Source organism: Triticum aestivum, chromosome 2D (assembly GCF_018294505.1).
Source record: "Triticum aestivum cultivar Chinese Spring chromosome 2D, IWGSC CS RefSeq v2.1, whole genome shotgun sequence".
In the NCBI taxonomy this organism is placed as follows: Eukaryota; Viridiplantae; Streptophyta; class Magnoliopsida; order Poales; family Poaceae; genus Triticum; species Triticum aestivum.
This window is the reverse complement of record NC_057799.1, coordinates 508868440-508939202: the sequence shown is the minus strand read 5'-3', so window position 1 is coordinate 508939202 and position 70763 is coordinate 508868440. Positions and strand designations below refer to the sequence as shown.

General features: G+C 46.3%; 5 protein-coding genes across 5 annotated transcripts; 3 read left to right on the top strand and 2 right to left on the bottom strand.

The window, feature by feature from the left end:
* Positions 1-24441: 24441 nt before the first annotated feature.
* Positions 24442-28695, top strand: LOC123054120 (ankyrin repeat and zinc finger domain-containing protein 1). Its single transcript, XM_044477811.1, has 7 exons — positions 24442-24790; positions 25805-26268; positions 26750-26864; positions 27018-27650; positions 27742-27840; positions 28122-28244; positions 28338-28695. Exons 1-7 carry the CDS (start codon positions 24494-24496, stop codon positions 28596-28598), a joined length of 1992 nt encoding a protein of 663 aa, XP_044333746.1. The 5' UTR covers positions 24442-24493; the 3' UTR covers positions 28599-28695.
* A 136-nt stretch (positions 28696-28831) lies between these two features.
* LOC123054121 (guard cell S-type anion channel SLAC1) lies at positions 28832-31276 on the top strand. Its single transcript, XM_044477813.1, has 3 exons — positions 28832-29787; positions 29867-30672; positions 30757-31276. Exons 1-3 carry the CDS (start codon positions 29221-29223, stop codon positions 31139-31141), a joined length of 1758 nt encoding a protein of 585 aa, XP_044333748.1. The 5' UTR covers positions 28832-29220; the 3' UTR covers positions 31142-31276.
* LOC543218 (4-hydroxy-tetrahydrodipicolinate synthase 2, chloroplastic-like) lies at positions 31249-34662 on the bottom strand. Its single transcript, NM_001427955.1, has 3 exons — positions 34477-34662; positions 33456-33536; positions 31249-32406 (listed from the first exon to the last, which is right to left on the bottom strand). The coding sequence occupies exons 1-3, from the start codon at positions 34599-34601 to the stop codon at positions 31479-31481; spliced, it is 1134 nt and encodes a 377-aa protein (NP_001414884.1). The 5' UTR covers positions 34602-34662; the 3' UTR covers positions 31249-31478.
* A 2143-nt stretch (positions 34663-36805) lies between these two features.
* Positions 36806-51181, bottom strand: LOC123054119 (ankyrin-1-like). Its single transcript, NM_001427956.1, has 12 exons — positions 51066-51181; positions 50926-50991; positions 50651-50827; positions 49588-49719; positions 48242-48381; positions 46713-46799; positions 46513-46635; positions 45238-45381; positions 44124-44225; positions 37791-37961; positions 37623-37702; positions 36806-37243 (listed from the first exon to the last, which is right to left on the bottom strand). Exons 1-12 carry the CDS (start codon positions 51085-51087, stop codon positions 37192-37194), a joined length of 1296 nt encoding a protein of 431 aa, NP_001414885.1. The 5' UTR covers positions 51088-51181; the 3' UTR covers positions 36806-37191.
* An 11891-nt stretch (positions 51182-63072) lies between these two features.
* Positions 63073-64009, top strand: LOC123054118 (histone H1-like). The gene is made up of 2 exons (XM_044477809.1): positions 63073-63328; positions 63420-64009. Exons 1-2 carry the CDS (start codon positions 63203-63205, stop codon positions 63855-63857), a joined length of 564 nt encoding a protein of 187 aa, XP_044333744.1. The 5' UTR covers positions 63073-63202; the 3' UTR covers positions 63858-64009.
* The last annotated feature ends 6754 nt before the right edge of the window (positions 64010-70763 follow it).

Sequence of the window (70763 nt, the reverse complement as noted above, 5' to 3'; positions counted from 1 at the left end):
AAGGCAACCCCTTCCCCCTTTGGCCGCCCCCCCCCCCCTTGAGATCCCATCTCTAGGGCCGGCGCCCCCCCCCCCAGGGGGCCTATATAAAGGGGGGAGGGAGGGCAGCAACCTACAGCCTTGGGCGCCTCCCTCCTCCCCTATTACACCTCTCCGTCTCGCAGAAGCTCGGCGAAGCCCTGCCGAGACCCGCTACATCCACCACCACGCCGTCGTGCTGCTGGATCTCCATCAACCTCTCCTTCCCCCTTGCTGGATCAAGAAGGAGGAGACGTCGCTGCACCGTACGTGTGTTGAACGCGGAGGTGCCGTCCGTTCGGCACTCGGTCATCGGTGATTTGAATCACGACGAGTACGACTCCGTCATCCACGTTCATTGGAACGCTTCCGCTCGCGATCTACAAGGGTATGTAGATGCACTCCTTTCCCCTCGTTGCTAGTACACTCCATAGATGCATCTTGGTGAGCGTAGGAAAATTTTAAAATTATGCTACGATTCCCAACAGTGGCATCATGAGCCAGGCCTATGCGTAGTTACTTTGCACGAGTAGAACACAAAGCAGTTGTGGGCGTTGAGTTTGCCAATTCTTCTTGCCGCTACTAGTCTTTTCTTGTTTCGGCGGCATTGTAGGATGAAGCGGCCCGGACCGACCTTACACGTACGCTTACGTGAGACAGGTTCCACCGACTGACATGCACTAGATGCATAAGGTGGCTAGCGGGTGTCTGTCTTTCCTACTTTAGTCGGAACGGATTCGATGAAAAGGGTCCTTATGAAGGGTAAATAGAAATTGGCAAATCGCGTTGTGGTCATACGTAGGTAAGAAAACGTTCTTGCTAGAAACCTACAAACCACGTAAAAAACTTGCAACAACAATTAGAGGACGTCTAACTTGTTTTTGCAGCAAGTGCTATGTGATGTGATATGGCCAGAAGATGTGATGAATGATATATGTGATGTATGAGATTGATCATATTCTTGTAATAGGAATCACGACTTGCATGTCGATGAGTATGACAACCGGCAGGAGCCATAGGAGTTGTCTTTATTATTTCGCATGACCTGCGTGTCATTGAATAACGCCATGTAAATTACTTTACTTTGTTGCTAAACTAGTTAGCCATAGAAGTAGAAGTAATCGTTGGCGTGACGACTTCATGAAGACACAATGATGGAGATCATGATGATGGAGATCATGGTGTCATGCCGGTGACGAAGATGATCATGGTGCCCCGAAGATGGAGATCAAAGGAGCATAATGATATTGGCCATATCATGTCACTATTTGATTGCATGTGATGTTTATCATGTTTATTGCATCTTATTTGCTTAGAACGACGGTAGTAAGTAAGATGATCCCTTATAATAATTTCAAGAAAGTGTTCACCCTAACTGTGCACCGTTGCGAAGGTTCGTTGTTTCGAAGCACCACGTGATGATCGGGTGTGATAGATTCTAACATTCGAATACAACGGGTGTTGACGAGCCTAGCATGTACAGACATGGCCTCGGAACACACGCAATACACTTAGGTTGACTTGACGAGCCTAGCATGTACAGACATGGCCTCGGAACACGGAGGACCGAAAGGTCGAGCATGAGTCGTATAGAAGATACGATCAACATGGAGATGTTCACCGATCTTGACTAGTCCGTCTCACGTGATGGTCGGACACGGCCTAGTTAACTCGGATCATGTTTCACTTAGATGACTAGAGGGATGTCTATCTGAGTGGGAGTTCATTAAATAATTTGATTAGATGAACTCAATTATCATGAACTTAGTCTAAAATATTTACACTATGTCTTGTAGATCAAATGGCCAACGTTTTCCTCAATTTCAACGCGTTCCTAGAGAAAACCAAGCTGAAAGATGATGGCAGCAACTATACGGACTGGGTCCGGAACCTGAGGTTCATCCTCATAGTAGCCAATAAAGATTATGTCTTAGAAGCACCGCTCGGTGATGCACCAATCCCACAGAACCAAGACGTTATGAACGCTTGGCAATCACGTGCTGATGATTACTCCCTCGTTCAGTGCGGCATGCTTTATAGCTTAGAACCGGGTCTCCAAAAGCGTTTTGAGAAACATGGAGCATATGAGATGTTCGAGGAGCTGAAACTGGTTTTTCAAGCTCATGCCCGGGTCGAGAGATATGATGTCTCCGACAAGTTCTTCAGCTGTAAAATGGAGGAGAACAGTTCTGTTAGTGAGCACATACTCAGAATGTCTGGGTTGCATAACCGCTTGTCTCAGCTGGGAGTTAATCTTCCGGATGACGCGGTCATTGACAGAATCCTCCAGTCGCTTCCACCAAGCTACAAGAGCTTTGTGATGAACTACAATATGCAGGGGATGGAAAAGACCATTCCCGAGGTATATTCAATGCTGGAATCAGCGGAAGGGGAGATCAGAAAAGAACATCAAGTGTTGATGGTGAATAAAACCACTAAGTTCAAGAAGGGCAAGGGTAAGAAGAACTTCAAGAAGGACGGCAAGGGAGTTGTCGTGCCCGGTAAACCAGTTACTGGGAAGAAGTCAAAGTATGGACCCAAGCCCGAGACTGAGTGCTTTTATTGCAAGGGAAGTGGTCACTGGAAGCGGAACTGCCCCAAATACTTAGCGGACAAGAAGAAGGCCGGCAACACCAAAGGTATATGTGATATACATGTAATTGATGTGTACCTTACCAGTACTCGTAGTAGCTCCTGGGTATTTGATACCGGTGCGGTTGCTCATATTTGTAACTCAAAACAGGAACTACGAAATAAACGGAGACTGGCGAAGGACGAGGTGACGATGCGCGTCGGGAATGGTTCCAAGGTCGATGTGATCGCCGTCGGCACGCTACCTCTACATCTCCCTACGGGATTAGTTTTAAACCTCAATAATTGTTATTTAGTGCCAGCTTTGAGCATGAACATTGTATCTGGATCTCGTTTAATTCGAGATGGCTACTCATTTAAATCCGAGAATAATGGTTGTTCTGTTTATTTGAGAAATATGTTTTATGGTCATGCCCCGCTGGTCAATGGTTTATTTTTGATGAATCTCGAGCGTGATGTTACACATGTTCATAGTGTGAATACCAAAAGATGTAAAGTTGATAACGATAGTCCCACATACTTGTGGCACTGCCGCCTTGGTCACATTGGTGTCAAGCGCATGAAGAAGCTCCATGCAGATGGACTTTTGGAGTCTCTTGATTACGAATCATTTGACACGTGCGAACCATGCCTCATGGGTAAGATGACCAAGACTCCGTTCTCCGGAACAATGGAGCGAGCAACCAACTTATTGGAAATCATACATACCGATGTGTGCGGTCCAATGAGTGTTGAGGCTCGCGGAGGATATCGTTATGTTCTCACTCTCACTGATGACTTAAGTAGATATGGGTATGTCTACCTAATGAAACACAAGTCTGAAACCTTTGAAAAGTTCAAGGAATTTCAGAGTGAGGTTGAGAATCAACGAGACAGAAAATTAAAATTCTTACGATCAGATCGTGGTGGAGAATATTTAAGTCACGAGTTTGGTGCACACTTAAGGAAATGTGGAATAGTTTCACAACTCACGCCGCCTGGAACACCTCAGAGAAATGGTGTGTCCGAACGTCGTAATCGCACTCTATTGGATATGGTGCGATCTATGATGTCTCTTACCGATTTACCGCTCTCATTTTGGGGTTATGCTTTAGAGACTGCCGCATTCACTTTAAATAGGGCTCCGTCGAAATCCGTTGAGACGACACCGTATGAATTATGGTTTGGGAAGAAACCTAAGCTCTCGTTTCTAAAATTTTGGGGATGCGATGCTTATGTCAAGAAACTTCAACCTGAAAAGCTCGAACCCAAATCGGAAAAATGCGTCTTCATAGGATACCCTAAGGAAACCATTGGGTATACCTTCTACCTCAGATCCGAAGGCAAGATCTTCGTTGCCAAGAACGGGTCCTTTCTGGAGAAGGAGTTTCTCTCGAAAGAATTGAGTGGGAGGAAAGTGGAACTTGATGAGGTGATAGTCACCCCCTCCGAACCGGAAAGTAGCGCAGCGCGGGAAAATGTTCCTGTGGTGCCTACACCGACTGGGGAGGAAGTTGATGATGATGATCATGAAGCTTCAGATCAAGTTACTGAACTTCGTAGGTCCATAATAAAGTTATTATTTATTTCCTTATATCATGATAAATGTTTATTATTCATGCTAGAATTCTATTAACCGGAAACATAATACATGTGTGAATACATAGACAAACAGAGTGTCACTAGTATGCCTCTACTTGACTAGCTCGTTGATCAAAGATGGTTATGTTTCCTAGCCATAGACATGAGTTGTCATTTGATTAACGGTATCACATCATTAGGAGAATGATGTGATTGAGTTGACCCATTCCGTTAGCTTAGCACTCGATCGTTTAGTATGTTGCTATTGCTTTCTTCATGACTTATACATGTTCCTATGACTATGAGATTATGCAACTCCCGTTTACCGAAGGAACACTTTGTGTGCTACCAAACGTCACAACATAACTGGGTGATTATAAAGGTGCTCTACAGGTGTCTCCGAAGGTACTTGTTGGGTTGGCGTATTTCGAGATTGGGATTTTTCACTCCGATTGTCGGAGAAGTATCTCTGGGCCCTCTCAGTAATGCACATCACTATAAGCCTTGAAAGCATTGTAACTAATGAGTTAGTTGCGGGATCATGTATTACGGAACGAGTAAAGAGACTTGCCGGTAACGAGATTGAACTAAGTATTGAGATACCGACGATCGAATCTCGGGCAAGTAACATACCGATGACAAAGGAAACAACGTATGTTGTTATGCGGTTTGACCGATAAAGATCTTCGTAGAATATGTGGGAGCCAATATGGGCATCCAGGTCCCGCTATTGGTTATTGACCGGAGACGTGTCTCGGTCATGTCTACATAGTTCTCGAACCCGTAGGGTCCGCACGCTTAACGTTACGATGACGGTTATATTATGAGTTTATGTGTTTTGATGTACCGAAGGAGTTCGGAGTCCCGGATGAGATCGGGGACATGACGAGGAGTCTCGAAATGGCCGAGACGTAAAGATCGATATATTGGACGACTATATTCGGACTTCAGAAAGGTTCCGAGTGATTCGGGTATTTTTCGGAGTACCGGAGAGTTACGGGAATTCGTATTGGGCCTTAATGGGCCATACGGGAAAGGAGAGAAAGGCCCCAAAGGGTGGCCGCACCCCTCCCTATGGACTAGTCCGAATTGGACTAGGGAGGGGGCGCCCCCTTCCTTCTTTCTCCTTCTCCCTTCCCTTCTCCTATTCCAACAAGGAAAGGAGTCCTACTCCCGGTGGGAGTAGGACTCCCCCCTTGGCGCGCCCTCCTCCTAGGCCGGCCGCCTCCCCCCTTGCTCCTTTATATACGGGGGCAGGGGGCACCCCACACACACACAATTGATCAACGATCTTTTAGCCGTGTGCAGTGCCCCCCTCCACCATATTACACCTCGATAATATCGTAGCGGTGCTTAGGCGAAGCCCTGCGTCGGTAGAACATCATCATCGTCACCACACCGTCGTGCTGACAAAACTCTCCCTCAACACTCGGCTGGATCGGAGTTCGAGGGACGTCATCGAGCTGAACGTGTGCTGAACTCGGAGGTGCCGTGTGTTCGGTACTTGATCGGTCGGATCGTGAAGACGTACGACTACATCAACCACGTTGTGTTAACGCTTCCGCTTTCGGTCTACGAGGGTACGTGGACAACACTCTCCCCTCTAGTTGCTATGCATCACCATGATCTTGCGTGTGCGTAGGAATTTTTTTGAAATTACTACGTTCCCCAACAGTGTGCTAACAAGATTTTAATCAGTAGAGCACATACACTAAAAACAACATTGACTCGTCTCGAGTCTATAATAAAATGCGCGCTGGTGTAGGTATATATATGCCAGGATTATATATACCCACTAGCATTAAAACACCTTAGTGTGATTTTGCCTGGTGTGTTTTTCCGTTGCATGTTTATTGTTTCTGTCCATTTGCTAGTTTAGATTTTTACTGCATACTGCACGCATACCCGGTTCACCCACGAGTACAATCGGGCAGTACTCGGGGGAATGCAAAGTCACATATCCCTCTCTATCTGTGCATAGCCCGTGTGCCGGATTTCCAAATCTAGAACCTCGCTGAGGCATTTCCGTCCGGAAATTCCTCGTCTCTAATTCTTTTCCCCGATTTCATTTTGGAGAAACGCTGCCAACTTTATTTCACTCGATCCAGTACATCTACCCCGATACAAGTTTCAACTCTCGTTCTACCTCGACACCTACATTTCGTGGAGTTATCCGCAAAAATTTTCCGTACTCCGTGTGGTTCCTGAGCTGGCGCAGCCACCTGCATCTGGACCCCACCTCCACCATCACCGCCCTGCGTGGCGTAGGTAGATCGCCACCACCACTCCACCGCAGCACGCGATTACTCCGCCGGCACAAAGCGACGAAGAATCAAGCGTGGCGGAGGACCACCCAGTGCGCCATCTTCTCCCGCATCCCGAGCCAGCACATCGAGCCGCGCGTTGTTCCGAGCCCGCTCATTCCTGATGAGAATCAGCAGGAGGATCCACGAGCCGATCAGCGTGCCCAGCAGCGCCGCAAGGAACAACCACAGCGCCACCAAGAACACCTCCTCTCCGAAGGAGCTCGGCTCGATCTCGCCCAAACCGAAGAGGTAGTAGAGCGGCATTGTGTTTGTGCGTTGGAGGAGAGCCGCGCTGCCGCCTTTTATAACCCAACCCCGGTGTATGGTGAGCAAGGTCCAGGAGAACCGCTCGTCGCTCGATCACCGGCGTCCAGGAGGCGAATCCGCGAGCAGTGCCGACAAGGTGCTGGCCCACGACGTGAGTGCTCGCTGCACCGGCGCCGTGCACGCCGTGCACTATGGCTCTAGGGTCCTCATCGCCCTAGGAGCTAGATGCGCGCTGCGCCAAGCCGCACGCGGAGCAGCAGCATAGAAGAAGCAGCAAGCCGGAGGTAGAAGAAGGAGGCTGCCAGTGGGCCCTGGGCCCACGTGTCAGCAGGTGAAACCACTGTTCATTGGGTGCATCTAGCATTTTTCGGGAGTTTGATCTTGAATGCCCTTAGCCGTGGATATAACCAAGTTTGCCTTATCTCTCTTTGGGTGTACCAATTATCGGTGCCCCCAACTCGTTTGAAATTAACCAAGAGGTTTTTCTCCGGAGTTGTTATTCTTTCGTTTGTGTTGTAACCCTAGGAATCTCGAGGACGATATTCTTTTTAAGGGGGGAAGAGTTGTAACAGCCCCAAAATTGGGTTATCAATTTTTTTTTGCTGTTATTCTCTCCTGGCATTCATTTTCAAAATTTTCTCCTGAGTTTGCTGGATGACTCTGAGAAATTTTGTCATTTCCAACCTTTCAAAACCTTGCTCATGTCTTTGTCAGTGGGCAAGACCTCCTTTGCATCATCTCAAACCCTCTCAAACCCTAATTCCAAATTTTTGGAATTTGAATATGCCCTTTGTGAATACAAAGGAGTCATCATTTTCTTTGATCTATAGATCCTCCCAATTGTTCCCAGAGATCCTCCTATCTTTCTGAACCTTGGATATGCAAAAATATTGCTAAGTCCCATGCAATATTTTTGAATTGTGATTTATTCCTTTTCTTGCCTTTCTAAGGAATAAAATCCAAAGGCATAGCTAACCATATCATAAATTCATGAGAATTGGTGGAGTTGATACTTATGCCTAATCCAAGCTCTGGCAAGTATATTGGCCATAATTAAATAAGGAAAATTGCCTTTCCTATTTAATGCCAATATTGCATTTCTGCCATTTTCCAAAGGAACTACTATTTTTATAGCAGAGAAAATTCCCACATAAAATGTGGAGCTTGTATTTGCTATATAATCACTAGTTCCATCCTAATCTCATGTTCCTCAGTTCAAAAATTTGGCACATGATCCAATGCAAGTTTCTGCCTTCTCTGAAATTTTGCAAAGGAAGTGCTTTATTCCTAATTCCAATGTAGCTGCAATTTGGCAGGGTGATTAACATGGATAAATAACCCATGTATGCCAATTATGAGCCCAATCCATTCATCCTAGCTCCCTGTGCAATTTTTCAAAGTTTCTGACCAGAATACAACTTTGTGAAGGAAGTACCTTCATAGAGTTTCCAAATGGGATGAAACTTTTCCATCCTCTCAAGTATCTCAAATCATTAGCCTCCACCCAAATTCAGTTCATTTCATTGAACTATGTGAGCACAGGAGCAAATCTTGGTTTCTGTCCAATTTTTCAGTTTGTGAAGCAAGTGCATTTTATCTTGCTCCATTATGGCTGATAAATTTCCCAAGCTTTCTCCTATCTATATGATCCATCTCCACAAGATTTTGGCTCATTTAATCTAGCCATTTTCCATGAGGATTTTTCTGAAGTTTCTGGGCAAAACTGATAGCTGTGAAGAAAGTACCATTTTGGCAACTCCGTTTGGTATGGTATTTTGCAGCATCTACCTATGATCAAATCATCAAGATTTGCCAAGTTGTAGCTCAATCCATCACTCCTAGTGAGTGTTTCTTCCTCATCTAGTTTCTGGACATATTTTAGCAGTTGTACAGCAACTATGCTAAATATTTGTCCTAATGACCTCATAATCTCCAGGACCGTAGTCCTTTCTACCCTAAGCCTCCCAGACATCAATTTTACATTTTACCCTCTCTGGTTTAATCTCTGGAGTGTGGCCAAGTTTGCAACAGCAAACTTGTGAAGCTTGGTTTACTCAGCTCCATTTGTCTTTGCCCGTTTTTCTACCGCAGTATTACTCTCTCTTTGATGGACAACGCGGTAGACATGAGCTGGCAACAGTAAAAACTCCAGAGCGCGCCATGCCAGTGGTGACTACGAGGGCAGCCAGCCGAAACGGTGGTCTAGCCACTGTTCGCGTCGGCATCGCTGCTCCGACCAGCTCTGGCCTCGCCATTAATGCCCAACAGTTCCACCTCGCCGTCCTCTTCCCTCTGGACTGTTGGGGAACGTAGTAATAATACAAAATTTTCCTACGTGTCACGAAGATCAATCTAGGAGATGCTAGCAATGAGAGAGAGGGAGTGCATCTTCATACCCTTGAAGATCGCTAAGCGGAAGCGTTACAAGAACGCGGTTGATGGAGTCGTACTCGCGGCGATTCAAATCGCGGAAGATCCGATCTAGCGCCGAACGAACGGCGCCTCCGCGTTCAACACACGTACAGCCCGGGACATCTCCTCCTTCTTTATCCAGCAAGGGAGAGGAGAAGTTGAGGGAGAACTCCAGCAGCACGACGGCATGGTGGCGATGGAGCTCGTGGTTCTCCGGCAGAGCTTCGCTAAGCACTACGGAGGAGGAGGAGGAGTTGGAGGAGGAGAGGGTTGTGCCAAGGGAAGGGTGCGGCTGCCCTCTCTCTCCCTCACTATATATAGGGGGAAGGGGGTGGAGGAGGCGCCCTAGGGTTCCCTAGGGGAGGGGCGGCGGCCACAGGGGAAACCCTAGATGGGTTTGGGCGCCCCCACCCCTAGGAAACTTGCCCCCCAAGCCGGGAGGGGCGGCTGCCCTAGGGGAGGCGCCCCCACCTCTCCAGGTTACGTGAGAGGGGGTGGGAGGGGCGCACAACCCCTTAGTGGGCTGGTGTGACCCCTCCCCTTGGCCCATAAGGCCCCCCAACGCTTGCCGGGGCCTCCGAAACACCTTTCGGTCACGCTGGTCGTCACCCAGTACTCCCAGAACAATTCCGGACTCCAATACCCTTCGTCCAATATATCGATCTTCACCTCCAGACCACTCCGGAGTTCCTCGTCATGTCCGGGATCTCATCCGGGACTCCGAACAACCTTCGGTAACCACATACTATTTCCCATAACAACTCTAGCGTCACCGAACCTTAAGTGTGTAGACCCTACGGGTTCGGGAACCATGCACACATGACCGAGACGTTCTCCGGCCAATAACCAACAGCGGGATCTGGGTACCCATGTTGGCTCCCACATGTTCCACGATGATCTCATCGGATGAACCACGATGTCGGGGATTCAATCAATCCCGTATACAGTTCCCTTTGTCTATCGGTATGTTACTTGCCCGAGATTTGATCATCGGTATCCCTATACCTTGTTCAATCTCATTACCGGCAAGTCTCTTTACTCGTTACGTAATGCATGATCCCGTGGCTAAATCATTAGTCACACTGAGCTCATTATGATGATGCATTACCGAGTGGGCCCAGAGATACCTCTCCATCACACGAATTGACAAATCCCAGTCTTGATTCGTGCCAACCCAACAGACACTTTCAGAGATACCTGTAGTGCACCTTTATAGTCACCCAGTTACGTTGTGACGTTTGATACACCCAAAGCATTCCTACGGTATCCGGGAGTTGCACAATCTCATGGTCTAAGGAAACGATACTTGACATTAGAAAAGCTCTAGCAAACGAACTACACGATCTTGTGCTATGCTTAGGATTGGGTCTCGTCCATCACATCATTCTCCTAATGATGTGATCTTGTTATTAATGACATCCAATGTCCATGGTCAGGAAACCATGACCATCTATTGATCAATGAGCTAGTCAACTAGAGGCTTACTAGGGACATTTTACCATCTATGTATTCACACATGTATTACGGTTTCCGTTAATACAATTATAGCATGAACAATAGACAATTATCATGAACAAGGAAATATAATAATAACCATTTTATTATTGCCTCTAGGGCATATTTCCAACAGTCTCCCACTTGCACTAGAGTCAATAATCTAGTTCACATCGCCATGTGATTAACACTCACAGTTCACATCGCCATGTGACTAACACCCAAGAGTTTACTAGAGTCAGTAATCTAGTTCACATCACCATGTGATTAACACTCAATGAGTTCTAGGGTTTGATCATGTTATGCTTACGAGAGAGGTTTTAGTCAACGGGTCTGCAACATTCAGATCAGTGTGTTCTTTGCAAATCTCTATGTCATATTGTAGATGTTGCTACCATGCTCCACTTGGAGCTATTCCAAATGGTTGCTCCACTATACGTATCCGGTTTGCTACTCAGAGTCATCCGGATAGGTGTTAAAGCTTGCATCGACATAACCCTTTACGCCGAACTCTTCATCGCCTCCATAATCGAGAAACATTTCCTTATTCCCAAGGACAATTTTGACCGCTGTCCAATGATCCATTCCTGGATCACATTTGTACCCCCTTGCCAGGCTCGTGGCAAGGCACATATACGGTGCGGTACACAGCATGGCATATCGTATAGAGCCTATGGCTAAGGCATAGGGGACGACCTTCGTCCTTTCTCCTGCCGTGGTCGAGCTTTGAGGCTCACTCAACTTCACACCTTACAACTCAGGCAAGAACTCCTTCTTTGACTGATCCATTTTGAACTCCTTCAAAATCACGTCAAGGTATGTGCTCTATGAAAGTCTTATCAGGCGTCTTGATCTATCTCTATAGATCTTGATACCCAACCTGTAAGCAGTTTTACACAGGTCTTCCTTTGAAAAACTCCATTCAAACAACCCTTTATGCTTTCCAGAAATTCTACATCATTTCTGATCAACAATATGTCATCCACATATATTTATCAAAATGTTGTAGTGCTCCCACTCACTTTCTTGCAAATACAAGTTTCTTGCAAACTTTGTATAAACCCAAATGCTTTGATCACCTCATCAAAGTGTATGTTCCAACTCCGAGATGCTTGCTCCAGTCCTTAGAAGGACCACTAGAGTTTGCATACCTTTCAGCATCCTTAGGATCGACAAAACCTTCTGGTTGTATCACATACCGCCTTTCCTCACGGAAACCGTCAAGGAAACTTTGTTTTGACACCCATCTGCCAGATTTCGTAAATGAAAATGCAGCAACTGCTAACATAATTCTAACAGACTTTAGCATCGCTATGATTGAGAAAGTCTCATCACAGTCAACTCCTTGAACTTGTCGGAAACTTCTTTGAGACAAGTCGAGCTTCATAAATGGTGACATTACCATCAGCATCTGTCTTCTTCTTAAAGATCCATTTATTCTCAATGGCTTGCCGATCATCGAGCAAGTCCACCAAAGTCCATACTTTGTTCTCATACATGGATCCTATCTCGGATTTCATGGCTTCCAGGGTTTTAGTCATCTTGCCAATGAGGCATGGTTCGCATGTGTCAAGTGATTCCAAATCAAGTGACTTCAAAAGTCCATCAGCATGGAGGTTCTTCATGCGCTTTACACCAATATGACCTAAGCGGCAGTGCCACAAGAAAGTGGTACTATCATTATCAACTCTACATCTTTTGGCATCAATGTTATGAACATGTGTATCACTACGACCGAGATTCAATAAACCCTTCACATTGGGTGCATGACCATAGACGGTATTATTCATGTAAACAGAATAACCATTATTCTTTGACTAAAATGAATAATCGTATTGCAATAAACATGATCTAATCATGTTCATGCTCAACGCAGACACCAATGCAAACAACATTTATCTGGGTTCAACACTAATCCCGAAGGTAGAGGGAGCGTGTGATGGTGATCATATCATCCTTGGAAACACTTCCAACACATGTCGTCACCTCGCCCTTAGCTAGTCTCTGTTTATTCCGTAGCTTTTGTTTCGAGTTACCAATATTAGCAACTGAACCGGTATCTAATACCCATGTGCTTCTAGGAGTACTAGTAAGGTACACATCAATAACACATATATCAAATATACTTTTGTTGAAGTTGCCAGCCTTCTTATCTACCAAGTATTTGAGGCAGTTCCGCTACTAGTGACCGTTCCCCTAATAGAAGCACTTCGTCTCGGGTTTGGGTTCTTCGGTTTCTTCACTGGAGCGGCAACTGGCTTGCCATTCATGAAGTCTCCCTTCTTGCCCTTGCCCTTCTTTGAAACCAGTGGTCTTGTTAACCATCAACACTTGATGCTCCTTCTTGACTTCTACCTTTACGGCCTTAAGCACGGCGAACAGCTCCGGGATCAACTTCCCTTGCATGTTATAGTTCATCACGAAACTCTAGCAGCTTGGTGATAGTGACTAGAGAACTTTTGTCAATCACTTCTCTTATCTGGAAGATTAACTCCCACTTGATTCAAGTGATTGAAGTACCCAGACATTCTGAGCACATGCTCACTGGCTGAGCTATTCTCCTCCATCTTGTAGGCAAAGATCTTGTCAGAGGTCTCAAACCTCTCAACACGGGCATGAGCCTGAAATACCAATTTCAGCCCTTGGAACATCTCATATGTTCCATGGCGTTCAAAATTCTTTTGGAGCCCCAACTCTAAGCCGCAAAGCACGGCGCACTAAACTATCAGGTAGTCATCAGAACGTGTCTGCCAGATGTTCACAACATCCACAGACGACGCCAGAGGGGTTGGCACACCGATCGGTGCATCAAGGACAGAAGCCTTCTGTGTAGCAGTGAGGACAATCCTCAGAATACGGCCCTAGTCCACACAATTGCTTACAATATCTTTCAATTTAGTCTTTCTCTAGGAACGTATTAAAACAAGGAGCTAAAGCGTGAGCTATTAATCTACAACATATTTGCAAAGATAATTTTAGACTAGGTTCATGATAATTAAGTTCATCTAATCAAATTATTTAATGAACTCCCACTTAGATAGACATCCCTCTGGTCATCTAAGTGATACATGATCCGAATCGACTAAGTCGTGTCCGATCATCACGTGAGATGGACTAGTCATCAACGGTGAACATCTCCATGTTGATCGTATCTACTATACGACTCATGTTTGACCTTTCGGTCTCTCGTGTTCCGAGGCCATGTGTGTACATGCTAGGCTCGTCAAGTCAACCTAAGTGTTTTGCATGTGTAAATCTGGCTTACACCCGTTGTATTCGAACGTTAGAATCTATCACACCCGATCATCACGTGGTGCTTCGAAACAATGAACCTTCGCAACGGTGCACAGTTAGGGGGGACACTCTCTTGAATTTTTTTAGAGAGGGATCATCTTATTTATGCTACCGTCATTCTAAGAAAATAAGATGTAAACATGACAAACATCATATGCAAATCATAAAGTGACATGATATGGCCAATATCATCTTGCGCCTTTTGATCTACATCTTCGAGGCGCGGCATGATCACCTTCGTCACCGGCATGACACCATGATCTCCATCATCGTGTCTTCATGAAGTTGTCTCTCCAACTATTACTTCTACTACTATGGCTAATGGTTAGCAATAAATTAAAGTAATTACATGGCGTTTTTCATTGACACGCATGTCATACAATAAATTAAGACAACTCCTATGGCTCCTGCCGGTTGTCATACTCATCGACATGCAAGTCGTGATTCCTATTACAAGAACATGATCAATCTCGTACATCACATATATATAATTCATCACATCCTTTTGGCCATATCACATCACATAGCATACCCTGCAAAAACAAGTTAGACGTCCTCTAATTGTTGTTGCATGTTTTATGTGGCTGCTATGGGTTTCTAGAAAGAACGTTTCTTACCTACGCAAAAGCCAGAACGGTGATATGCCAATTGCTATTTACCCTTCATAAGGACCCTCTTCATCGAATCCGATCCGACTAAAGTGGAAGAGACAGACACCCGCTAGCCACCTTATGAATCAAGTGCATGTCAGTCGGTGGAACCTGTCTCACGTAAGTGTACGAGTAAGGTCGGTCCGGGCCGCTTCATCCCACAATGCCGCCGAATCAAGATAAGACTAGTAACGGCAAGCAAATTGAACAAATCATCGTGCACAACTACTTTGTGTTCTACTCGTGCATAGAATCTACGCATAGACCTAGCTCATGATGCCACTGATGGGGAACGTAGTAATAATACAAAAGTTTCCTATGTGTCACCAAGATCAATCTAGGAGATGCTAGCAACAAGAGAGAGGGAGTGCATCTTCATACCCTTGAAGATCGCTAAGCGGAAGCGTTACAAGAACGCGGTTGATGGAGTCGTACTCGCGGCGATTCAAATCGCGGAAGATCCGATCTAGCGCCGAACGAACGGCGCCTCCGCGTTCAACACACGTACAGCCCGGGGACGTCTCCTCCTTCTTTATCCAGCAAGGGGAGAGGAGAAGTTGAGGGAGAACTCCAGCAGCACGACGGCATAGTGGCGATGGAGCTCGTGGTTCTCCGGCAGAGCTTCGCTAAGCACTATGGAGGAGGAGAGGGCTGCGCCAGGGGAAGGGTTGCGGCTGCCCACTCTCTCCCTCACTATATATAGGGGGAAGGGGTGGAGGAGGCGCCCTAGGGTTCCCTAAGGGAGGGGCGGCGGCCACAGGGGAAACCCTAGATGGGTTTGGGCGCCCCCACCCCTAGGAAACTTGCCCCCCAAGCCAGGAGGGGCGGCTGCCCTAGGGGAGGCGCCCCCACCTCTCCAGGTTACGTGAGAGGGGGTGGGAGGGGCGCACAGCCCCTTAGTGGGCTGGTGTGCCCCCTCTCCTTGGCCCATAAGGCCCCCCAACGCTTGTCGGGGCCTCCGAAACACCTTTCGGTCACGCTGGTCGTCACCCGGTACTCCCAGAACAATTCCGGACTCCAATACCCTTCGTCCAATATATCGATCTTCACCTCCGGACCACTCCGGAGTTCCTCGTCATGTCTGGGATCTCATCCAGGACTCCGAACAACCTTCGGTAACCACATACTATTTCCCATAACAACTCTAGCGTCACCGAACCTTAAGTGCGTAGACCCTACGGGTTCGGGAACCATGCAGACATGACCGAGACGTTCTCCAGCCAATAACCAACAGCGGGATCTGGATACCCATGTTGGCTCCCACATGTTCCACGATGATCTCATCGGATGAACCACGATGTCGGGGATTCAATCAATCCCGTATACAATTCTCTTTGTCTATCGGTATGTTACTTGCCCGAGATTCGATCATCGGTATCCCTATACCTTGTTCAATCTCGTTACCGGCAAGTCTCTTTACTCGTTACGTAACGCATGATCCCGTGGCTAACTCATTAGTCACACTGAGCTCATTATGATGATGCATTACCGAGTGGGCCCAGAGATACCTCTCCGTCACAAGGATTGACAAATCCCAGTCTCGATTCGTGCCAACCCAACAAACACTTTCGGAGATACCTGTAGTGCACCTTTATAGTCACCCAGTTACGTTGTGACGTTTGATACACCTAAAGCATTCCTACGGTATCCGGGAGTTGCACAATCTTATGGTCTAAGGAAACGATACTTGACATTAGAAAAGCTCTAGCAAACGAACTACACTATCTTGTGCTATGCTTAGGATTGGGTCTCGTCCATCACATCATTCTCCTAATGATGTGATCTTGTTATCAATGACATCCAATGTCCATGGTCAGGAAACCATGACCATCCATTGATCAACGAGCTAGTCAACTAGAGGCTTACTAGGGACATTTTACGATCTATGTATTCACACATGTATTACGGTTTTCGTTAATACAATTATAGCATGAACAATAGACAATTATCATGAACAAGGAAATATAATAATAACCATTTTATTATTGCCTCTAGGGCATATTTCCAACATGGACCGCTTGCCCCCTCTGTTTTCTTCTCCGGCGAGCCGTGCCAACGACCGAACAGTGAGCGCTCCTATGCACCGTCGCCTTCCTCCCCGGTGTCATCTTCCTCTGTTCGTCTCCCGAGCGCTGCTCGTCTCCGTGAGCCTCTGGTGCTCGTCCACTTCCCTCCTCATCGCCTTCCCACCGCTTCCCATGACCTTTGGCCGTGCCTGCCGACACTGCACCCTCGCCGGTGCGCGGACACGTCGCCTGCCGCGTGCCACCTCCTCCCCTCCTACCCGAGCTCTCCCTGCGGCTATATAAGCAAGCCCCCGAGCTCTCTCGCTGTCCACCATCACTCCCCGAGCCCGGTGCCTCTCTCTGATCTCCATCGTCGCCATAGCCTCCGCCTCGGGTCTCGCCCGATTCCGGTGATCCCGAGCTCACCTCGCCGTTCCTCCACCACCTCTGCAACCCACAGAGCCCAGCGAGCCTCCCCGTGGCCTCGGCCTCTCCCCTCCTCCACCGTAGCCCCCACTCCATCAGCGGCCGAAGCCCTGCTCCGCCGCAAGCCCTGCTGCGGCCGCTGCAAAGCTCTCCGGCGGCAGTAACCATCACCTCGAGATGCCCCTCTCCGTCCTGCGCATTTCGGTAGGTCGCACGCCGCGAGCGGTGGCCGAAGTCGCCGGCGATCGCCGTCGGGGCAGATGCCTCCCTCGGCCTCGCTCGATCCCGAGCGGGAGGAAGAAGAAGCCAGGCCAGGCGGGCCCCTTCCCGCGCGGCCCCACCTGTCGGCGACCGTAGGGCGTGGCCCCGCTGGCCACGTCGGATAAGTGGCGGCGCCCCGCCGCGAAGTCGTTTTCCCCGCGCGAAAGCGCATTTCTGGAAAGTGCGCTTTCAGTCAGAAAGCGTATGTTTCCTCTCCTTTGGCCGGGAATACGTTTCCCTCTCTGGAAAACGTATTTTCAGAAAAGACACGTTCTGTTTAAACTACCAGGGATCTGCTTGTAGAAGTATTTTTACAGACTAGTCCTTGAGCTTTAAACGTCCGTATCTTTTTTACCCGTAACTCCGAATAAGGTGATTCCAACGCTCAATTTCTCTGTTCGTCGAGCCCTTTTCGATGGGACCATTTTCTTGATGTTTGAACATTCTAAAAATGACCATTTTGCCCTTGCCCATAAACAGCCCCCTTTGAGAGAGAACTGTTTCCGGCAAATCTTTCCGCGATCGTTTCGCACTTCTTCCCGAAGTATTTATCGACCCCCAGGCAAGCCAACCTCTTATCATGAGCCCCGAACTTGCATGTTGACTTTGCTTGCACCTTGTGTGTGTAGTTGCAGTTGTTTCATATCGTTTTCATCTGCAGTTATTCCATTATGCCTGTCATGCATGCTTGTGTTTTCACGATATCGTTTGCCATGCTAATTAGAATGTTGTTATTGATAATGCCATGTCACTACTCTACTTTATTTGCATGTCATCGTTATAAAATGTTATGAGGATTGTAATGCACCGTTGATATGCTATTACTTGGTATTGTCATGTTCTTTATGCTATAGTTGTGCACTTGAGAAGTTCAATATTTTGTTCATGCATTTGTATGCTGCATGCTCATTGTTGCATTCATGTTCATGATGATGGAGAAGGAATTAAAATGACTTAATAATAACAAACCTCCTCCGTCATCGATGGGATCGAGTCATAGTGCCACCAAATCGAACTTTTTCAGTGCAGCCACATTTGCCTTTATGGGAAGGCCTTAATGCGATCTATTGTCGTGCCTCTTGCCGGTGCCTCCAACTAGGGAAGGTTATGGGCATGCTTACCCTGATCAGGTAGGCGGACATAACCTTGTGTGCCCGTTGTTAAATTTTTTGGTACCGGTCCCCGTGAGGGACGTTTTGGCCACGACGGTGGTCGTTGTGTCTTTGGTGGACACGGGGCCACCCAGGACTAGCCCAGTTGGGAGTGGGTCAGAGTGGCCGGGAGAGTGTCATGGCAGTAGGTCGGTTTCGTCGGAATGCCGTTGGTCCACCCGAATGGGATGACGAGGCCATGGGTTCCGTGGTGTGGGTACGGTGTGCTACCTCTGTAGAGTGTGTTCAATCTATCGATAGCCGCGTCCTCGGTCATGGGCATAAGTTCGTAGTAGGTCCCACCATCAGGTCTTGGTCGAAATGGAGGATAAACCTGAAATAATTAAGTTTGTAAATAAATATGTGATAACAAGAATATGGTGATTTGGACTATGAGATAGTCGTGAGAAGTCATGACGATGTTTTGATATGATCACGAGACGAGGTCTCGGTGAGTGTTGGAGACCAAGTGTTGGAGACCAAGTGTTGGTCATGGTTGTGATCGTCGGAAAGATCACCATTCGGTTGCGAGGCAACCCGTTGGTAAGAGAGTCCGCGGGACTCGATGCACAAGTTTGGTTGCATTGCATGAGTAATATGTTGCATTTAAAAACCAAGGCAGAACAGAAGATGATCGCATAAAGTTAACATGCTATGTCTGCATTGGATATAATCGGTAGTTTATTTCAGCATAGTTTCATGATGCCATGCCATGCTTTGATTTATATGTTAAATTATGCCATGATTGAGATGATATGCTATGTTTTGCTATTACCATGTTATAATCATGTTTTGATATGCCATGTCATTGCCATGTTAGTAGATGCTATGATATTGTTCATGCTCAGTTGACCTCTACCATGCCATGTTTAGTAATTGATATGAGATAGGTTGTTGCATGCGCTCGGTTCTCGCTTTGTCTTCTGCTTGTTGGGATGCTATGTATTTGGTTGTCTTGCAAGTACATTCAATGTACTGACCTGGCGTGTCATGCCAATTTTGTAGGTTGTACTCGTATTGTTCGCTTGATCCGTCGTGCTAGTCCGTAACCTTGCCAGTCCTGTGAGTTGTGGAGCCCAGCCAGAGTTGTTATGCTGCCGAACCAAGACTTCCGTCGCCATTTAAATAGACTTCCGCTGCCATTTAAATAGCCTTAGGGCTATGCCAGATAATTGTATTCATCAATGATGTAAGCATATATACATGTATTTGATGAATATTCTTGTACCTGGAATGCTGTATTATGGACCTGTCGTGCGTCAGGTGTTATCCTGGGCTGACGTGCGAAGGCCCCCTGTTCCATGCGGATCGGGGTGCCACAATGGTCCATAGTGGGGAGAGGGAGGCAGGCCACAGGAGGTGCGCGGCCCCCCTTTCCTTTTCCCTCTCCCCCTCTTTCCCCTTTCCCCTATCTGTTGGAAGGAAGGGGGGCGAATCCTACTAGGAGTGGAGTCCTAGTAGGACTTCCCCCCATGGCGCGCCACCCCTAGGGCCGGCCACCTCCTCCTCCCCTCCTTTATATACGGGGCGGGGGGCACCCCAAAGGCACATCAATTGTTCTCTTAGCCGTGTGCGATGCCCCCCTCCATAGTTTACTCCTCCGGTCATAGCATCGTAGTGCTTAGGCGAAGCCCTGCGCGGATCACATCACCAGCCGTCGTGCTGACGGAACACTCCCTCGACCCTCTGATGGATCAAGACTTCGAGGGACGTCATCGATCTGAACGTGTGCTGAACTCGGGGGTGTCGTACGTTCGGTACTTGGATCGGTTGGATCGTGAAGACGTTCGACTACAACAACCGCGTTAACCTAACGCTTCCGCTTTAGGTCTACGAGGGTATGTGGACACACTCTCCCCCTCTCATTGCTATGCTTCTCCGAGATACATCTTGCGTGAGCGTAGGAATTTTTTTGAAATTGCATGCTATGTTCCCGAACAAGACCTGGCTCGGATGCCACTGCTGGGGAACGTAGCATGCAATTTCAAAAAAAATCCTACACTCATGCAAGATCTATCTAGGAGATGCATAGCAACGAGAGGGGGAGAGTGTGTCCACGTACCCTCGTAGACCGAAAGCGGAAGCGTTTGACAACGCGATTGATGTAGTCGAACTTCTTCTTGTTCCGACCGATCAAGCACCGAACGTAGGACACCTCCGAGTTCTGCACACGTTCAGCTCGATGACGTCCCTCGAACTCTTGATCCAGCAAAGTGTCGAGGGAGAGTTCCGTCAGCACGACGGCATGGTGACGGTGATGGTGAAGTGGTCCGCACAGGGCTTCGCCTAAGCACTATGTGAATCTGACCGGAGGCGTAAACTGTGGAGGTGGGCGCCGCACACGGCTAACAATGTTTGTTGTGTGTTCTAGCGGTCCCCCCCTCATATATATATAGGTTGGATGGGAGGAGAGGCAGCCAAGGGGGCGCCCCAAGTAGGAGGAATCCTACTTGGGCACCTCCCAATTCGGCCTCCCCCCTTTCCTATTCCTATTCGGAGTAGGAAAGGAAGAGGGGGAAGGGGGAATCCTGTTCCCTTTTTCCTTTCCTCCTTCCCCTTTCCTTCTCCAATTTGGCCAGCCCATATGGGGTGGCGCACCAGCCCCTTTGTGGCTGGTGTGTTTCCCCTCTTGGCCCATAAGGCCCATATAGTTTGCCGGGGGTAGCCCGGAACCCCTTCCGATGACCCGATACGTACCCGGTAACCCCAGAAGACTTCCGGTGTCTGAATACTATCGTCCTATATATGAATCATTACCTCTCGACCATTTCGAGACTCCTCGTCATGTCCATGTTCTCATCCGGGACTCCGAACAATATTTGGTCACCAAATCACATAACTCATATAATACAAATCGTCATCGAACGTTAAGCGTGCGGACCCTACGGGTTCGAGAACTATGTAGACATGACCGAGACACCTCTCCGGTCAATAACCAATAGCGGAACTTGGATGCTCATATTGGCTCCCACATATTCTACGAAGATCTTTACCGGTCAAACCGTTATGACAGCATACGTTATTCCCTTTGTCATCGGTATGTTACTTGCCCGAGATTCGATAGTCGGTATCTTCATACCTAGTTCAATCTCGTTATCGGCAAGTCTCTTTACTCGTTCCGTAATGCATCATCCCATAACTAACTCATTAGTTACATTTCTTGCAATGCTTATTATGATGTGCATTACCGAGAGGGCCCAGAGATACCTCTCCGATACTCCGAGTGACAAATCCTAATCTCGATCTATGCCAACCCAACAAATACCTTTGGAGATATCTGTAGAGAATCTTTATAATCACCCAGTTACGTTGTGACGTTTGATAGCACATAAGGTATCCCTCCGGTATCCGGGAGTTGCATAATCTCATAGTCAAAGGAATATGTATAAGTCATGAAGAAAGCAATAGCAATAAAACTTAACGATCATTATGCTAAGCTAACAGATGGGTCTTGTCCATCACATCATTCTCCTAATGATGTGATCCCGTTCATCAAATGACAACACATGTCTATGGTTAGGAAACTTAACCATCTTTAATTAACGAGCTAGTCTAGTAGAGGCTTACTAGGGACACTGTGTTTTGTCTATGTATCCACACATGTATCAAGTTTCCGGTTAATACAATTCTAGCATGAATAATAAACATTTATCATGATATAAGGAAATATAAAATAACAACTTTACTATTGCCTCTAGGGCATATTTCCTTCAGAGATGCCCTAAAGACCATTTGGTGAAGCTAAACACAGATGGATGGATCGTTCTTGGAGGATGTGCACGACAAGGAACTGTATGGTTCTGCATGATCACTTGGGAGATATTGTTTTCAGTGCATGTTGTCATTTATTATATTGCCATGGCGCTCTCGAGGCTGAACTATGTGCTATAAGGGAGGGTTTCTTGCTTTTCTCAAAAAAGGGAGGGTTTCTTGTTTGCATTACAATGGAGTGATCGACGTGTTGTCACTGAATCAGGTTGCCTGGAGGCCACTAAAATGTTGATGAAGGGAGATAAGGATAGACCTCAGCATAGCTTCAATGTTCGTGAGATCAGACAACTCATGTAACAATGGAATTCTTGTATCGCTCACATTCTATAGACAATTTTTTTGTAAGCCATGTGATGACATCTTATGGTAGAACTAGTGGTTGTGTTATGGTATGGCTTGGTTGAGGGCCTGATGAGGCCATAAACTTATGTAACAAAGATTGTAGCAAAATGAGTGATACAATTAATTTTCACAAAAATAATAATACAGATAGCACCACGAATGCTAGATCCCCGAGGGGATCTTCTTTATGTTGTTCACATCCATCTTAGAAACATCTATTTTCACTATATTTTAATTTGTTGATCTTCTTTTCCATTGATCCCACCCATAACAACACCTTGTGGAAACTTCACTTCCTAAATAGTTACAACCCACTACTTATTTTTACTAGAAATGCAACCATGCCACATAAGCAAGTTGTGCATGTAAGTAAACAATTACATTGTTTTTGCATTGGTCTCTATGCATGCAATATGTCACATCATCAATTCATGCATGTCCGTCATAAGTTATTTTTTCATTAGATTTTGTATTTGACAATATGGGTTGGGCGATTGCAGCATACATATGTAGTTAACCCTTCACATTTTTGTTAGAAATGAACGTAACTATAGTTTTTTTCCTTTATACCATTTGTGTTTTATTTTTTATTCTCTAAGCTTGCATTTGCTTCCCACTAGTTTTAGATGTTTTAGCAACTTTTCTGCATTCTCTTTTAGCAAGGTTCCCGCATCAACACGCGTGGCATCATTTAGTTAGCCTAATACTCTCGGCTAAATCATGATCGACCTTGTCTCGAAGAGATAATGCTCAGAAGTCACCTTACAAGTACTCCCTCTGTAAAGAAATATAAAGGCGTTTAGACCACTACTTTAGTTATCTAAACACTTTTATATTTATTTACAGAGGGAGTATTTTTTTCTTCAAAAAAGGACATCCAAATGATATCTTAGATTAGAAAACTACCAAGTAAAATAGTAGCCAATACAATAGAAAGAAAATGACACAAAAAATAACCGGCGAAAAACAAAATTTCATTGGAAACCATACTAGCCATGTTTTTTCTTCGATTGTGTGCCACTTGACGGATCTTGAAAATTGCACTTAAGTGATAGCAAGAGGAGGGGATACTTGCAAACACCCTTGTAATAGCAAACTTTGAAGAGTGCAATGCTAACCATCGCTTGAAATGGTATTTAGAAAACGTTGAAAGAATTTTGACTGGGGCATCACCCCAGATAACACATACTTGCCTTCACCACCGACCCAAAATGGTTGGAGAAATAGGACCATGCAACAGAACAAATCAAAAGAAAAGGTCGGAGTCATCGCACCAAAATTCAACAAACAACTTCGCTTAATTGACACATCAAGTGCCAAGATCGAAGAGACACAGCAAATCTGATGACACATACCCTCATTGGCCCTTTGCTAGTGTCAGATTAGACGTTGTCGAGGTAGGGAGATGCCTTATTCCAACTCGTCTTTGCAGCCACCATCTTGCCATCGCCGCGGAGGAAACACGACCATAGTAAAACTAATAACAACGCAACGGGTGAGTCCCTACTCCTCTAGCCGCTAACGAGGCCACCAGACGAGAGAAGGGAAGGGGACCGAGCCAACGGCATGGGAAATTTTTTTGTGACGGCTAGGGTTGACAAAAGAGCAAGTCACTTAACAAGTTGAGTCGGCGAGAACTAACGATCTGCCGGGTGGCAGGCCCGGTTAGCAATCTCAAACCTTGATGTATGCAAAAAAAAACAAGAAATGGCAATCTTGGAAATATCCTTTTTAATGGCGTGAATAAGAATTTGCAACCAGGACTAATCTGCAAATAAGAGAACCGACGTTTTTATTGTCTTTGAGAAGGCTGACTAGTTGCTCTGCGACGTCGATTTCTGATCCAACGGCAAACCTATCGTACAAGTCTTTGGATGACTGATTGATGAAGCGGATCCGCCTCCACGCGTACCGCACGGGCACGAAACGTCGGATCCACAGCCATGGCCTCCTCCGCCCCCCAGATGGCGGCGGCCGCGCCGGAGAATAGACCTCCCCGCTCGCTCTTCGACCTCCCCTCGGACTTCTTCGACTCGTATGTACTCTTCCGGTCCCACCCCGCCTTGGCCCCTTCCCCAGCGGAGCCGTCCGAACCCTCCAGGCCGGCGCCGGCGCCGTTGCAGCAGCAGCAACCGCCGGAGGCCGGGGGGTTCCGGTGGACGTGTAAAACCTGCGCCGGCGAATTCGATTCACTGCAGGAGCAGCGCGAGCACTTCAAGTCCGATCTCCACCGCCTCAACGTATATATCCTCATCCCTCTTCTTTAACTGACATCGCATCTTCCTTTGTACGTATATAATTGAGCCTCTAGATTGATGTGGGAAGAAGCAACTGAAGAAAAAGTTTAAATTGTGTTTAGATGCTGGTGTTTGATCACAGGACACATTCTTCAGCAGATGGAAATACGAACCTGCAGCTGTATGTGCTGTTCAGTGGAGTACGTGAGAACGACAGCAGATAGTAATCAATTGAGCCTCTAGATTCATCTAATCATTCAGTGATACCTAGGAATAGCTGACTAGAAGCCTCTTGTATTGCACTGGAGCCCCAAATTCTAGATGTTAGAACTTGAAACCCAATTAGGGTGAGTTTAGAATTGCTGTTCTGCGAAAGCTCCTTACTAACAGCTTATTTGTTTAAGTAACTATAAATTGGGTGCCATCACATAGTATAACTGTGCCCCACAAACTTGACATGGAAAATTTGTTTGTTACATGTGTTTGACGTTTTCCACCAAATTCAGATATTTCATAGGAGTCATTCCACTCTTTATTGCCCTTCCTCTTGCATTGGTGCATATCTTACATCCACATGGCGTCGCTCGTATCAACAGCGAAATGTTCACAAAAAAGTAAACTGTTCATGTCCTACTAACTGGAAATGTTTATGCCGTCTTTACTGGTCCACTTTGCATTCTTTTATTTATTTATTATCTACTTTACTACTCTGGTTACCCACCTGACTAAACCGATTAGTTCGTAATCATTAGTTTAGATCTTGGGGCAATTTTATTTTAAAATTATCTTGATGCTGTGAAGATTCAATGCAAAACTTTCTACTTGCTACATACTTGAAAGGAAAACGGTTATTGTTAAGTGGAACTTTGGATTTAAAAGCATGATTCTCCTCCCGCTGTTGTTATATTTAGTCTAATTACTGTGGGGTTTGTGTAGTCATTCTCAAAAACCTATCCATGCTACATGTTTCTCATCTTATTTACACTCTTGAATCTGTTTTTCTGGCAATCCTGTCAGGTTAAGCTGAGTGTTGCTGGTAAATCTATTATCAAGGAAGAAGACTTGGAAAAAATTGATTCTGATTCTCTATTTGACGATTTGGAGGTATCTAGTGTATCTGGTTCTGAGGACGAAAGGGAAGATGTGCCTGCATCGGATCACCGGCTCTCAGTTAAAGGCAAGGAAGACTTCAGGAAGAAACTTTTTTTTCATGGTCATTCTGGTGACACAGTTTCTTTTTGGAGATGCGTACTGTTCAAAGAACATGAAGAACCATTTTTTGACTGCAAATCTGGAAAAATGGAAAATCACGGGTCTACATCGTATGTGCATGAAGATGAGATGATAAATAGAGTGAAGCAGTTGGCATGTGAACCTCGCAATGCATCGCATTTGAGGATCATTATATTAACAAGTGGTGGACATTTTGCTGGATGTGTTTTTGATGGAAACAAAATATTAGCAAATAAAACTTTTCACAGGTAACAAGATTGTCAGTCCCTAATATTGTCCATGCTTGTTAGCCATATTTTCTTTATCGACATTACCGTGATGAATTTCTATGTACACCCTGACATGATAAAGAACATCAACACTCTCAGTTTTATGACAACATTCAGTAATTTTGCCCTACGCAGAATAAATTATTTCTAAAAAAAATGATAGAGATGTTTTTCTCATTGGAACAGTAAGAAATGCTCCTACACAATCATAAATATTAAAGTAGTAAAGTTTGACTGAATTAAACTAGATAATCTAGCCACGAACATTTTCCTGTCGCTTTTGATAACCATGTCAAGTTCACCTTGCAGAATAAATTTTATTCTTTCAGTCAGCATAGTTGTACCTCTGTGACTGGCAAAATTAGTTGGATTTTTTGTTTGTCAAGCAAAATTAGTTGGCAATGCTGTTTCTGACTTAATGTTAGTAATAACTGATAATTCTTACTTATTTATGTGTTAGGTATGTTGTAAGGGCAAAGGCTGGAAAGAGGCAGTCTGGAAAAGATGCTACTGGAAAGGTTGCACACTCAGCGGGCTCCTCTCTTCGCCGCTATAACGAAGCAGCATTGAAAAAGGTAATACGCAATTTAGAGCATAAGTTTATTTGGGTGCCTTTTCACTGGAAGTCTAGTAGATGTTAGCACCTGATTACAAGTTAGTATCCAAATTTGATCATGGTTTACTTATATTTCTTTTATTTGTTGTTGTTGTTGTCGGTCTAATTGCAGGAAGTTCAAGAATTAATAGTTTCTTGGAAGCCATACTTTGACGCCTGTGTTTGTGTCTATATATACGCTCCATCAAAGAACCGCCAGATGCTCTTTGATGGGGATAAGGCTCAATCGGTATTGCAAGCATGTGATATTCGTCCACTCCCTTTGACTGTTCATCGGCCCACCTTGAAAGAAGCGAAACGCGTATACAATAACCTAACACAGCTCTATTATGAGACGGAATGCTCTATTATGGGTGAAGTATTACCCCTTGTGGAAAATGTGACAAAGTTTGTGCAAAGTACAGAAGCAAGGGAAGAAATAAGTGTGGCCCCTGAGGAACCTATTTTGGACTCATCGAGTTCGCATGAAGCAATGGCCATACCATCTAATAATGCAACAACACCTCTCCATGAAGCTGCAAAGGCTGGCAATGTTGAACAAACTATGGAATTGCTCGAGCAGGGTTTGGATCCTTGTATCAAAGATGAAAGAGGAAAGACACCTTACCTGCTGGCTTCAGACAAAGAAGTCAGAAATACGTTCAGAAGATTCATGGCGCTCAACCTTGACAAATGGGATTGGCATGCTGCTGAGGTGCCTAGTGCATTAACAAAGGAAATGGAAGAATCACAAGCTGCAAAACAGGTGAGTTTCATGTCCTGTGAACAAAGTTTTCTTGTTCTCGTTGAATGGGGAAAAAGATGGCTGTGTTAATTGATCTGTAATTGTTCTTTAGGCAGAGAAGGATGCCAAGAAGAAAGCCAGAGCAAAGGAACTGAAGAAACAAAAGAAGGCTAGAGAGAAGGAAAAGGAAAAGGAAAAGGAAAAAGAGAAGGTTGGTAATGGTTTCATTATTATGATTGTTGTGAGTAAATATGACTGCATGTATATCTTATACTTGGTTGCACATGAATGCAATACACTATCTGGTGATACTGTTGCAAGTACCATTCACTGGTTGCCCCGAATATAGTGCTTTGCTTTGCTGGCGTTTAAATTGTTACTTCATATCTTGTTATTAAAAAAAATGGTTGGTGAGCATTATACATTCATCACTCCTAGATATGTTTTTGATCTAGCCGCTCACGTCTGATATTTAATCCTTCGAAACTTCAGGCGCTAGCAGCGCAATCACAACCTGTTGCTAAAGGCATTTCAGTTGGCCAAATGGGCAAACCAACTGCTTCTGTGTCAGGCCTGAAACATAAGAATCCCCAGGCTGTTGCTCTTTCTATGCAGGTATGTTCTAAAGGCAACCATCTTAGGCTTAGCACATGTTTGCTATTTCCACACCACACACATACTTATATACCTTTGTTTACTGTTAATCAGGAGGAACGAGACCGAAAACTCGCTGACGAAAGAGAGAAAAGAGCAGCGGCAGCGGAAAGAAGGCTCGCGGCGCTAGCAGTTCAATCAGGGCCCTCGACCGCGGCGGGCAGCTCCACGCAGACAACAACAGCGGCAAACGACGCTGCATGTTCATGCTGTTTCTCATCCCTGGCAGGCAAGGTACCATTCCATAGGTACAGCTACAAGTACTGCAGCACTACATGTATGCATCTCCATTCAGAAATGCTGGAAGATGACTGAGCTTTTTGTTGTCGTGGAGAAACATACCGAGATTTTGTGGTACCTTCAATTTTAATGAACTAGTCCGGAGCTGGCCCATCTGCCAGTTTTTGCTTTATGTTTTTACGCCATCTGAACTCGTAGTGGTTTTCTGGTTCTGAGATCACATGCCAAGGGGGTTCGTGCGTGGTTGCTGGGTACCTACACGTGAGCTTTTGCCGAAATGCCAGCCCCGAACACACTAGGCAGGGCTCCTCGACCGGCCCCCTGCTTTTCACGCATCGTCGTGGCTACAAAACCTCCGAGCTTTTTCGCCGATTTGTGACCGGCGCGACGGTAACGGCAGAGCACACCCAGTGGATGCCAGTGCCCGTGACCTCGCCATGGGCATCCCCCCTTTGGTGCAAAAGGCATGGCTGGCAGTGATCCATGGTGTCCTCGGCATCGGCCAACCACTTGGACAACAATGGCCTCTCCGTGTGCATGCATGATCGCGGCGACGGCACACGTGAAAGCACCCGCTCACGGCTCACGTTGACATCCTCGTGGCCCGGAGCGGAGTTTTTATATCGGCGCTGGACGGCGACGCCGCCAACATTTCGAGCACCTGAGTTCTTGCTGCCATCCAGTAGCTAGCTGCGGGATGTCGGGAGCGGAGCCATCGTCGGCGGCGGCGGGGGCGGGGGCGGGGGCGGGGGCGGGCAATGGCCAGCACGCGGCAGTGGACATCCGGGCGGCGGCGCAGCAGCCCGAGGAGCCGAGGCAGACGTCCATGAGCGGGCCGCTCAACCTCCGGAGCGACCGGAGGCCGCCGCCGGCGCAGAGGGCCTTCAGCCGGCAGGTGTCCCTGGGCAGCGGCGTCGCGGTGATGGGCATGGACAGAGGCGGGAGGAACGGCGGCAGGCCCGGGCAGCGCGCGCTCCCGCGCAGCGGCAAGAGCCTCGGCGTGCTCAACCACAGCGGCGGCCTCGGCCCGGACGGCGCCGCGCGCAGGGGCGGCGACTTCAGCATGTTCCGGACCAAGTCCACGCTCAGCAAGCAGAACTCCATGCTGCCGTCGAGGATCAAGGAGGAGCTCGACGGCGTCGACCTGGACCACGCCGAGGGCCAGCCCGCCGGCAGGCCCGCCGACGTGGACCCTCTCAACAAGAGCGTCCCTGCCGGCCGCTACTTCGCCGCGCTCCGCGGCCCCGAGCTCGACGAAGTCCGCGTAAGTCATCCATCCATCTTGTCCTTGCCGATCACCATGAAGCTGCAAGAATCATACTGACTGAACTGTTTGCACGTAGGACTACGAGGACATCCTGCTGCCCAAGGACGAGGTGTGGCCGTTCCTGCTGCGGTTCCCGATCGGCTGCTTCGGGGTCTGCCTGGGGCTCGGCAGCCAGGCCATCCTGTGGGGCGCGCTGGCGGCGAGCCCGGCGATGGGGTTCCTCCGGGTGACGCCGATGATCAACGTCGCCGTGTGGCTGCTGGCGACGGCGGTGCTGGTGGCCACGTCCGTCACCTACGCGCTCAAGTGCGTCTTCTACTTCGAGGCCATCCGGCGCGAGTTCTTCCACCCGGTGCGCGTCAACTTCTTCTTCACGCCGTCCATCGCCGCCATGTTCCTCGCCATCGGCCTCCCCCGCGCCTTCGCGCCGGCGAGGCTGCACCCGGCCGTGTGGTGCGCGTTCGTGGCGCCGCTGTTCGCGCTGGAGCTCAAGATCTACGGGCAGTGGCTGTCGGGCGGCAAGCGGAGGCTGTGCAAGGTGGCCAACCCGTCGTCGCACCTCTCCGTGGTGGGCAACTTCGTGGGCGCCATCCTGGCGGCGAGGGTCGGGTGGGAGGAGGCCGGCAAGTTCCTGTGGGCCATCGGCGTCTCCCACTACATCGTCGTCTTCGTCACGCTCTACCAGCGGCTGCCCACCAACGAGGCGCTGCCCATGGAGCTGCACCCTGTCTACTCCATGTTCATCGCCACGCCGTCCGCCGCCAGCCTCGCCTGGGCGGCCATCTACGGCAGCTTCGACGCCGTCGCGCGCACCTTCTTCTTCATGGCGCTCTTCCTCTACATGTCCCTCGTCGTGCGCATCAACTTCTTCCGTGGCTTCCGGTGAGCACCACTTCTAGTCTTGTACCACCTTTCGATTCAATCCCGCCGATGAACTCGATGATCATTCGCCATGACGACGAACAGGTTCTCCATCGCGTGGTGGTCGTACACGTTCCCCATGACGACGGCGTCGCTGGCCACCGTCAAGTACGCCGAGGCCGTGCCGTGCTTCACGAGCAGAGCCCTGGCGCTGAGCCTCTCCCTCATGTCGACGACCATGGTGTCGCTGCTGCTCGTGTCGACGCTCCTGCATGCTTTCTACTGGCGCTCGCTGTTCCCCAACGACCTCGCCATCGCCATCACCAAGGACCGGCAGAGCGGCGCGGGGAGGCCACACGGCAAGGGGAGGAAGGCCGGCAAGAGGGTGAACGACATCAAGCGGTGGGCCAAGCAGGTGCCGCTCTCGGTCGTCTCCTCCATCACCAAGAGCAACTCTGCAGACAAGGAAGAAGAGGAGAAAACAGACTAGTTGTATATATATACTATGTGTGATTAAACAGCATTACAGGACTTCATGGCTTGATCAGCATAAATAAGACACTTATAATACTATATGATTTGTAGTAAGCTAGAGCTAGAAGGAATACTATTTATGGATTGATCACAAGAGAGCTGTACATCTCTTAGCTTATCCTCATTTCTCACTAGAACTGGCATTATAGGGTGCAAAGAAACCCCACAGGGTTCCAAGTTAACTTCCAATCACAGAAAAGATAAAACATATGGCTGTTGAACAACTGATGAAATGTCTAAAAGGAGAACCGCCGCTGTTCGTAACGTACATAGCGCACAATGAACTCACTTATTTAATACCTACTGATCAACACAAAATCATCATCATCCAGAACCCGCACCTCTTTCTGTCCCACAAAGTTCTCCCGCCCGATTGCTTCAACAATCCGGACAAACTCGGTCCTCTTTTCAAGAGAGAGAGGGGCATACGGTCTCCTGAAAACAGGCCTCACTACACCGAGCTGAGCCAGGGCAGTGTTGAGACCAATCGGATTAGGCTCAGAAAATAACCATTTCATCAGAGGCAGTAGCTTCTCATTTAGGGCCGCATTCTCCCCTTCAAACATGAGACTGCGCATGAGACCAGGAACAAGGTTGCTAGTCACAGAAATGACTCCAGTAGCACCATACTTCCACCTTGAATCATGGCATTCGTCATCATTGCCACTCCATATTGTTATACCTTTGTCTGTGTAGCACTTCACTCGTTCATGTCCAACACATTCTTTCACTCCTGCCATGTTTGGATAACTTGAGAGTGCCTCAATGACTGCAGGAGGTATGTCCTGACCAGTCCTGGATGGCACATTGTAAATGATTGTTGGACCCATCGGGAGGACTTCGTCGAAATGAGAGATCAGTCCTGCAGTTGAGGTCTTCCCATAGTAAGGATTGACATGGAGAGCTGCATGCATGCCAACAGCAAATCCCTGCTCTGAAGCGTGAATCGCTTCTCTAGTTGAGTTACTTCCCGTGTTGCCTATCACTTTAATGTTAGTTCCAAAGCAGTTAACAGTGTGCCCGATGAGCATGATGTGTTCATCCCAGCTCATAAGATGACCTTCTCCTGTTGTTCCACCAACAATTACACCTTCGGCGCCCCCGTTTATTTGCGTGTTTATCAAAGAATCATATGCTTCAAGATCAAATCTTCCATCTGGCAAATAGGGGGTTTTGACCGCTGTGATTAGTCTGAGACTTTTGATTCCATCTACTGATGTCCTGCAGACAGGGAAAGATCAGATATAAGCAGCAGACATGTATCAAAGCCGTCCAATACTTGTGTGCAGACAGGATGGTCCATGTTAGTCATGTGTACTAAGCAACTAAATCGCTCAGTTACCCATTCACTAGGATTGTACAAGCATCATTTGTTTAGCAGAATGAACCAAGCATATAATATGCTTAGTTTAGACTCTCCTATCTACAACAATTGACTAGATAATCAAGACGAGAGATAGATAATTCACAAAAACTAGGTTAGTTTTACAGAACTGGCTTAATAAAGGAAGATAATAAGAAGTTAAGAAACAATAATTCAGGGGCTAGACCTGGACTTATTGTAATTCACTAGAGAAATGGTACATAACTACATGTGGCAATTTAGCAAAAGGTACAAACTGCAGAAGATAATAGTTATGCCAGTGGGCCCTGATGTTACAACAATAAATCGAGTGACGGTTGAAACAGGATTGATCACACAAACACAATAACTTTGACTTTGTAGACATCTTCTCCCAGTATGTTTTCATCCCTTGTCTCTGAGACAATAAATTTAACTTCACATTTCTACTTCTCGGTAGCTTTGGGGAGTTGTCATATTCCTCCCATGCAACAGAAAACAGCAGGGAGCAAACATGATCATCAATTGGTGTACCAGTAAAGCATCTGGCCCTCAAGACTGTATCCAGGCTGCCATAGTACCATGCCATAAAAAATGGGCCAAAATTGACGTAATCTCCATCAGTTTAAGTAAGAATATGTTTCTTGTTTGACCTAACTCAATGAACGGCGATAGCAAAATTTACAGATACTGACCATTGCAAGAAGTTGCCCAAGACATTCTAAATTTTGAAGTGAGGCAGCAGAGAAATAGGAGGGGGACAACATATTAACTGAGTCCGTACAATCCGGGGTTCACTGTTGTTAGCTTTACGGTATACGCAAACTTAAAAGCTTGTTCAATGGCATCAACCAAAAAGTACAAGCAGCCTATGATGAAATGAATAAAACAAGAAACCAAGGCTTTCTTTTAGAGAGAGAAAAGTCACCGATTTTTCACTTCAGTACTTCGCATTGGAAGATAATCATCAGTAGTGATGGCCGCAGCTGAAAACTTTCCTCTGCCAACCCTGTACAAGCACTTTTTGGCATTAGTGTGTTGCTTTTGGAAGTAGAGCAGAATATTAGGCAGAATAGACAAGCTGAAACCAGTGTGCAAAAATGAAAGCTAAAACCCATGTCCAGTTCTAACAATGGAAGGAAAACTGCACATTACAGAAGGATGACAATCCTGAATAATCAAGATGGGAAGCTGTGTATATTGTAGGACAAATGAAACATATTATAAACACAGCCTCTTGAGTAAAACAAGTGCAAACCATAACACTGCAATGGAACCTTCTTGAGTACCTACCAAGATGTGTGTGGCTCAGGAAACACGTTGGCGCTGCCTACTGGTACCACTTATTTATTTATTTTCCTTGAGAAAGAGGCTTCATAGCTTCCGATTCTATTACTAGAAACAAAGGATTTGCAAAGATTTGACTAATTATAGCTCAAATGCAGACTCGGTCCACCCACCACATTGTCTGGTGCCTCCTATTTGATAAGTTGCTAGTATAAAATATGCTTCCTTAATAACAACAACAAAAGGGCAACCATCACACTGGAATAGTTTTACAGCCAAACAGCCCTCCACATGTTTGGTGCCAACTAAAGTAAGAGCAAACACACCGCCACTATCCTTAATTTAACACTCAAACCAAAATACACTAACTATTCTGAGGTCCAAGTCTAGAACTAGAGCAAATAACTAATCCGGTTCTGTTCTTTTCTGCCCGGGGGGAATCCAATTCTCGCTGACCTTCTATTCACTATCCACCCAATGACCCAAATGACCCAATCTCACTGTCTCACTGACTAGTATCCAATGGCCGAACAAATCCTGGAATCTCAACCGAAATTCGCACATAAATACTCTCATCAGACTGTTCCGATTTTGGTAGTCCACAAATCGATTACTATACAGTACAAAAATGTACTCAGAGAGACCAGGGAGTCGGGGACAACCTGTGTGACGCGAGCGGGGCCGCGGCGGAGCGAGACAGAGCCAGGCGCGGCGGGGATGCTAGAGCGCCGGGGGCCTTCCAGCCGAGGCGGACCCCCGGGTTAGCCGTCGGCTGCGCCGCCATCATTGTCGTCCTTCGAGTGAAAACCAGCGAACCAGGCGAGGGTTTTGGAATTTGGGGCTGGGCGTGGCTGACGCCGTGGACAGACGGAACTAACGGCTTCTAAGTTCTAACCCGTCTGGATGCGCTGGGCTGGGTTGGGCTAGTCACGTCTGGACCCTGGGCCCCCCTTTTTTTTTAAGAACAGTGGCCTGGGCCCTTCGACTCCTAATTCTAAAAAGAAAAAAAAATAAGTTTTCACTCCTAATGAAATCCTCTGTGATGAATCACATCCATAGTGGTTTTGGGGCTGTTTGGATGGGACCCAGAGCTGCCCTGCCAATTTTTTGGTCATTGACCGATGGGTTGGTAGGTGTTTGGAAGGGCCGTTTAGATGGTGGCCGACGATTACCACTCCAAAATCTTGGCGTTGACTGACTGCATGGGTGAGCGTTTGGATTAAAGCCTAGCTTCCCCTTCCACGCCAATGGTCGTCTGGTTCAGATATCATGCCCACGCGTGGACGAAGCGCGGGCGGTCGATTCCTTCGTCAAAATTTTGGCTCGCCCTGATTTGGCGTGGCCATCCTGGGCGTAATCCAAACGTCCCCCTAACTTTTCATTTCCCTGCCAATTATTTGGTCATCTCTTGAGATTCTGCTACAACATGTGGGTGAAACCCTGGCGGCAAAATCTTATGCCAAAATTTTGGCAAGCTCACGTTTTTGTAGGGCTGGCATGGGCACCAACCAAGTAGCCCCATAGTTTTCACTCATGAAATCCTCTGTGATGATTAATGGTCCGAACATGGACCGGTCTTGCTATACCATGTTGGTTGATAAAATTCAAAGGCTTTTGAGGGAAGGGAGGATGTTCAAGCTATCTCATGTTCATAGGGAACAGAATGGGCAAGCCATTATCTGGCCTCCTTTGGACGGACAGAAGGTCGCACTGTGGTGTGGTTGGTTCGGGACTAGGAGACATCCCTGATATTTGTAAGAATGACTTATGTCCTGATTGATGAAATAAAATCTTTCTTTCACCCGCAAAAAAAAATCCCCTGTGATGAGTCACATCCATAGTTGTTTTGGGGCTGTCTGGATGGGCGCCTAGAGCTGCCCGGGCAATTTTTTAGTCATTCACCGATGGGTTGGTAAGTGTTTGGACCGCGCCGATTATTTGGTCACCCCTTGAGATTTTGCTGCAACCTATGGGCGAAACCCTGGCGATAAAATCTTGTGCCAATTTTTTTGGGCAAACCCTCGTTTTGGTAGGGCTGGCATGGGCACCAACCAAACAACCCCTTTGACTCATTATGCTGACTGCCTGATTGGGTTGTGACCTGTTAGATGACGTGGCAGTGAACGAGTTGGGGTGAAATTTCCTAATTTGTAGGCATGTAAATTTGGAACACATACCCTCCGACCCTACTTAATTAAATTAAATGAATTAAAATTTAAAACATAATGTGGATTTTGAAATTTTAGTTCATTTAGTCGAACTAAGGAGAGTCAAAGGGTACCCTCAAGATTCCAGATTTGCATCCTACCCATTTGCTCAATGAACCCTATCTCTGCTCCTCTCCTCTCACGCACAGAAGGCAATTTGCGTCGAACCCTAGCACCCTTAACGCGCAACTCTCTCATCTTCAGAGATGATAGTGTTCCTGCTAAAATCTCCACAAAGAACATCGTGCAAGTTTTCTCTTTGGATATTCCGGTTCAAAAACTTGGACCAAAGGGACGCGGCTAGGTCCTAGCTGCTGTTCCTCACTTCCCATCTTGATGCTCTATAGTAATATGTTGATGCAATACGTTAAAATAAGAGCTACAGAAAACAAATATATGGCTTTTTAGCACATATACTGTTCATCGTTCACTCTTAAAGTCCACGGTCTTGTTCTTTGGTGCAGCTTGCAATTCAAGGTATTTCGTCTACCTAAAAAAAAGGATATTTCATCATGAAACTTTGCAGACATATACTCCCTCTGTTCCAAATTACTCGTCATGGTTTTAGTTCAAATTTGAACTAAAACCACGACGAGTAATTTGGAACGGAGGGAGTACGCTACATCCTTACCCCTTACTCGGCATTTCCCCTATTCCTAGGTTTCCAAACAGAGGAGTCCCCTCCCTACAAAAAAGAAGAGGCCGTACGTGGGCATCAAATGCACATAACCACGGCCATCGCCAGCGCCCAGCGAGCTAGATAGCGAGAGACTATTATAAGAGACTGGCTTCAATGTTTTTTTTCTAAACAGAGACAAACAGATGCAGCGACCAGTTGGTCAGGTCTTGCTTTTTTCATGCCATCACATCTACCAACCTCTGGACGAGATTAAATGGTTGAGTGTGAAGACAATAGATTTCAGTAATTGTTTCGTTATGCAGGGAACTCCCAAGCTTGCCCAAACTGCTCGGCCTCATCTGACATGAGAAGATGTGAAGCCGTGGACAACGCTCTTGGTGCAATACTGATTTTAAGCGCTCAACTTTTATATTCTTACATTGGAGTCCACAGCGCATTGCAGAGTGATCAAATCACATAATCTGCTTGTCGAGGCCAGTTAATTTCTTTTAACATCGTAGAAGTTTTCCTTTCTTGGGGCAGATGACACTTCAGTGGCCCTTCTTGACAGCATGTGCTACCACCAGGGAATGTAAAGCCTCCCTGAAAAACCATATTCCGACAATTACAGCGTATACAAAAGCTTATAGCATATGCATGGTGCGTGTTTAGATAATGCTCTTGCGTATTCAAGCACTATTTATCATACAGGAGTTTCATAGTAGATGGTTCGGTTCAGCTTCCCTAGGAGTTCTGAGAAACATCTCACGTCCCAAATGACAGGAAATAAAATCATCTACAAACTACTGGCTAGATGTTCTTTGCAGATAAAATAAGTCACCAGCAAGTCAATTGATGTGTTTCCATATGACAGCTACAGATGATATGTACTAGTATTTGATTGAATTATTGTGCCGCACCGAATCTAGTGAATTTTGTCCTTCCAAACTAAGACTTCAATGGACGGGGAGGAGTAGGCTACCTTAAGGCGTTCTCAATCTCACTGTTCCCTGGGTCTAATTTGAGGCCATCAAGGAATGCATCACATGCCTTTTCATAGTCCTGAAGACAGAAGGACCACAGCATCATGAAGAAAGATTTTTTTGAAGAAAATACAGCTGTGAAAGCCAATTAAAGAAAGAAAAAAAACCTTTAACAGTATTTGAGCAGCCCCTTCCCGGAAGCAGGCCTTTGGCCAGTCACGACGCAGTGCCCTGCAAATTTGAGCGTCCCGCAAAGCTTTGTCTCCTTCACCCATGTTAAGCCAGCAAACGCTTCTATTTGAAATCAATGTTACATTCTCTGGGTAGTCACCTTCTGCCTACACCAACAAATCAAACCAGTAGTTATCACTTTTGCTAACTGGTACCACTTAAACAAAAATTCGTCAGGGGCAGCTGTATGAGTAGAATGAAACTGGCAAAACTTTTTTGAAAGGGCCAAGTGGTAAGCTGTGCATGAATTGTCTGATAAACCGACATACAGATTGGATAGGATGCAGATTTTACTTTGTTAAGACTATAAGCCATCCAAATTAGAGCCTTTCTAACCTACCTAAATTCAAAATGGCAATTTAGCATATGGCATGGCACCGTATAACTCGTCAGCAGATCGGGGAGAAACATCCGAGAGGGGGTCCAACAAACCCTGGGATAATTTACAATCATTCAAGTTCACCGCATTCTGAAGATAGTACAAAGCCACAACAAATGACTACCTTTTTTCTCCTTTTAAGCAAAGAAAAGAGAAGGTAAAAGTTTAGGGCAACCTGCTTTTTAATTGACAGTACTGACACTAAGGCAACAACACCTAAATCAGCAGCAGCAGCACCAACAACAACAGGAAGTATGGAATACTGACAGCTAGATTGCACAAAGTTTAAGTGGCAGGAAAGGCTTTTCCTCTAATCACGATGACAATGGCTTTCCATAATGTCAGCACAATGGCTTTCCATAATGTCAGCACCCCTGGGCCACCAGGCAGTGACGGGCCTGGCTCGCCCACGGCAACAAGGCCAGCGCGGGCTCGCAAGGCCAACTCAAGAGTGTTTGGGCCAGAGTGGGTGTGAGCCGGCCCAGCCCAGGCGGTCACCTACTTATCCACCCACTCAACCCAGAAGCGGCATCCAGTGGATCACGGCGGCGGCACCGGCTCCCATTTCCCATTCCCCTTCCTCTCGCATGAACCCTAGTTCCAGTTCATGAGATTTGCCTGTAATAGCCACCGATTTGTACTCTGAGAGTGATTCTCCGCTGTAATACACAGAACCTATCCTGCTCCTAACATCTGGTATCAGAGACCAGCCACCACTCTTCCTCCGCGCGCGATCTGGCGCAATTCGTCGAGACCCGCCGTCTTCATCAAGCTCGGCTGCAGATCGAGGCCATGGATCCCACCATGAAGGAGTACATGGACAAGCTCACGTCCTCTATGGACGAGTTCCGCGTCGAGCTGCGCAACAACACAGCGGCTGTGCATGCCAACACCGCCAAGGTCAACGATCTCCTCGCGTGGCGGCCTGATCTGGAGCGTCGTGTGGCGGATCTGAGCACTGCGGTGGCCGATCTTCAGCAAGGGCGCGCGGCTGCGGCGGCGGCGCCTGGTGTGGCAGCGATCGGGGCGTCGGCCCCCGCCCCCTCCCTCGCAGCGGCCGGGAGCCTCCTCGGCTCCGGTATCAACGCGCAGGAGCTGCCCCACGGGTCTGATGACCACAGCGACGCATTCCTCCACCGGGAGTCGGCGCCGGCCATGACGCCGGTGCCCCTCCCGAGCATAGGTCAGTTCCCCGCATCCCCATCCCTGATTCCCGCTGCTTCGCCATTCTCTCATGCCAGCCAGCTCCTCGCGGGCTTGGGACAGGCACACCCTTCCATTTGTTTTCCAAAATTCACGGGCAAGAACCCCAAACTCTGGAAAACTCTCTGTGAACAGTACTCCTCTATGTTTAACATCCACTCCTCGTTCTGGGTACCCATGGCATCCTTGAATTTCTCGGGATCGGCCGCCATATGGCTGCAATTGATCCAAAAGAAGCTTGCAGGCTTCGACTGGGAGTCATTCTCTAACCTCTTATGCACTCGTTTCGGGCACGATCGCCGCCAGTTGCTCATTCGTCAATTTTACACCGTTAAGCAGACATCTACTGTGGCTGACTATATTGAGCAATTCCAACTTATTATTAATCATTTGGCCTCTTATTCTGATGCAATTCACCCTTACTATTACCTTACTCGCTTTGTGGAGGGACTCCGTGCCGACATCCGGGCGGTGGTGCTGGTACAGCGACCACCCGATCTGGACACCGCCTGTTCCCTCGCGCTGCTTCAGGAGGAAGTGGCTGGGGGTGTGCAGCATCCACTTCCGCACCCGCCAGCGTCGCGCTCGCTGGACACGGGGCAACGCTCCGAGGCGCTGCTGTTGCCGGGGCCTCCACCGCAGCCAGTCGCACCAACGCCAGCGGCCAGTGACAGACGCGGCATCGAGGGCGCTCGCGCGGACAACAACAAAGTGAAGGCTCTCCATGAATACCGCCACGCCCGCGGCCTCTGCTTCAAGTGCGGCGAGCGGTGGGGCCACGATCATACGTGTCCTGCCACGGTGCAGCTGCACGTAGTGGAGGAGCTCCTGGAACTCTTCGGCCTCGACTCCGTCTTCGATGGAGAGTAGCAGCCGTCGCCAGAGGCCGTGATGGCCATCTCCAAGCACGCACTCACTGGCGACAAGTCACCCAAGGCGTTTCAGCTCCACGCGTGGCTGCAGGGGCACGAGATCCTCATGTTGGTGGATTCCGGCAGCTCTACATCGTTTGTCGACGCTCAACTGGCCACCCAACTGACAGGGGTCGCTCCGTTGACCCATGCTTGGCGTGTCAAGGTTGCTGGCGGCGGCGAATTACAGTGTGTAGCATCTATTCCTGATTGCAAGTGGGCTTCGCAAGGTCATGAATTCACCACAGACTTCAAAGTTCTTTCGCTGGGGATGTATGACGCAATCCTGGGAATGGACTGGCTTGAGGAGCACAGCCCGATGACGGTGGACTGGAAGGGCAAGCATATCTCCATTCCAGAGGCTGCGGGCACTGTCCACCTTCATGGGCACCCATCTACACCTTCCTGTTAAGTCATTAACAGCATGCAACCGGGCAGTTTATGTCGTCAAGGGGCTGTTTCGCATATGGTTCAGCTTTACCAAGTGACTGTGGGGACGGGAGAGGAGCAAGAGGTCACCCTTGAGTGTGTCTGTGCTGTGCTGGAGCAGTATTCAGATGTTTTTGGCGAACCGACAGGGCTACCACCAAAGCGCAGCTGTGATCATCATATTCCTCTAGTACCCGGTGCTCAACCTGTCAATATCCGGCCGTATCGTCACAAGCCAGAGCACAAGACTGAGATTGAGGAGCAAGTGGCTGAGTTGCTCAGGCAGGGGGTTACCAGACGCAGCTCTAGCCCGTTTGCATCACCAGTTATCTTGGTTAAGAAGAAGGATGGCATGTGGCGTTTGTGTATTGATTATAGTCACCTCAATGCCATGACATCCGTCGCTAGATTCCCAGTTCCAGTGATTGAAGAGTTACTTGATGAACTTCACGGAGCAGTGTGGTTCTCCAAACTCGATCTCCGAGCAGGATATTACCAAATCAGAATCGCCGAGGGCGACGAGTACAAGACTGCCTTCCAAACCCACTCGGGACATTTTGAATTCTTGGTACTCTCAATGGGTCTAGCAGGAGGCCCGTCCACTTTCAATGGGGCCATGACTAATACTATGCATCCTCTGCTCCGCAAGTGTGTTCTGCTGTTTTTTGACGACATCCTAGTCTTCAGCCGCACTTTGGAGGATCATACAGAGCATCTTAAGCAGGTTTTTCGCCTCTTGCAGCGAGACCAGTGGAAGCTCAAGGCTTCAAAATGTTGCTTTGGCCAGCAGAGGTTGTCTTATTTGGGGCACGTCATCAGTGAGGAGGGGGCTGCCACAGATCCTAGCAAGATCCAAGCCGTCGAGGAGTGGCCTACACCAACTGATGCTAAAGAAGTGCGACGATTCCTCGGGCTGGCCGGTTATTACCGTCGATTTGTACGCCACTTTGGGATCATGGCACGGCCCTTGTTCAATCTACTCAAAAAGGGAGCCCCGTTTGTATGGACTCAGGCAACAGACGAGTCCTTTCAGCTGCTTAAAAAAGGGCTCATCACAGCCCCGGTGTTAGCATTACCCAACTTCTCTCAACCCTTCATCATGGAAATAGATGCATGTGACGCCGGCGTGGGGGCAGTTCTGCAGCAGCAAGGGCATCCAATCGCCTATATGAGCAAAGCTTTGTGTCCCAAATTCAGAGGTTTGTCAACATATGAAAAAGAGTGTCTCGCAGTGGTCATGGCGGTTGAGCGATGGCGACCCTATTTGCAGCACAGTGAGTTCGTGATCCAGACTGATCAAAAGAGCCTCATTCACCTGGAGGAACAGAGGCTGACTACACCGTGGCAGCAAAAGGCTTTCACCAAACTGCTGGGACTCCGCTACACTATCAAATACAAGAAAGGGGTAGAGAATGGGGCAGCTGACGCATTATCAAGAGCCACACATGCGGATCAACTTCACACGGTCTCTTCATGCAAGCCTAGTTGGATGGAAGATGTCCTCAGCATCTACAACGCTAATCCTCAAGCACACAAGTTACTGGAACAGCTGGCCATCTGTCCGGATCCCAAAGGGCGCTTCACTCTAGAACAGGGCATCATTCGTTTCCGAGGGAGGATTTGGCTCGGGGGCGCAACAGCTATTCAGCAGCAGATCATTGCTGCGTTTCATGACACTCCGCTCGGTGGACACTCCGGCTTCCCAGTCACTTGGCGTCGGGTGCGCCGCTTATTTGCATGGCCTAAGATGAAGACTCACATTCAGCACTACGTCCAATGCTGCCCGACTTGTCAACAGGCGAAACTGGATCGAGCTGCTTATCCAGGGCTACTTGAGCCTTTGCCAGTACCCAAGGAGTCATGGGAGATGATAAGCATGGATTTTATCGATGGTCTGCCGCCTTCTGGCGGAGCCAACTGCATTCTGGTCATTGTGGATAAACTGACCAAGTTCGCCCATTTCCTTCCATTGGCACACCCGTACACGGCTTCGAAGGTCGCTCTCTTGTACATGAACCAAGTCTACTGGCTGCATGGATTCCCAGGTTCGATCGTATCCGACCGTGACCCGGTGTTTACAAGTCATTTCTGGCAAGAGTTGTTTAAATACGCTGGTACGGGCCTACGCATGAGTTCCGCCAATCACCCACAGACTGACGGGCAGACACAGCGAGTCAACCAATGCCTTGAAACCTTTTTGCGGTGCTTCACTCAAGCATGCCCACGTCGCTGGAGCTTCTGGATCCCTCTGGCCCAATTCTGGTACAATTCTTCGCACCATTCTGCTATTGGCATGTCACCTTTCCGAGCCATGTACGGCCATGAACCACGGCAATGGGGGATAACAGCGACCAGCGCCTGTTCAGTGCCAGCTCTGCGATCCTGGCTTGATGAACAAGCGGTGGTGCAGGATCTGTTACAACAACACCTGAACCGTGCTAGGCAATGCATGAAGCAGCAAGCTGACAAGAGATCATTCCGGGTCTTTGAGGTTGATAATTTTGTCTACCTGAAGCTGCAGCCTTACATTCAGACTTCGGTTGCTCGACGGGCCTGTCACAAGCTTTCCTTCCGGTTCTTCGGGCCTTACAAAATCATTGCTCGTGTCAACGATGTTGCTTACAAGCTGCAACTCCCGAAGCAAGCTCAAATCCACCCAGTCTTTCATGTTTCACAACTCCGGAAAGCACTTGTCCCAGGTACGACAGCTTCCAGCAACCTTCCTGTCCATTCTGACATTCCTGTGGTTCCTGTGAAGATCATGGAGCACCACTGGCGCCAACGCCGGGGGCCTATGGTGGAGCAGATCCTAGTCCGCTGGTCCAACCCAGCGGCTGTAGAGGATTCCTGGGAGGACCATGCTGCGCTGCAAGCTCGGTTCCCGGCTTCTGAGGCTTGGGGGCAAGCCTCGCCTCAAGAAAGGGGGGATGTCAGCACCCCTGGGCCACCAAGCAGTGACGGGCCTGGCTCGCCCACGGCAACAAGGCCAGCGCGGGCTCGCAAGGCAAACTCAAGAGTGTTTGGGCCAGAGTGGGTGTGAGCCGGCCCAGCCCAGGCGGTCACCTACTTATCCACCCACTCAACCCAGAAGCAACATCCAGTGGATCACGGCGGCGGCACCGGCTCCCATTCCCCATTCCCCTTCCTCTCGCATGAACCCTAGTCCTAGTTCGTGAGATTTGCCTGTAATAGCCACCGATTTGTACTGATACCATGAATACGCGTGTAAGCCATACAATTGCCGATAGATCACAATAATATTGATTTTTCTGAAACTACATAACTTTTCTTAAAATATCGCGCAATTGTAAACTAGGAGTGATAAGACAGCATCGTGGAAAATATACCATGGTGTAGAGCCTTGCTGCAGTAATATAGTCTTTTCTCTTGTATGCTTTGTTTCCTTCTATCTTCATATTAGCTGGATTCATTTTTAAAATAGGGTCATCCTGTACAATTGGAGTATATCAGATACATATGGTTAAGACATATATGGGAAGGTAGCAGATATAATCAGCCAACTTAATATTAGCTTGACCTACACGACTTGTTTATTTTTACATATCCCCCACCGGCCCACCCCCACCCAAACCCCAAACATGCACATAACGCATTCACAACTGCTTCCAAAACAGTGAAAGAACCTGTGTTACCCAATGCTGATACTCTGCCGAGAAGCCATATCCGAAAATCTTGACCATTTAGGAATTACCACATAAACGTGGAATGGGAACACATTCAGTCATATTTCACAATCTCAGTGCTATTGTGCAAACTTCAAACTTCCCACTCAAATTATTGAAACAGGGATGAACGCACTAGGTAGCCAGAGGTGACATAATTTGTTAAATTTTAAATAAGCCACCTCACGCATTGAAAAGTCATTTAGGGGTTTACACCTTTTCCATGACCACTAAACTGCCGCATCCACCATCCATCCCTCTCCCAATGTGGAACTATCCGAGGTAAACATATGACTACATATTTCATTTCTCACAGCTTTCACAAGTATCTATTTGAGATCAGTTATGTGCTTGACCCCCACAAAAAAAAATGAGACAGGTGGCTCATAATTGCAACTATGGAACGTAATAGAATTAAATGTGATATATTTAGAGAAAGCATAAGTCAAATTGATAGTATTCCTATTCCTGCTACTAGACCCTTAAATCTCGATGAATTTATGGATTTACTAAATCATAGTTCATAGCAAACCAATTGCAATGCTGCCTTCAAGAAAGATGCATGGAAACCAATTGCAATAGCAAACCAATTTCAGCTTTTGAACTCAGGGGTAATAACTGAAGAATGAATGGAATAGGAAATGCTCTAGTGCAACAAATACTTGCTTTCAAGTCAGGGCACACATTGATTATTGAAGAATCTACAGAATACTGCAGGAACTGTTAAGACCAAATAATAATAAAATCTTAGATATGACAATGGTGTTCTAGTTTGTACCTTCTCTTTTGATTTTACGTAAGCCATTATGCCATCAATGCTCCAATCACGCACTGATGGAATGCGAGAAGTTACTGGAAATAGGATCTCAACGTCTTCCCGGCTATTGTGAGATGCAGCAACTTCAATTGGCAGGCGTCCAAACTGTTATGAATAAACAGAGACATATTTTACTTGAAAGGGCCCACCAGTATCATGACGGTATCACAGTAACAACTTAACATAGCAGCCATAAGTAGCATACAACATCTGGCTAGAGCTGAACATGGCAATAATGAAAATTTCACTTATTATACTGCCTTTAAATTACTACTCCCTCTGTTCACAAATGTAAGACATTTTGGCAGTTTAAATTGAACTGCCAAAACATCTTACATTTGTGAACAGAGGGAGTACTTCCATCCAGAAGGATAAGTCTGCATGGGATCCGTGCAGTGAACCTTTGAGCCTTTGGCCACTAGTTTATGAAAAATAAATAGTAGATCAAGTTATGAAAATAATGTCATCGGATTTATTGCGCAAAACCCTTTCATACATGACTGGAAACCATAGTTAAAATCTTGCATCGAAGATCGTAAACATTAAAGAACCCGCCTTTGTGCGTGCAGGGAACATCTAGTAGAGTACTGACCTATTCTAATGCATGTTAAATGCCACCCATTAACCTTGAGGTTTTGGTTGTCCTCACAGCCACTTGCAGTGTCAAGGTGGGTCTAGCAGACATAACTGATACATCATCTAAGTGCTCAATTCATCACCAAATGCAACAAAGCGGCCACCTCAACTATGTCATGCACTCATGCTAGGTCTCCAGTCCATCATCTAAGGCCAACAAGGGTCGAGCACACCAGACTTTGCGGATGTTCAATCACTCCAGGATCTGTATCCTGCGTTCCAGCTCTCAGACAGCTGTATGTAAGGGAGTGCATACCACTACCCTGGGCATGTGGCTGTCAGGACTTTCCCGGAAGGCACGTCAGAATGAAGACACAGCAATGCATTACAGTCTGAGTCCTAATCTTGTAACAGCCCCAGTTTGAATGGTATATGCCTAGTTACAAGGGAATTACTACTACAAAGGTTGAGTGCGCATCCTTCTCCTAGGACAAGGTTCCTAAGGTCCTAATAGCCCTGCAGATCATAACAAAATACTTCCGCATTGTGAGCAAGAACATCTTCTACTAGATATCTGAATGTCAACAAGAATTAGTCGTCAATTCAATTTCCAATGTAAAGAACATGCACTGGTAACTAAATGAAAAGGTCAAAACTTACATCATCAATGACATTGGGATCAGCGCCAGCATTTAGTAAGCACTTGAGACAATCAGTTAAACCCTCAGTTATAGCAACTATTATGGGATCAGCACTGCCAAGACCCTTCAAATCAGCACCAGCCTACACAGAAATGTTGCAGATGCCTCTAAATAAGATTGTCATAACTTTCAGTTGGTTGCATGAACAATGTAAACAACCTTAATCAGAAGCTTCACACATTTCCGCCGGTGAGCTCGGAGAGCAACGATGAGAGGTGTATCGGCGATGCAAACTGCTTTGTTACACTGACAAGGAAGGTTAAGAAAATTAGCACTTCTGCGTGTTGAAAGTTGGCACATGTGGAGAACAAAAAAAGTGGTATTCGCACTTAATATGAACAGATTGAAACAAAATGGCAGAACATGGTTACAAATAGGTGGGCATATTACACTAAGGAAATTAGCACCCTTACATGATTAAAGTTAGCAGACACGCGGCAAGCAAAGGAAGTGGTAGTAAGTAGTAACAGAACTACATAAAGAACCATATTGCCAGAACACGGCTACAAATTTGGAGTCACTACATACAAATATATAAACCTATACACACTGTTAGTGACCACACAACATTAACTAGTCAAACCATAAGCATGCAAGAGTTAAGGAATAAGATCCATTGACTTAACTAATACAAACCAAATTCGTTGCTAATATATTCGATTTATCAAGCACTTCCCTCCAATGAGCCACAGAGAAGAGTGATGTGAGGGCTAGGTTACCAACACAGGGCCACACTTGCAAGTCGCAACCCTCCTCCATGATGTGAGTACTGCATATGCCGCCACAAATGCACAACCTAAGCACTGGCGGCAGTGCTAGGTGACAATTAAAAATCAAGAAAAACAACTTAAGTGTGTGTCTTACGATCTTCTCTTTCCAGATAGCAAATATCACAGCCGGGACAATTTGATTTAGATTTCGTGCTGTGCCAGTCAGATATATCCAATCCATTGACACCCTAAATTGCACAAGTCTACTCAGTTCCAACGCAGAATCGAAGTTACAGCAATTGAACTTCAACACAGAACTGATGTACAGCAGCATGTTCAAATGAAGTGGATTGTGCAGTACTTGGTGCATTATATTCTTAAATGTATGTGGCAAAATTATGCACACGTTTTCGATCAATCACTTTTTTGAAGTTCTCAGTTCAGGTTTTCCATCCAGTTTACCTTATAAACAGGATCAATCTCTTCTTTGAAATGAGATCATATTGAGGTGGGGAACTCTTCCCCCTGGTGACAGTTTCAAAAAAAGAAATGCACAAGTAGGAATATAGATGCAACAATGAAAGAAGAATTGCTCTGAGTGAGTGCGTGCCACAAGTGGCACTAAGCAGTGAAACTTAACTTCTCTGCTGCAGAAAAATTAACATTTTCCATAAAAGCTTAGAGGAAATGGACATACACGGAGAAACGAACAAGGCGCGAAACAGAAGACAGGATGAATCTAAAGAGTCAAGTTGGAAACTTGAGGTAATTATATAATCAATCAACCTGATTTAATATTATTCTCAAACCTAGAACCTCACAACAGTAAAGTTCTCTCGGTTCCAAAGGTAACACAGTAAAACACCCAATAGAGCAGACGAATAGGGAGCTCCCTGTGAGATCTACGTCTGCATGATGGTCCAACAAAATCTGCATAGTAAGTACAAGGAGCAAACAAGGTAAAATAGTGAGACTTACATCTGCATGGTGGTCCAACAAAACCTTCATAGCATCATCTAACCCAAATACAGCAGCAATATGCAGTGGAGTCCCCGTGTCAGAATAACAATTGACATCAGCTCCTTTTGAGAGCAAAACCTTTACTACTTCACAATGCCCTGAATTAAAAATACAGGTCATGAAATAGGTCAGTATTATCACTATTTCACAGTTTTCTTAACTAAAAGTCAGACCCTGCAATAGGCACTGTTATAGACAAGTATGATAATATAGCAAATCCATAATGTAAATATTGGTTCTATTTCCCCTTTATGAATAGGCAGTGCTCCTGTCAGTTAAAAAATAAACTTCCTTGTATCTTATCGCTCAAGCCTGTGAAAGGAACATAAGAACTTGTTGCATGTCCGAATGTGATGTGCACCATCTCAAATGGCAAGAGAGAGATGATAACACCAAACCTGAAAAATTCTAGTAATTCTGGTAATAACTGCAACAGTAATGAGGACTAACAAATCCAGATGGTCAAAGGAAGTATATGACAGGAATCGATCATATATGTGTCATGTTCAGAGTCGGTTCAAATAGTAGCTCCAATCAAACTTATATGTTTGTTTTCTTTTCCTGATAGGTATATAAATTAGTAGATCATTTTTGTCCGTAAGTATGAATGGAATTATTGTCTATACAGCTCAAGTTCTGATCAAGTTTAGCTCAAATAAACAGGAATTCTGATACTACCCAGCAATGATTTAGAAACCGGTTCAAAATATTCTGGACGAGTAACAAATTTTCATGGCTGATATTGATAGGAAATAGTTTCCTCCTGCATGGTCTGAATTGTAAATTTAAGCACAAAATTTAATTGAACTGATATCGGTCTGAATACAAAGGTTTAACCATTTCCAGACGAGAATTATTGCTCTCAAATTTAAAAAATAAATAAAGACAAAGGTAGCTCAATTATAAATTTGTATTGGTAAGTCTTAGAACTACAGGATGGTCAGTTGGTAACACTTTTAAAGTTTGAATGACCACTGCTTAGGTACATACTTTCAGATGTTATCTACTCGGTTTATACTGAAACACATCATTTACTTGCACAAACATAACAAAAATAATAATTCAAAATCACTCACCCACCCAACTCATTCATCATGGAGAAATCTCTAGAACAAGAACAGCAGAAGCATAAGTGGATAACCATGTGAACCTTAAACAAGAACTATGCACAACCTTGCTACTACATGGGTAGTTCCCTATCTTCCAACATATAATGGTTATTCCACAATTATTCGCACTCAGAGAAAACAGATAAAGAAGCAATTTATAAATAGTCCCAGCTGAAATAGAAAATAGATAGAGACCTTGTCCAACTGCCATGTGGAGAGGAGTACACCTTCGAGGACCAGACTTATCTGGATTGGCACCATGATCAAGAAGATAGCGCACAATATTCACAATTCCATTAACAGCTGCATAACTCAGAGCTGTCTCGCCTATCAAAATCATCAAAAGAATAAGCTTGTGAAAATAGAGATTTTTGCGGCAAAGCATCTTTGCTTTGCTATAATACATGAAAAATATCTTGACACCGACGCATGGCATAAACAAACTTTATTTTGATAAGGCTCTGTAAATGAAGTGCATAGTACTGATTTCAGCAGGATAAGTACCAAAACAATGCAATTAAAATATTAACACAAAACTAGGATAGAGATGTCAATATGCACATAACCAATCATCCTCGTATGATTCAGCTTTGACAAATTGGCATGTCAGTCTGGTACGGAAGTCTATAGGCTGAGATTACCCGTGCAGTCTTTTTGTTTAATCCAATAAGCTAAAATCTAGGAAAAAGCTTATTTAATAGTTCTAGTGTATGAAATCATGGCAGCAGTCTTTAAAAAAAATCATGGTAGCAGAGACATGATAACATGGAAAAATGGTTCTCCATAATCATGCATCATGCAGATCAGATATAATTTAAATTCGATCGAGCAAGCAACCTAATGCATGCAGGTAACGCTTACCTTGATCAGAAACATGAAATAATTGGTCCATTCCATTACAGTTTACAGTAAGATACACCGACACTAAAGCAACTGCCAGTTAACCAAAATTACCACTGAAAGACAACGTAGCAAATTCAGCATTACAAGCTAATTAATTGTAATTCCCTGCAGAACTTGCACACTTGCCTAGTGAAAAATATACCATGAGATAAGCCAAATCAAATCGCCAGAAAAACTGAAACACAACAAGTATACTCTATATATACCTACAGGGTACAGGTAGCACACAAACTTGGGGAAATCCTATGGTGCGGATGGAGTGCAGCTCAGTCACCCGCATTTCCCAACGTGACTAGACATTCATTTCTGACAACGGAGAGTTTCGCTTAGCACGAGATGGAATACAAGGGACAACCTGACTCGTCGGTGGCGTCGACATTCACCTGGAGGTCCTCGACCAAGTAGGCGCACAAGGGCATCCTCCCGTGAACGGCGGCGACGTGCAAAGCCCTGGCGCCGCAATTACTCGCGGTCGCGCCCTCCACCGCCTCCCTCAGGCGGCCCTTCCCGCCGTCCAGCGCCCTCGCCGTCCCTGCGACACGGAGCGAAAACCCCCAAATGAGCGTCCGAGCGAGTTTAACAGAGCAGGCAAGAGGAGATAGTATCGTAGACCGCAGCGCGCGTACGTACTCTTGAAGAGGGGGAGGTCGCCGTCTTCCGCCGCCTGGAGAAGCCGCGCCTGCAGCACGGCGCGAGCTACACGGGCGAGCGGAGTTCGGTAAGAGCCCGCACTTGGGGGCTGTTGGGGCTAGGGTTTCGGGGGTGCTTACCGTACTCGAGAGGCGACGCCATGGCGATGGATCGGCGAAAGTTGGGGTTCGAATTTCGATTTTGCAACAAATGAGGAGTCGGCTAATATGCGGGAGGGAATCAAGGAACGACGAAACGGACGATACTGTGGACTGGACGGAAACGGCTGTGGACTGGTCTTGGGCTTTTTGGGCTTTGATGAAAGGGAGAAAATTACACGTTTGGTCCTCTAATTCTCTAGCGCAAAAAAGAAAGGTAACGCAACTCGAATACGGCCCCTATACACGAGAATACATTACATTTGACGCTACCTCAACGGTAGAGCGCCCTGGTGCCGCCGCGTGGGGCCAACCCCTCACGTTTTTCGAAAACAACCCGCACACCCGCCGCACACGTGCCTTGCCTCGTCGTCTTCGGGCACACTTGTCAACCTCCCTCGGGAAGTAGTCAAATCGCCACAGCCTTATTCAGTATGCCAGCCGCCTCCACTACACCACTCCGAGCTAGCCGCCTCCCACCACTCCTCTCGATCCGTCTCTTCCTCATATTCCTGAAATCCGTCACCCGAGCTCGCCAAATCCCTAACCCGAGCTCGCCCAAATCCCTAACCCTTCTCACCCTAGTCAATCGATCTCCCAGCCATCCTAAATCTCCAATCCTCAATGGAGATCACTCCTCCGCTGGCGTAAATCCTTGTTCAGGTGGTCGTCGACGATGCGGAGAAGCTCGCTCGGCTGCGCGAGATATGCTTATGGTCCCCTGACGTGGCGATGCTCTACAAGGAGGTGGTCGGCATCGCCGATTGTCTCACGAACGAGGAGAAGGCCAGCATGCGCCGGAACCGCGCTCTTCCGATAGAGTACCTCTACTGGGCGATGATGGAGGGGATGAACTTTGTGGATTATTTAAAATTGCAGATCTGTCGAGGGATGAAGTTAAAAAGAAATTGTTCCCTTTATCTTTGGAGGGGAAAAGCATTGGCATGGTATAGGCTATTGGATCATTCTGATTCATGGGACTGGAACCGAATAAAGCTAGAATTCCATCAAAAAATATCCTACGCACTTGGTTCATCGTGATCAAAATTTTATCTATATTTTTTGGCCATGTGAAGGAGAAAGTATCGCTCAACCTTGAGGGAGGCTTAAAGACTTATGCTTAAATGCGCCAATCATGAGCTCTCGAGAGATATTATTGTTCATAATTTTTATGCTAGGCTTTCTCTCATGATAAAGAAATGTTTGATTCTTCTTCTGCGGTTCTTTGTCAAGAACAAGTATTGAAATTAAATGGGATCTTATTGAAAGAATTAAACGCAACTCTGAAGATTGGGAGGCCGACAAAGGTAAAGAGTCGGGTATAAATCTTGAATATGATTGTATTAAGTCTTTTATAGAAACGGATGTTTTTCATGAGCTTAGTGCAAAATATGGACTTGATTCTGAGATAGTAGCTACATTTTGTAAATGTTTTGCTGCTCATGTTGATCTTCCTAAAGAGAAGTGGTTTAAATATCATGAACCCATTAAAGGTGCTTTTGAAGAACCTATCATTGCTAATACTGAAAATGCTAGCTTATACTACTAATCTTGTTGTGCCTACTGCTTATATTGAGAAGCTTTCTTTCGCTGTTGAGTTAAGGAACATCTTAAGGCTACAATTGTGGTTTGTAAGAGTTATATTAATACACCTAAACGCTCTGAACAAATTAAAGTAGAACCTTCAATTGCAATGGTTAAAGATCTCTAGGTTGATGATATTAATGGGCATGTTATTTATTTTAGTGAGGAAGCTGCTAGAATTGCTAAACCTGTTAGAAATGAACAAGATAGGATAGATAAAAATAAAAGAGTTATTGGCATGCCTATTGTTTCTGTTAAGATTGGAGATCATTTCTATCATGGTTTATGTGATCTTGGTGCTAGTATAAGTGTTATTTCTTTCTCTCTCTATCAAGAAGTTATGCATAATATTTCATATGTTGAGATAAAAGAGATTGATGTTACTATTAAGCTTGCAAATAGGGATACCATCTCACCTCTTGGGATTGTGAGAGATGTTGAAGTCTTGTGTGGTAAGATCAAATATCCTACTAATTGCTTAGTACTTGGATCTAAGCAAGATAATTTTTGTCCCATTATACTTGGTAGACCCCTTTTTAATACTATTAATGTTGAAACTGATTGTGCTAAAGAAAAAGTTAATGTTAAGTTTGGAGATGAATCTCGTGAATTTAATTTTTTTAACTTCTCTGAACATCATCATGATAAATATTTACCTCATAAGGATGTTATTATTCGTCTTCCTTCTGTTGTTGTGCCTCCTACAGATCCTTTAGAGCAATATTCATTAGATCATGAAAATGACATGCATATGAATGAAAGAAATGAAATATTCTTTAGGCAAGAACCTATTCTTAAGCATAATTTGCATGTTGAAATCTTGGAAGATCCTCCTCCACCTAACGGTGATCATGTGTTTGAATTAAAGAAACTCCCGGATACTTTGAAATATGCTTATCTTGATGAAAAGAAAATGGGATTTCTATTTCTGTGCCCACGATTGCTTTGTACTCCTCAGTTTTACCCCACCCAACTAACATCCCAAAAACGCCCAAAAGGGAGCATTTCCATCGAGTCAATGCAGTTGACTGTTACCTGGCGCATACATTGACGCATGGGTCACCTAGGACCCACCTATCAGCGTCTAGTGTATAAGTAAAAAAATAGTGAAATATACAGAAGCCTGCGACACCGCAGGACCCACATGTCAATGGTTGGTTTATTTTCAAAAGGGGGGTATTGCCGCCCGTGGGGGTCGAACTTGGGACCAATGCTAGATTATGCAACGTGCGAGCCATTTCAGCTATGTGCGTCTGTTTGCTTATGGTCATAGATGAGTCTTTTTGACCTGATATTTTCTACCTTATAGAAGGGCCCATGAGCCAGTGATGCTCGAGAGATAGGGCGCGGCGGTGTTTATGTTACAAAAGGACCCACCAATTAGTGACTCTAGAAATATAAGACACGACGGAGTACAACACATTAAGATATACATCAACCTGCCATGCAGATTAGGAGAGTATTGCATCTTCATGGAGTGGTATTGTTAATAGTAAGGATACTCTCCTCTCAGTTGACTGAGGGAGTCCTGGATTAGGGGGTCCTCGGGTGTCCGGGCTGAGTGATATGGGCCGGATTGATGGGCCGTGAAGATACATGGTAGAAGGCCTTCCTCCGTGTCCGGATAGGACTCTCCTATGCTTGGACGGCAAGATTGGTGTCTGGATATGTAATTTCCTTCTTCTGCAAGCCGACTCTGTACAACCCTAGGTCCCTGATACGTCTCCAACGTATCTATAATTTTTTACCGTTCCATGCTATTATATTATCTGTTTTTGATGTTTAATAGGCTTTAATATGCTCTTTTATATTATTTTTGGGACTAACCTATTAACCGGAGGCCCAGTGCCAGTTGCTGTTTTTTTTGCCTATTTTAGTGTTTCGCAGAAAAGGAATATCAAACGGAATCCAAACGGAACGAAACCTTCGCGAGGATCTTTCTTGGAACAAACGCAATCCAGAAGACTTGGAGTGGAAGTCAGAGACGCAACGAGGCGTCCGCGAGGCAGGAGGGCGCGCCCAGGGGGTAGGCGCGCCCCCCACCCTCATGGGCCCCTCGTAGCTCCACCGACGTACTTATTTCGCCTATATATACCCTTGTACCCTAAAAACATCCAAGAGAGCCACGAAACCACTTTTTCCACCGCCGCAACCTTCTGTACCCGTGAGATCCCATCTGCCGGAGGGGGATTCGATCACGGAGGGCTTCTACATCAACACCATAGCTTCTCCGATGATGTGTGAGTAGTTTATCACAGACCTTCGGGTCCATAGTTATTAGCTAGATGGCTTCTTCTCTCTCTTTGGTTCTCAATACAAAGTTCTCCTCGATGTTCTTGGAGATCTATTCGATGTAATACTTTTTGCGGTGTGTTTGCCGAGATCCGATGAATTGTGGGTTTATGATCAAGATTATCTATGAACAATATTTGATTCTTCTCTGAATTCTTATATGCATGATTTGATATCTCTGCAAGTCTCTTCGAATTATCGGTTTAGTTTGGCCTACTAGATTGATCTTTCTTGCAATGGGAGAAGTGCTTAGCTTTGAGTTCAATCTTGCGGTGTCCTTTCCCAGTGACAGTAGGGGCAGCAAGGCACATATTGTATTGTTGCCATCAAAGATAAAAAGATGGGGTTTATATCATATTGCTTGAGTTTATCCCTCTACATCATGTCATCTTGCTTAATGCGTTACTCTGTTCTTATGAACTTAATACTCTAGATGCATGTTGGATAGCAGTCGATGTGTGGAGTAATAGTAGTAGATGCAGAATTGTTTCGGTCTACTTGACACGGACGTGATGCCTATGTTCATGATCATGCCTAGATATTCTCATAACTATGTGCTTTTCTATCAATTGCTCGGCAGTAATTTGTTCACCCATTGTAATATATGCTATCTTGAGAGAAGCCATTATTGAAACCTATGGCCCCCGGGTCTATTTTACATCATATTAGTTTCTCGTCAACTTGCCAATTTTTGTCGCCGTTTATTTTGCAATCTATACAACAAAAATACCAAAAATAGTTATCTTATTATCTTTATCAGATCTCACTTTTGCAAGTGATCGTGAAGGGATTGACAACCCCTTTATCGTGTTGGTTGCAAGGTTCTTGATTATTTGTGCAGGTACTATGTGACTTGTGTGTAGTCTCCTACTGGATTGATACCTTGGTTCTGAAAAACTAAGGGAAATACTTACGCTACTTTGCTGCATCACCCTTTCCTCTTGAAGGGAAAATCAACGCATGCTCAAGAGGTAGCAAGAAGGATTTCTGGCGCTGTTGCCGGGGAGATCTATGCTCAAGTCAAGACATACCAAGTACCCATCACAAACTCTTGTCCCTCGCATTACATTATTTGCCATTTGCCTCTCGTTTTCCTCTCCCCCACTTCACCTTTGCCGTTTTATTCGCGCTTTGTCGTTCGTCTCTTTTCACTTGCTTCTTGTGTGTCCGTGTGTTAGATCGTTTGTTTGGCCATCATGGCCAGTCCTTCTATCATTGTTAGTACTCCCGATAATGAAGTTCTTAATTTTAAACAAAGGAAGGGAGAAAATCTAAAAGATGCTTGGTATAGAATTTGCAATGCTCAGAATAGATCCACTAGGAAGCAATCTACTTCCGTTCTTCTTCGCAATTTTTACGTAGGCATCACTCCTTGGAATAGATATATTCTTGATACCATTACCGGAGGGAATTTTTTGGGTAGCCATACTTTTGATTCTTATAATGCTTTGATAGATTTGTTAGGCCCACCACCTCTTTTGGTTAATGGAACTATTTTAACTTTGGAACATGTGATGCAAAGGCTTGATATTATTGAAAATAAAATTGCCACTATAGAGTTGATCGAGAATTTGGATAAAAAGATCCACAACCACATTACCCAATATGGATCTAAGGTAGGAGTTATTCTGAAATTTTTTAGAGAAAAGGAAGCCATAGTTAATGAAAAGATAGATCAAGATTCCACTAGAATTGATAAACTTGAGGATATTATTACCAACTTAGGGTCTGCCTTTTCTGCCGTTAGAAACACCTCAAACCTTACTCCTACCAAAGTTGCCAAGTTTATGTATGTTCCTAAAAATAAGGGTGGATCTTTTAGTAAGGAGAATGAAGATCTCAAATCAATAAGTGTTCACCCCAACTTTTTCGCTATCATTAAGGAACCTTTTGCTACAAATGAATTTCTTGATTTCTTGCCTAAAAGTTTGATCATTAACAAAAGGAAAGAATCTCCTAAGGGTTATAAGTGTTCAATTGAAGAATTGCATACCAAAGATGATAATACCTAGATCTATTCTTGCTTTATGCCTAGCTAGGGGTGTTAAACGATAGCGCTTGTTGGGAGGCAACCCAATTTTATTTTTGTTTCTTGCTTTTTGTTCTTGTTTAGTAATAAATAATTCATCTAGCCTCTGTCTAGATGTGGTTTTATGTTTTAATTAGTGTTTGTGCCAAATAGAACCTTTGGGAAGACTTGGGTGAAGTCTTTGCGATCTTGCTGTAAAAAACAGAAACTTTAGCGCTCACGAGATTAGTTGCCATTTTTTACTGGAGAGTGATTTTAGGTTGTCCACCAATTTATTTTAGAATTTTTGGAGTTCCAGAAGTATTCGTTTAATACAGATTGCTACAGACTGTTCTGGTTTTGACAGATTCTGTTTTTGTGTGTTGTTTGCTTATTTTGATGAATCTATGGCTAGTATCGGGGGGTATGAACCATAGAGAAGTTGGAATACAGTAGGTTTAACACCAATATAAATAAAGAATGAGTTCATTACAGTAACTTAAAGTGGTGGTTTGTTTTCTTACACCAACGGAGCTCATGAGATTTTCTGTTTAAGTATTGTGTTGTGAAGTTTTCAAGTTTTTGGGTAAAGATTTGATGGATTTTGGAATAAGGAGTGGCAAGAGCCTAAGCTTGGGGATGCCCAAGGCACCCCAAGGTAAAATTCAAGGACAACCAAAAGCCTAAGCTTGGGGATGCCCCGGAAGGCATCCCCTCTTTCGTCTTCGTCTATCGGTAACTTTACTTGAGGATATATTTTTATTTACCACATGATATGTGTTTTGCTTGGAGCTTCTTGTATGATTTGTATCTTTGATTTTTAGTTCACCACAATCATCCTTTCTGTACACACCTTTTGGCAGAGATACACATGAATCGAAATTTATTAGAATACTCTATGTGCTTCACTTATATCTTTTGAGCTAGATAATTTTGCTCTAGTGCTTCACTTATATCTTTTTAGAGCACGGTGGTGGTTTATTTTATAGAAATTATTGATCTCTCATGCTTCACTTATATTATTTTGAGAGTCTTTTATAACAGCATGGTAATTTGCTTTGGCTATAAAATTAGTCCTAATATGATGGGCATCCAAGATGGGTATAATAAAAACTTCCATATAGAGTGCATTGAATACTATGAGATTTTGATACTTGATGATTGTTTTGAGATATGAAGATGGTAATATTAGAGTCGTGCTAGTTGAGTAATTGTGAATTTGAGAAATATTTGTGTTGAGGTTTGCAAGTCCCGTAGCATGCACGTATGGTAACCGTCGTGTAACAAATTTGAAGCATGAGGTGTTTCTTTGATTGTCCTCCTTATGAGTGGCGGTCGGGGACGAGCGATGGTCTTTTCCTACCAATCTATCCCCCTAGGAGCATGCGCGTAGTGCTTGGTTTTGATGAATTGTAGATTTTTGCAATAAGTATGTGAGTTCTTTATGACTAATGTTGAGTCTATGGATTATACGCATTCTCACCCTTTCATTATTGCTAGCCTTTTCGGTACCGTGCATTGCCCTTTCTCACCTCGAGAGTTGGTGCAAACTTCGCCGGTGCATCCAAACCCCGTGATATGATATGCTCTATCACACATAAGCCTCCTTATATCTTCCTCAAAACAGCCACCATACCTACCTATTATGGCATTTCCATAGCCATTCCGAGATATATTGCCATGCAACTTTCCACCGTTTCGTTTATTATGACACGCTTCATCATTGTTATAGAACTTGGCTTGTATATTCCAACAATGGGCTTCCTCAAATGCCCTAGGTCTTCGTGAGCAAGAAAGTTGGATGCACATCCACTTAGTTTCTTTTGTTGAGCTTTCATACATTTATAGCTCTAGTGCATCCGTTGCATGGCAATCCCTACTCCTCGCATTGACATCAATTGATGGGCATCTCCATTGCCCGTTGATTAGCCGCGTCAATGTGAGACTTTCTCCCATTTTGTCTTCTCCACACAACCTCCATCATCATAATCTATTGCACCCATAGTGTTATGTCCATGGCTCGCACTCATGTATTGCGTGAAAGTTGAAAAAGTTTGAGATTACTAAAGTGTGAAACAATTGCTTGGCTTGTGATCGGGGTTGTGCATGATGAGAGCATTCTTGTGTGACGAAAATGAAGCATGACCAAACTATATGATTTTGTAGGGATGAACTCTCTTTGGCCATGTTATTTTGAGAAGACATAATTGCTTAGTTAGTATGCTTGAAGTATTATTACTTTTATGTCAATATTAAACTTTTATCTTGAATCTTTCGGATCTGAATATTCATACCACAATTAAGAGGGTTACATTAAAAATTATGCTAAGTAGCATTCCACATCAAAAATTCTGTTTTCACCATTTACCTACTCGAGGACGAGCAGGAATTAAGCTTGGGGATGCTTGATACGTCTCCAACGTATCTATAATTTTTTATTGTTCCATGCTATATTATATTCTGTTTTGGATGATTAATGGGCTTTACTATACACTTTTATATTAATTTTGGGACTAACCTATTAACCGGAGGCCCAGCCCAAATTGCCGTTTTTTTGCCCATTTCAGTGTTTCGAAGGAAAAGGATATCAAACGGACTCCAAACGGAATGAAACCTTCGGGAACGTGATTTTCGGAACAAACGTGATCCAGAGGACTTGGAGTCTACGTAAAGCAATCAACGAGGAGAGCACGAGGTCGGGGGGCGCGCCCACCTCCCCCAGGCGCGCCCTCCACCCTCATGGGGCCCACGTTGCTCCACCGACGTACTTCTTCCTCCTATATATACCCATACACCCTGGAAACATCATATACGAAGCAAAAACCCTAATTCCACCGCCGCACCCTTTTGTACCCGAGATCCCATCTTGGGGCCTTTTCCGGTGTCCTGCCGGAAGGGGCATTGATCACGGAGGGCTTCTACATCAACACCATAGCCTCTCCGATGATGTGTGAGTAGTTTACCTTAGACCTTCGGGTCCATAGTTATTAGCTAGATGGCTTCTTCTCTCTCTTTGGATCTCAATACAAAGTTCTCCTCGATTCTCTTGGAGATCTATTTGATGTAATTCTTCTTTTGCGGTGTGTTTGTCGAGACCGATGAATTGTGGGTTTATGATCAAGTTTATCTATGAACAATATTTGAATCTCCTCTGAATTATTTTAGGTATGATTGGTTATCTTTGCAAGTCTCTTCGAATTATCAGTTTGGTTTGGCCTACTAGATTGATCTTTCTTGCAATGGGAGAAGTGCTTAGCTTTGGGTTCAATCTTGCAGTGTCCTTTCCCAGTTACAGCAGGGGCAGCAAGGCACGTATTGTATTGTTGCCATCGAGGATAAAAAGATGGGATTTATATCATATTGCATGAGTTTATCCCTCTACATCATGTCATCTTGCTTAAAGCATTACTCTGTTCTTTTGAACTTAATACTCTAGATGCATGCTGGATAGCGGTCGATGTGTGGAGTAATAGTAGTAGATGCAGAATCGTTTTGGTCTACTTGTCGCGGACGTGATGCCTATATACATGATCATACCTAGATATTCTCATAACTATGCTCAATTCTATCAATTGCTCGACAGTAATTTGTTCACCCACCGTAATACTTATGCTCTTGAGAGAAGCCACTAGTGAAACCTATGGCCCCGAGTCTATTCTCCATCATATTAATCTTCCAACACTTAACTATTTTTATTGTCGTTTATTTTTACTTTGCATCTTTATTTTCTCTTTATCATAAAAACACCAAAAATATTATATTATCATATCTATCAGATCTCACTCTCGTAAGTGACCGTGAAGGGATTGACAACCCCTTTATCGCGTTGGTTGCGAGTTTCTTATTTGTTTGTGTAGGTGCGTGGGACTCGAGCGTGGCCTCCTACACGATTGATACCTTGGTTCTCAAAAACTGAGGGAAATACTTATGCTACTTTACTGCATGACCCTTTCCTCTTCAAGGGAAAACCAACGCAGTGCTCAAGAGGTAGCAGCTTGTCTGATCACCTTCGATCGCAGGGACCACCCGACGAGTATCCGTCATGGAGGTTCGGCAACCCTGGTCCTCGATCCAATCATCGACGGATACCATCTCACCCGGGTCCTTATGGATGGCGGCAGCAGTCTTAACCTGATCTATCAAGACACTGTACGTAAAATGGGTATTGACCCGTCAAGAATCAAGTCTAGTAACACCACCTTTAAAGGAGTGATACCCGGCGTCGAGGCCCGCTGCACGGGTTCATTAACATTGGAAGCAGTCTTCGGTTCACCGGACAACTTCCGAAGCGAAGACTTGATCTTCGACATCATCCCCTTCCGCAGTGGTTATCATACACTGCTCGGACGAACCGCCTTCGCCGGCTTCAATGCAGTCCCGCTTTATGCTTACTTAAAGCTCAAAATGCCTGGACCCGCGGCATTATCACAGTCAAATGGAAACATGAAGCACTCCCTCCGTACTGAGGAGCACACCGCGGCCCTTGCAGCCAAGGTATAGAGCGGCCTCATTAAGCCGAATAAATCATCGGCCATCAAGGCCCCGAACACTGTTAAGCGAGTCCGACCTACTCTGCATATTGACAACTCGGTGAATCCAGAGCAAGACTAGCAGTTCCACATCTGTCAATCGCCCCGTCTAACCACGACATATGTACTGCGTGTGCATAACTACGCACTCGAAATACCTTGGGCGACGACAAAGGCACACTGCGGACGAGGTTCATAATGCGGCTCGACCCTATTCGGACCTTACCCTTTTCCCCTTCATTTTTTATTTCATATTACAGGTTCCTGAAAACCTAATCACTTCACGATTGTAAAAGGGCCCTTTCCCAGGAACATGTATAAGTCATGAAGAAAGTAATAGCAATAAACTTAAACGATCATAGTGCTAACTAACGGATGGGTCTTGTCCATCACATCATTCTCCAATGATGTGATCCCGTTCATCAAATGACAACACATGTCTATGGTCAGGAAAATTAACCATCTTTGATTAACGAGCTAGTCTAGTAGAGGCATACTAGGGACACTTTGTTTGTCTATGTATTCACACATGTACTGAGTTTATGGTTAATATAATTTCTAGCATGAATAATAAACATTTATCATGATATAAGGAAATTAAAGACAGGACGCACGTGCAAATTCTAAAAGTGTATGCGATGCAGGCACTGTAGCAAACGGCAACCAAACACGTCTTTTAGTACCACATAGACCGATTATAAAGACAGGACACACGTGCAAATTTATAAATATGTGACGGATGAAAATTTAGGACTGATGAAAAAACTGAAAAAACACACCGCCCTTTAATATTAGGTACTCATAAGAAAATCATATCATGACACAATATACTAGTAGTACAATACAAGGCCCTCATAAGAAAGTTCCAAAATTTTACAAAAGATTGAGAATTTGAGTCATCCAAATTTCGTATGAGTTATTTTTGAATCAGGAGACCTAACTATGAGCTTGGTGCCACAATCGTGGTTTCAGTCAAATTGGGGCCGGGCATCAATTTGATGTCGTATGGGATCATCAGTGTCAAACATAAACATGGTTTAAAGTCGATAAAAGCTTTCAATATTCCGCCATACATCATGTTTAAAAATTTCGGAGCTGTGCACAACAATACTCAATTCGAAAGCTATCCGTAAACAAAGAAAGAAAAAATGGACCAAACTCGAAAGCTCTCGAATAGCACACGTACACCCGTATCCAGATTGGCAACCGATGGCCTGAAACCACGGCAAATCAACAGCCTCTCATTGTCCCCCCTACACCCGTTCCACAGAACACCGGGGAGTGGTTGCAGCGCCCAACCCATCCCTCCCGCACAGAGGGTGCACGCCAGCGCACCGGTCCACCGCGCACGGAGTTCACCGACCCTCCACCCAGCGTTTTTGTTGACAGATAGTAATCCGTTTCCCGCTTTGGGCGGCGCACACTGATCCTCCCGCCAGCCCCCTCCCCACCATCCGACGGCCAGGATTCGCCTGCCCCCTCTCTCGCGGATCGCGATCCGCGGCACCGCCGTCCAGCCAATAAGATCGCAGCATTCCCACCCCCCCGGATCGACCCCCTCGGCGTGTATAAATAAGCCTCGACCTGGCCCTCTCGAATCAATCCACCTCTCGAGCTCCTCCTCCTCCTCCAAATCTCAAGCGAGCACACCGCGCAAGTAGCACCGCTTCAGTTTCGGTTTCAGAGCTCCGCTTCAGTCAGCTGACATGCCTGCCCTCGCCAAGCCCGCTGCCCGCCCCGCCAAGCCCGCCGCCGCGGCGCCGAAGCCGAAGCCCGCCGCCGCCAAGCCCAAGGCGGCCGCCGCTGGAGCCGCCCACCCGACCTACTTTGAGGTGAGCTTCTGAACCTCTCCTCTGTTCCCCTCTGATTGAATGGTTTTGACTTCGATTGGGGCTGATTGGATTCTGAATTGGATCTTGGCAGATGATCAAGGAGGCGATCGCGGCGCTCAAGGACAGGACCGGGTCGAGCTCGGTCGCCATCGCCAAGTACATCGAGGAGAAGCACGGCAAGGCTCTCCCGCCCAACTTCAAGAAGATGCTCTCCGTCCAGCTCCGCGCTTCCGCCGCCAAGGGCAAGCTCGTCAAGGTCAAGGCCTCCTACAAGCTCTCCGACGCCGCCAAGAAGGACTCCCCCAAGGCCAAGCCCGCGGCGAAGCCCGCCAAGGACGCCGCCAAGCCCAAAAAGAAGGCGGCCGAGAAGCCCAAGAAGACGGCCGCCGTTGGCACCAAGCGCAAGGCGCCGGAGAAGAAGAAGCTGGTCACCAAGGCCAAGAAGTCGCCGGCTGCCAAGGCCAAGGCGAAGCCGAAGACCGTCCGCTCCCCGGCCGCCAAGAAGGCCCGCAAGGTCGCCGCCGCTTGATCTTGATGCGATAGCTGGTCTTAGGAGTGCTTGGTGTTCCAAGGGTCTGTACAAAAGGATGCCTCATCCTCCCTTGTTTAGGTTTCGGTTCTGCTAGGCAAGTTTATGTATCGTGGGTGGTGTTTAGTGTAATGAAATGGTTGTTTTAGAGATGTTTTCAGCTCTTAACTCTGAAATGAATCTGCAGTTTTCTTCACCATACAAGCAATTTCCCAAGCCCCAGTTTTATTACTGTCTGCTCCTTGTGATCAGCCGTTCCTCAATCCCTATTTACCTCGGTTTTATTACTGTCTGTGCCTTGTGATCATTCGTCTTCAATTTGATATTTGAGAATAGCGCTGCCTGTTGCTTGGTCCTTGTTTTCCTTCTGGTTATCCCCGGCATCTGCTTATGTACCTTTCAGTTTTAAATTGTGATCTCTGTTCGCCATCCGTTTGTTAGTTCTATTCTTATCCCAATTCATCAGGCAGGGTATCGTTGTTTCTTTCACTTGCCTTAGAAACCGAGCACACGTAATCGGGAGATACACTGTTATTATCCCTCGGTACGATTCCTTTTCCGTGCCTCGTATCGAGGGGAACGGGCACGACGGGGTGCGTGGCAAATACCCAGTGGTTATTGGTTGTTGCGAGTGGCTGATGCCGCACGAACCGTTGGCTGATGGTTGCAGCTGCGCGCTTATCAAGTTGCATCGGCGACTAGGGAGAGAATCACAGCAGTCAGCAATTGCCAGGGACAAATCGCCGCGTTAAGCCGTGCGAGCGGTGTGTGGCAGCGTGTCTCGCTAAAACCATAGGAGCAGATTACAACATAGATGCATTACAAGAGCCTCAGCTTCAACTGAGTAAATTTCATAAACCTCTCCATTTGACATTCTTAAAGTGGTCGGATATAACAGAACCCCCTATATTTAATTTCCTAAATATATACTAAGTACTTTTTTCATCCTTTGTTACACACATTTTAAACGGTTGCACGGTATTTCATCCATCATTGGGACGATCCAAATTAATTTAAAATATGCACATACTTAACCCAAAAGACATTAAATATACCAAGTTCATAAAAAAAACACCATATGTCCACACTAGCACTACAGCCGAATGTGGCGATTCATTAAATTGAGACAAAAACTTGCAACATCGTATTTGTCCACACTGAAATCATCAAGAACAAACACATCACAAGATCGTCGCCACATTGCATTACCAAAATCCCTAGCTAAAAAAGAGAAGTGCAATTTTTTACTCCTCGGTCATTTCATCACACATATGGTGGGCATGGACCTCATCGGAGGCTGCGGTAGCTGTAGGTGGCGGAGCAGGAGGTGATGGGTGGGAGCGGAGATGGCGGAGAATGCGCGCGTGACACCAGACGTGGAGAAGGCATCTGCATGTACGACTTCTTCCTCATCGTCTTGTTGCGGGCCTTGCCAGCCACCTGGCTTTCTCGCCCGCTTGCCATCAACTGGAGCAAGCGGGAGGGCGGCTGGTAGTACTTGATGATCTGCAAGTCCACAGGAGCATAGGAAATGATCTGGGAGATACTAGTGTACAAAAAAAAAAAACAGTTAGTGGAAAAATCAACAACATCCATCGGATTTTGAATGGATGTCTCAGATCCAGCTTGAGGAACATGGTGGAGGGATCTTTTTGTACATAACTGTTAGTCAAGGGGGTTTTCATAAAAATGAATACAAACTCCACCAACTCACGTGCATTGCATATGAGACATCCATTTAATATCTGACGGATGTCACTGCTTTTTTCTATTTCTGCACACTAGGTGCTGCTTTTACACTAGTCTCTCCCAAATGATCTTACCTCCTGCAGGTTAATCACGGTCGAAAGAAAAGCATAGACGAAACCTTAAAATTTTGTGAGTGAATGGCATATAAAAATAAAGTGTGAAAGTAAAATAAAGGGAGAGAGGATAAATGCAAGCGATGAAATAAATAGCGCCAATGCATTCTCATGGGGTATAGATTCCCCACTAGTATGTGTCTAACATAATATATGTGCGAAGCACAATTCTTGGTTCGGATAACAAAGTCATTGCAGATTTTTATAAAAGGGAGGAGCCTGGTACAACATACCCGCTACTCGTGTAGCTCGATATCACACACGCCACCATCATTCCTCTCCACATCTGATTACGATGACGATGGTTAATGGTTACCCCATGGATGCGGACAACGGTTGGTTCTCCATTATTCCCTATCAATTGTTGAGGAAAGAAATGGAGGATATTACTGTCACATCTTTACCTCTGCATATCACCATCACAACGATAGTAACATCCTTCATGGGCTAAATGTCGAGTGGTCGACCTTACACAACATTCATGAAGAATTCTAACTCAAACATGCAAAGGAGGATTCTATATCCTATCGGCTTTCAACACCTCAACATACTAGGGTTCCTCCACATCTTCGAGAACTACAGGTGTAACTCAAACATAGAGACGACAATCATCACAAGGTTAATCATGGCAAGCATGAACAAATGGTCAAAGTAATACACTTAGGTTTCCACCTTGGGTTTGGTATTACAAAGAGATGAACAAGGGTTGCTGCTGATGAAGGTTGACGCCGGAGTCTCCTTGTTCGGGATTATTGTAACATCCCCAGCATCACACTACAGTAATCTCCCCCTAATGAAGGCCATATCATCATGATCATCATGCTAAAATGCCACTTGTCTAAAATCTGCTTCAAATTCAAATTCAAATTGCATGTCAAATATTTGCTTCTTCTTTCATGCAAATAAAATAGTTCATCCTATGGCAAATAATCCCTAGATATTTGTCATGTTGAAGCCAACATTTTTGGAATGCCCAAATTGCCCCTGGGAATTTATTATCTGGTCCAGCAGTATTTAAGATGTCCTTTTCATTTTCTAAAAATGCTTGGACAACTCCTGAAGGCCCCAAACTTTTTGTGGCAGTGCACAATAATTCTTTGGAATTGTTTTAGCCAGTGGCATAATTTGGCAAAGTCATTGGTGGCTAAAAGAAAAGGCAAAATGCTGCTGGAAAAGAAAAACTAATAAAAAAGGAAAACAACTCCCCCTCCTGGGCCAGACGGCCCAGTTGGCCGACCCACGTGGCCCAACTGGCCAGCCGGCCCAACCGCGGCCTACTTAGGCCTCCCCACCACCAAACCCTAGCCCAGACCCCCCTCTCCCTCCCTCGTCTCTCCCCTCACCCCGATCCAGATCGGGGCAACGCCCCTACGCTCGCCGCCGTTCGCCCCGCCCTCGACGCCGTCGGCACCCACCGTCGCCGCCTCGTCCCACCACCTCCTCACCGGCGCCAGCTCCCCGCCGGACCGCCTCGTCACCTCTCCTACCCCGCGTCTAGCTCCAGCCACCGTCGTCGCTGATGCAGCGCCCGAGCGCCCTGACGCCGAAGTCATTCGCCATCGCCGGCACCACACACGTCGTCCCCATGCTCCTCCTCGGCACCCGCTGCCCTTGACCCTACGGCCACGCCGGTGAGGCCCCGTCCTCTCCTCCCGCGCGCGCTCGACCCCCCGTGCCGCGCAATGCGCGCCCCGCCGTCCGCCTACGCACGCGCCGTCCTCGCTCGCCTGTTGTGCGCCCCAGGCCACAACCATGCACGCCCCGGCCTCCACTTGCTCGCCCTCGCGCGCGCCCCATGCTCCTTGCCGCTCGCAGCGCCTCCGGCCACCTGCGCGTGCGCCTGCCGCCTCCTGTTCTACTGCTGCTACTGCGCTGACCACCCTGCTGCCTCGGAACCGTGGCCTCCTCACTGGATCACTCGCACCTGCCGTGGCTCGCGTCGCCGTAGCCTCCCCTGCTGCTCCACCCGTGCTGCCTCCCGCCGGGCGCCCCTGTCCTGCCTCACGCTGCCGCCCCGCCTCGCTCCATCGCGGGCGCCTACCTCCGCCGCCTCCGACGGCCGTGCCCCTGCTAGCCCCGCCACCGCCAGAGCCCCCACTGGGGACCGCCCTCGCCAGCTCCTCGTCGAGGCCATGGCCTCCGCCGGCGCCCTCCATCACGCTTGTGCGTGTTCGGGCGGACGCCCATGCCCAGGCGCGTGCATCCACCACCCGGTAGCCCGCTCGGCCAGTGACTTATGGGCCCAACGCCCTTTAAAAAAACAAAAGAATTTTTAAAAATATATTTTAAAAATAACAATAATTAATTAGTTAAAACCAATTAACTTAATTAATCCTGTTAATTAACCTAATTAACTTTTTAACTAATTAAGCTATTAATTAGTTAAGCTCAGTCAATGGCAGACGGGCCCCACTGCCCCATTGACCAGTCAACCTAGTCAGAGTTGACTGTTGACTCTGCTGACATCAGCATGACATCATGTTGGCGCAATAAGTCCATTTTTGAGTTAAAGATAATCCCAGAAATTGTTTAAATCTTTGAAAAATCATAGAAAAATATCCGTAACTCGGATGAAAATGTTTTCTACATGAAAGTTGCTCAGAACAACGAGACGAATCCTAATACGTGATCCGTTTACCTGTCAGATGCCTCTAACTATCTGAACATGGAACATTCCCCTCCGGACATCTGTCTGACACAGGTCCGGAACCGGGAAAACATTCCCAGTTGAATTCCCCCTTCACCTTTATCGTGTAGCCATACGTTAGGTCACACCCGGCACAACATATTGCCATGTTATGCTTTGTGATGCTATGTTTGCTTTATATTTACTGTTTCTTCCCCCTCTTCTCTCCGGTAGACCCCGAGGTCGTTGATGCCCCGGTGATTGACTATGTCGACGACGACCCCTCCTTGCCAGAGCAACCAGGCAAGCCCCCCCCTTGCTCATCCCGATATCGCTCATTCCATTCTCTCATGCTTGCATTAGATTTTGCTACTGTTATTGTTTGCTCCTATTCTGATGCATAGCCTGCTTTTGTAACCTGCTCTTTGTTACCTACCTGCTTATCCTAAACTGCTTAGTATAGGTTGGTTAGTGATCCATCAGTGACCCCCACCTTGTCCTTATTGCCCCTGCTTCATCATCGAAGACCCGATCAACGGGATCGAAGACCAGGCCCCGACATCGCACATCACTTTCCCCTTAGTTGCTCGACACTACTGGGTTACTATCGAGTGCCGGGGTTGAGACCTCATCAGCACTTCTAATGTTACCCTTTAGTGTAGCTATTCGGTTGTGGTCATCGAGGGTGATTCCGCCTTAACCACTTCCGATACGACTCTGTCGTGCAAGCCCTCAAGTGTGAACTTCGAGGGTGGTTCCTCTTACGTTCACCTTGATGATTACATCGAGTGGAATCCGTCAAGGGTGATTCCTCAGGTTTTCCCCTTGGTGTTAGACACACAGTTACTATGACTTTACACTGAACCGTGTTACTAAAGACGGGTCGGCTCTGAGGGGTACCCGCGCGAGCTTAATTGCGAGTGATGTGGAGTCGGGTTGACCTGGAGGGTGCCCGCGAGATAATTACGAGGCGTGGCCGGGCATTCCTGGCCCTTGCCGCAAGTCCTCGAGACGGGGCAACGGGGTCACATCTTTCATGAGTCTCTGCTTATTACCGTGTGCTCCTAATCCACTACGATTTGAATATTTGATCCGAGGGGCCTCTGGCCTGATAGCACTAACCATCACGTGGGCATAGTATGGGCGTTCTGCGTCGTATGCATGAGCCGAAGCTTAATAGACGTCAGCGACTGAGCGGCGCGCGCCGGGTTGGACTGCGTAAGCACCTGCCTTGTTGAAGGAGGTAGCTAGGTCTGCTCACCGGCCGCCCTCGCAACGATGCAGGAGTTCCCGGGGCGATGGCCCATGACCCCTGGGGGCATAGGTTTAGTCCGGCGTGCTGGCCTCTCTATTAAGCCTAGGTCGGGTTGCGGCGTATTGTTTGGCCGAGGCCGGGCATGACCCAGGAAAGTGTGTCCGGCCGGAGTTAATCGAGCGTGGTGGGTAAGTTGGTGCACCCCTGCAGGGAAGAAAACATCTATCGATAGCCTGTCCTACGGTAACGGACACTTGGAGTTGTATCCCGATCGATACAACTAGAACTGGATATTGTGATGAGAAATGGATTGTGATGAGAACTGGATAGTATGGCTCTGGGATTGCTTTCTCGCAGGGAGTCGAGAAAGGATCTCTGGCCGAGGTTAATAACACTACTACTTTACTTTACGCTACTCTACTCCCTCCTGTTGCTGCAAGATGGTGGTTTCCAGAAGATGCTAATCTTCGGTAGGACTAGGTTATCCCCTCTATTTTGGCTTTTCTGCAGCTCAGTCCACATATACAGCCTTCCTTTGATAATGTTGCATATGTAGTGTAGATCCTTGCTTGCGAGTACTTTGGATGAGTACTCACGGTTGCTTTGCTCCCCCTTTTCCCCCTTTCTTCTTCTTTCCGGTTGATGCAACCAGAGGTCGGAGCCCAGGAGCCAGATGTCACCGTCGATGCCTACTACTACATGGAGACCGCCGACGACCAGGAGTAGTTAGGAGGCTCCTAGGCAGGAGGCCTTGCCTTTTCGATCGTAGATGCCTTTGTGCTAGCCTTCTTAAGGCAAATTTGTCTAACTTATGTCTGTACTCAGATATTGTTGCTTCCGCTGACTCTTGTGTTTTCGAGCTTATGTATTCGAACCCTCGAGGCCCCTGGCTTGTAATATAAAGCTTGCATTATTTTAATTTGTGTCTAGAGTTGTGTTGTGATATCTTCCCGTGAGTCCTTGATCTTGATCGTACACATTTGCATGTATGATTAGTGTACGATTGAATCGAGGGCGTCACAAGTTGGTATCAGAGCCGATTGCCTGTAGGTAGCCCCCCTTCCAACTCCTTGGCCGAAGTTGAGTCTAGTACTTGAAAACGGTTTTTACTAACATGGCTGTGTGGCTTACGGGCCCACGTTGCCAATTTGGTGGTATTAGGA

What these genes read in the sequence shown, in the direction of transcription:
- LOC123054119 (NM_001427956.1), bottom strand. Translation starts at nt 51,087, where the DNA reads ATGGCGTCGCCTCTCGAGTACG. An exon ending in GGCGTCGCCTCTCGAGTACG is followed by an intron (nt 50,992 to 51,065) that starts GTAAGCACCCCC and finishes TCGCCCGTGTAG; the next exon opens with CTCGCGCCGTGCTGCAGGCG. An exon ending in ATCCCAATGTCATTGATGAT is followed by an intron (nt 45,382 to 46,512) that starts GTAAGTTTTGAC and finishes TATTCATAACAG; the next exon opens with TTTGGACGCCTGCCAATTGA.
- LOC543218 (NM_001427955.1), bottom strand. Translation starts at nt 34,601, where the DNA reads ATGATGGCGGCGCAGCCGACGGCTAACCCGGGGGTCCGCCTCGGCTGG. An exon ending in GCCCCGCTCGCGTCACACAG is followed by an intron (nt 33,537 to 34,476) that starts GTTGTCCCCGAC and finishes GTGCTTGTACAG; the next exon opens with GGTTGGCAGAGGAAAGTTTT. An exon ending in AGTACTGAAGTGAAAAATCG is followed by an intron (nt 32,407 to 33,455) that starts GTGACTTTTCTC and finishes CCCTGTCTGCAG; the next exon opens with GACATCAGTAGATGGAATCA.
- LOC123054121 (XM_044477813.1), top strand. Translation starts at nt 29,221, where the DNA reads ATGTCGGGAGCGGAGCCATCGTCGGCGGCGGCGGGGGCGGGGGCGGGG. An exon ending in CCGAGCTCGACGAAGTCCGC is followed by an intron (nt 29,788 to 29,866) that starts GTAAGTCATCCA and finishes GTTTGCACGTAG; the next exon opens with GACTACGAGGACATCCTGCT. An exon ending in AACTTCTTCCGTGGCTTCCG is followed by an intron (nt 30,673 to 30,756) that starts GTGAGCACCACT and finishes GACGACGAACAG; the next exon opens with GTTCTCCATCGCGTGGTGGT.
- LOC123054118 (XM_044477809.1), top strand. Translation starts at nt 63,203, where the DNA reads ATGCCTGCCCTCGCCAAGCCCGCTGCCCGCCCCGCCAAGCCCGCCGCC. An exon ending in CCCACCCGACCTACTTTGAG is followed by an intron (nt 63,329 to 63,419) that starts GTGAGCTTCTGA and finishes GGATCTTGGCAG; the next exon opens with ATGATCAAGGAGGCGATCGC.
- LOC123054120 (XM_044477811.1), top strand. Translation starts at nt 24,494, where the DNA reads ATGGCCTCCTCCGCCCCCCAGATGGCGGCGGCCGCGCCGGAGAATAGA. An exon ending in CCGATCTCCACCGCCTCAAC is followed by an intron (nt 24,791 to 25,804) that starts GTATATATCCTC and finishes CAATCCTGTCAG; the next exon opens with GTTAAGCTGAGTGTTGCTGG. An exon ending in AGGAAAAGGAAAAAGAGAAG is followed by an intron (nt 27,841 to 28,121) that starts GTTGGTAATGGT and finishes TCGAAACTTCAG; the next exon opens with GCGCTAGCAGCGCAATCACA.